Source organism: Mixophyes fleayi, chromosome 4 (assembly GCF_038048845.1).
Source record: "Mixophyes fleayi isolate aMixFle1 chromosome 4, aMixFle1.hap1, whole genome shotgun sequence".
Classification (NCBI taxonomy): domain Eukaryota; kingdom Metazoa; phylum Chordata; class Amphibia; order Anura; family Limnodynastidae; genus Mixophyes; species Mixophyes fleayi.
This window is the reverse complement of record NC_134405.1, coordinates 1859518-1931606: the sequence shown is the minus strand read 5'-3', so window position 1 is coordinate 1931606 and position 72089 is coordinate 1859518. Positions and strand designations below refer to the sequence as shown.

Here is a 72089-nt window from a genome sequence, read left to right as displayed (position 1 = left end):
ATAAATTATGCTGATTCTGATATTTTGCTTATGTTCCCTAATACGGATTTTCACTGACCTAGTGGTCCGGCCAATATATTGTAGTACATACGGACATTGTAATAAATATAGTACATATGTGACTGATAGGGAATACAGCATTAGTTACAGTACATTTAACTTCTTTTGCTTTATTAACCATAAAATTACATGTTAAACAAATCTATTTGTTGTACTTAAAGCATCCTAGAGGAGAGTTGGACTGGCCCACTGGATAAACCCCGGTGGGCCCCGCTGCCTGAAAGCCACGCCTCATACACTAGGGAGGCCAAGACAGGCAAACGCAATGTTGACAGGCTGCCCGGCTTCCTGTTCCTTTAAGAGTCGCAGATATAATCCAATCACGTTACAACGTGTCCACTGTAGAGGATTAGCTCGACGAAGTTGCAGTAGAGAAGCGCATCAGAATGGAAGTTAGTAAAAGTACATAAAAGCACTTCATTCATTTAGCCTGTTTGTGTTATGTTGATCACAAGTGATTAACCTGTATTGAAAGTCACAGGATCCCCTATTCCAGTCATTTAACATCAACTTACCGCATTTTAGACACAGTAGTGGATCCAGACATGCCATCTTTTACAAATGACAAAACTTTGAGGCTTAGAAATGGGCACACATCCCTTGACTGTCTCTAAGCAAAAAATAGGAGCACTAGCTGTTGTCAGAGAAGTTTTGTCAGTTATTACTTTATGGGGATGAATGGAGGTGCAACACTTGGACTACTCAGTAACAATTACCGCAAGGAAGGAGCCCTCGACAGCTCCTGAGACTACCAACAATTACGTAAGGGGTAAAAAACATAGAGTGCCCCCTTAATCATCATTATTCAAATTCATCTACCCTTGGCATTATCTCTGATACCAAAAGACAACATTCCGACTAGTTGGAGCCATTCACCGCAGGGGGTCCACTAAACTATCGTCTGGGCTTTCCCCTAAGGACTGTCCTACCCTGGATGGCTACAATCCACCTCTTTGGTTTAGGTATCTTCCTTCCCTCTCCTTGTGGATATGAAAGTGTAGGAATTAGAATGAATTTAAAAAGTCAATATAAAGGGACTTAAGATGGTGAGGATCTTACAGTACTGGCCGTGGTTACAGTTCTGCATGAACTGATCGAGGAAAGTCTGTACCTAAGTTGAAGGTCTATGAGGACTGCAATAAAAAGTAAAAGTGAAACTATAGCCCTTTGGAGCGTAATACTTTGTGTGTCCGCCAGAATGCAGGATTACATTGTAGTCCTGCAGGGAGTAGGAGACTAACGGTAAGAGTACTGCAATAAGACTGCATCAGGTAGTAGACAGCCCTGATGAACATTGGGTAACTTGCTACTTTGTATCTCTCTGTTCAATATATGTGTTATGATGTGTAGAATTGTGTAAACTGAAGCTATTGTGTGATCTTGTTTGATCTAAATAAATACCAGGTTTTCCTGCCTTAAATATACTTCTCTAGGTGTCAATACATGTATCCATATCAAATGTTAATGCAGTAGTGAGAGAGCTGGAGGTTGAACTCTGAGGATTAATCCAGTGACCAGGTATAAACCAGGTGGTAGACAGGTAAGTTACAGGTAACAAGAACTGAGAAACGGGATCTTTAAAATATCTATAACAAATGACATCCATTCAGGAATTCTATCATTAATATTATCAACTCAGGACCTTCATCATTAAAGCCAACCATTTAGTACCGCTAATATTAAGGAGGTTTACTCAGGACTATCATCAGTAATGTCATTCACTCTGGAACTTTATTATTAATGCCCTGTACTCAGATACTTCATCATTAGTAGTGACAGTGTAACTCCCAGTGCACACTCTGAGATCTTCCTTATATGTAGGATGCTGGTACAGTGCACACTCTGAGATCTTCCCCATATGTAGGATGCTGGTACAGGGCACACTCTGAGATCTTCCTTATATGTAGGATGCTGGTACAGTGCACACTCTGAGATCTTCCTTATATGTAGGATGCTGGTACAGTGCACACTCTGAGATCTTCCCTATATGTAGGATGCTGGTACAGTGCACACTCTGAGATCTTCCTTATATGTAGGATGCTGGTACAGTGCACACTCTGAGATCTTCCCCATATGTAGGATGCTGGGACAGTGCACACTCTGAGATCTTCCCCATATGTAGGATGCTGGTACAGTGCACTCTCTCAGATCTTCCCCATATGTAGGATGCTGGTACAGTGCACTCTCTCAGATCTTCCCCATATGTAGGATGCTGGGACAGTGCACTCTCTCAGATCTTCCCCATATGTAGGATGCTGGTACAGTGCACACTCTGAGATCTTCCCCATATGTAGGATGCTGGGATAGTGCACACTCTGAGATCTTCCCCATATGTAGGATGCTGGGACAGTGCACACTCTGAGATCTTCCCCATATGTAGGATGCTGGGACAGTGCACACTCTGAGATCTTCCCTATATGTAGGATGCTGGTACAGTGCACACTCTGAGATCTTCCCCATATGTAGGATGCTGGCACAGTGCACACTCTGAGATGTTCCCCATATGTAGGATGCTGGTACAGTGCACACTCTGAGATCTTCCCCATATGTAGGATGCTGGGACAGTGCACACTCTGAGATCTTCCCCATATGTAGGATGCTGGTACAGTGCACACTCTGAGATCTTCCCCATATGTAGGATGCTGGGACAGTGCACACTCTGAGATCTTCCCCATATGTAGGATGCTGGGACAGTGCACACTCTGAGATCTTCCCCATATGTAGGATGCTGGTACAGTGCACACTCTGAGATCTTCCCCATATGTAGGATGCTGGGACTGTGCACACTCTGAGATCTTCCCCATATGTAGGATGCTGGTACAGTGCACACTCTCAGATCTTCCCCATATGTAGGATGCTGGGATAGTGCACACTCTGAGATCTTCCCCATATGTAGGATGCTTGTACAGTGCACACTCTGAGATCTTCCCCATATGTAGGATGCTGGGACAGTGCACACTCTGAGATCTTCCCCATATGTAGGATGCTGGCACAGTGCACACTCTGAGATCTTCCCCATATGTAGGATGCTGGTACAGTGCACACTCTGAGATCTTCCCCATATGTAGGATGCTGGTACAGTGCACACTCTGAGATCTTCCCCATATGTAGGATGCTGGCACAGTGCACACTCTGAGATCTTCCCCATATGTAGGATGCTGGCACAGTGCACACTCTGAGATCTTCCCCATATGTAGGATGCTGGTACAGTGCACACTCTGAGATCTACCCCATATAGGATGCTGGCACAGTGCACACTCTGAGATCTTCCCCATATGTAGGATGCTGGCACAGTGCACACTCTGAGATCTTCCCCATATGTAGGATGCTGGGACAGTGCACACTCTGAGATCTTCCCCATATGTAGGATGCTGGGACAGTGCACACTCTGAGATCTTCCCCATATATAGGATGCTGGTACAGTGCACACTCTGAGATCTTCCCCATATGTAGGATGCTGGTACAGTGCACACTCTCAGATCTTCCCCATATGTAGGATGCTTGCACAGTGCACACTCTCAGATCTTCCCCATATGTAGGATGCTGGGACAGTGCACTCTCTCAGATCTTCCCCATATGTAGGATGCTGGGATAGTGCACACTCTGAGATCTTCCCCATATGTAGGATGCTGGGATAGTGCACACTCTGAGATCTTCCCCATATGTAGGATGCTGGTACAGTGCACACTCTGAGATCTTCCCCATATGTAGGATGCTGGTACTGGGCACACTCTGAGATCTTCCTTATATGTAGGATGCTGGTACAGTGCACACTCTGAGATCTTCCTTATATGTAGGATGCTGGTACAGTGCACACTCTGAGATCTTCCTTATATGTAGGATGCTGGTACAGTGCACACTCTGAGATCTTCCCCATATGTAGGATGCTGGGACAGTGCACACTCTGAGATCTTCCCCATATGTAGGATGCTGGTACAGTGCACACTCTCAGATCTTCCCCATATGTAGGATGCTGGGATAGTGCAGACTCTGAGATCTTCCCCATATGTAGGATGCTGGGACATTGCACACTCTGAGATCTTCCCCATATGTAGAATGCTGGGACAGTGCACACTCTGAGATCTTCCCCATATGTAGGATGCTGGTACAGTGCACACTCTGAGATATTCCCCATATGTAGGATGCTGGGACTGTGCACTCTCTCAGATCTTCCCCATATGTAGGATGCTGGTACAGTGCACACTCTGAGATCTTCCCCATATGTAGGATGCTGGCACAGTGCACACTCTGAGATCTTCCCCATATGTAGGATGCTGGTACAGTGCACACTCTGAGATCTTCCCCATATGTAGGATGCTGGTACAGTGCACTCTCTCAGATCTTCCCCATATGTAGGATGCTGGCACAGTGCACACTCTCAGATCTTCCCCATATGTAGGATGCTGGGACAGTGCACTCTCTCAGATCTTCCCCATATGTAGGATGCTGGGATAGTGCACACTCTGAGATCTTCCCCATATGTAGGATGCTGGTACAGTGCACACTCTGAGATCTTCCCCATATGTAGGATGCTGGGACTGTGCACTCTCTCAGATCTTCCCCATATGTAGGATGCTGGTACAGTGCACACTCTGAGATCTTCCCCATATGTAGGATGCTGGCACAGTGCACACTCTGAGATCTTCCCCATATGTAGGATGCTGGTACAGTGCACACTCTGAGATCTTCCCCATATGTAGGATGCTGGTACAGTGCACTCTCTCAGATCTTCCCCATATGTAGGATGCTGGCACAGTGCACACTCTCAGATCTTCCCCATATGTAGGATGCTGGGACAGTGCACTCTCTCAGATCTTCCCCATATGTAGGATGCTGGGATAGTGCACACTCTGAGATCTTCCCCATATATAGGATGCTGGGATAGTGCACACTCTGAGATCTTCCCCATATGTAGGATGCTGGTACAGTGCACACTCTGAGATCTTCCCCATATGTAGGATGCTGGGACAGTGCACACTCTGAGATCTTCCCCATATGTAGGATGCTGGTACAGTGCACACTTTGAGATCTTCCCCATATGTAGGATGCTGGGACAGTGCACACTCTGAGATCTTCCCCATATGTAGGATGCTGGTACAGTGCACACTCTCAGATCTTCCCCATATGTAGGATGCTGGTACAGTGCACACTCTGAGATCTTCCCCATATGTAGGATGCTGGCACAGTGCACACTCTGAGATCTTCCCCATATGTAGGATGCTGGCACAGTGCACACTCTGAGATCTTCCCCATATGTAGGATGCTGGTACAGTGCACACTCTGAGATCTTCCCCATATAGGATGCTGGCACAGTGCACACTCTGAGATCTTCCCCATATGTAGGATGCTGGGACAGTGCACACTCTGAGATCTTCCCCATATGTAGGATGCTGGGACAGTGCACACTCTGAGATCTTCCCCATATATAGGATGCTGGTACAGTGCACACTCTGAGATCTTCCCCATATGTAGGATGCTGGCACAGTGCACACTCTCAGATCTTCCCCATATGTAGGATGCTGGGACAGTGCACTCTCTCAGATCTTCCCCATATGTAGGATGCTGGGATAGTGCACACTCTGAGATCTTCCCCATATATAGGATGCTGGGATAGTGCACACTCTGAGATCTTCCCCATATGTAGGATGCTGGTACAGTGCACACTCTGAGATCTTCCCCATATGTAGGATGCTGGTACAGTGCACACTCTGAGATCTTCCCCATATGTAGGATGCAGGGACAGTGCACACTCTGAGATCTTCCCCATATGTAGGATTGTGGACAGTGCACACTCTGAGATCTTCCCCATATGTAGGATGCTGGGACAGTGCACAAGTGAAAATCCTTCTCTTGAGATCAAAGACAAAATTCCCCATTCCACCATTAAAAGAGATTTACTGTCAATAAGAGAATCAGATCTAGAGGATCACCCCCAGAAAGACATGACAATTAAAGACTGTTTACACCCATATCAGAGCTAATGATGAGTCCATACTGGGTAAAAGATTAGGAGCTAGACCTTAGAAATGGGGAAACTTTCCAATCAACAAAGACAGGAGAAACGAGGATGTTTTTTAGAGCAGTCACCATTTGGAAATAAAAAGATTTAATTCACATCCAGTAACAGCAATTTACTGCCACCTTCCAAAATTAGTGTCCAGTTACACCCCAGGTAGACCTATATTATCGGGTATTGGATCTATCACATCATCACTTCTTTTTATAGTGACACATGTTTGCAGCCACGTGTGGTGAAATTAAAATCTTATATTCCTGATTCAAGTGATTTTTTGAATTTATTAAACAGAATATAATGGAATGATCATTAAGCCTCTAGATGTACAATCTTTATCTAGTAATGTACCACATAAAAAAAGAGTTCGGGTGATTGAGGAAATATTATCCAAAGACCTTCTCCTGTCTGAGACTGAGTGTGATTTCATTGTTAGGTGTATACAACTTATTTTTATTACATAACTTTTTTATGTTTGATCACGAATGTTATTTACAGGTGATGGGTACGGCTATGAGTTACACCAACGACTCTGAAGAAACCCATATGTGAGGCAACAGGTTTGATGTTGACTCGGTTCTCTATGGCCATTTCATTGACGATTTATTTGTTATTTGGGGTGCTGGAGAAATAAGAGCACGCTCATTTGTCACTGTATCGAATGATAATGAAAAGAATTTGAAATTTGTACACAGGTATCGTGAGGCCCCCATGGATTTCTTGGACCTTCATATTTCTACACAAGGGGGTAAATTTATGAAGCTGAGAGTTATCCGGCGGGTTTGAAAAACCAGATTCTAGCTATCATTTATTTAGTACATTCTACAAAATGATAGCTAGAATCTGATTGGTTGCTATAGGCAATATCTCCACTTTTCAAACCCGACAGAAAACTCTCAGCTTGATACATTTACCCCAAAGTGTAATGTCATTATTTATCTCCATTATGATAGTACACATCACAAAATATTGTGAAGTAACAAACTAAATGGACAAATGATGTCCCTGTTATGGCCACCGGTGCGGCATAAACTCTTAGAACAGGTAGAAGAGGTCTTCCCCCTTAGCAGCCGCCTTTCCCGTAGAGACTGCTTATGCTCACAGGTACTCGGATGCCCCCAGGTCTTATGCTCAGAGTAGTTTGAGTTTATGCTAACACGGCAGTGCACAAGTACAGGAGGTAGCACACGGAGTAGCGGCAGGTCAGAGATTAGTGGACTGGACAGAGCACCAGAGAGTATGTCAGGTACAGGCAAAATGGTCAAGGTCACAGGCACAGGTTCAGAGTTACAGGACAGTTTTAAAACATGCGTCAGGGCCCACAGCCCCCTTCCTGTGATGTCAGAACTGAAAGGTCTGTTTAAATGCAAATGAGGGTTTTATGACTCCTGTTGACAACTCCTTCTAAGTCAGGTTTTAGTTAATCTGTCCTAACTTCTCACCAGTATGGCTTACAAACCTTATTTTACCTCCACACAACAGGTCATAAGTTCCCCTTCATCTGCATACCACACATGCCTTTTTTAAATATGATATTGTAGAAAATATGATATGATATTTTCCTGTGTCCATAGTAAATTAACATATAACACAGCTGCCAGGCTCAGCAGTTAAGATGTCTGAGTTTGGTGCCCATCACTGTCCTAAAAGAGATATTTTCAAAGGGTTCCACTTTTGCGACCTGACATAAATTGATACAAGGTGCTCATCCATAGGACAGAGGTGTTTAACATAACCAAAGGGACACAATGATTTATCTTCAGTTTGAAAGTTTTAACCCCTAAGCCATATCAAGCTATTACTAGGAATTAATTCACAAACACATTTTTGCAGTTTAATATGACCAGAAATTAGCTTGCACATGACATTGTCCATCAAGAATGCAACAACAATTATGTATTGTACAAGGAGAATAATGCAAAATGGACTTAAAGCAAAGGACTCAATGTCACGACTACCGGTTATAATTATAAGCTTGTACAACAGGTGGTAGAGGTCTTTGCCTATAGCAGCCGACTTTCCCGTAGAGCTTGATGTGCTCACAGGTACTCACATGCCCCCCAGGTCTTATGCTCTGCATAGTACAAGCTTATGGTTTAAACTGTAGTGTGACAAGGAATTGACAGCACGAGGTAAAGGAAGTCGGGGACAAGCCAAGGTCAAAGGGCACAAGCAGGCAGCGAAGTGAGGTCCAGGCAAAGGGTTAGGTCCGGCAGAAAAACAGAATATCAGAGTCACAGGCAGAAGTCAGGGTCACCAGCAGAGAATCACAATCCAATAAACAAGCCAAAGGTCATGCGCAGAAAGGTTAATCCAGAGGTACAGGAGTACAGGAACACAGAACAACAGCTGGTCAGCAGCAAGAAAACTGAACGCTATAACCGGCAGTGAGGCTAAGCTATCCCTGCCAAAAATACTGAAAATGACCAATCAGGAGTAAGCTTCATAAACAGAGAATGAGCCACAGCTGTGGTATGTCTGAATTGCGCATGCGTCCGACCAACAGTTTGCCGAGTCGCGGTGCTAACTTCATTAATTACTTGCGAATTCCAGGCTATGTTTGCCTGCCGAGATGTGTGAGGGGCTGGAGAAGAGTCCAACTGTTGCCCTGGCAACAGCCGAGTAAAGGCGAAAGTGACGTCCCAGTCGTCATGGCAACGGGCGCGACGATAGGCAGTAAGAAGAAGCGAGCCGCTGCGGCTCGTAGTAAAGCCGCGGCTCGTGACACTCAAGTCAGAAGAGGAACCGACCCAGAGATAATAACTGCATCATAGAATAGGAGAGAAGCCCTTCTCTGCACCACATACTATAACTTTACTGATCTCTCTACTATTCCTGTACTGACCTCACACACACAGCTCTCTCACTACACCTCCATCCTGTCCTGTATCTCTCTACTATTACTGCACTGACCTCACACACACAGCTCTGTCACTACACCTCCATCCTGTCCTGTATCTCTCTACTATTCCTGTACTGACCTCACACACACAACTCTGTCACTACACCTCCATCCTGTCCTGTATCTCTCTACTATTCCTGTACTGACCTCACACACACACAGCTCTGTCACTACACCTCCATCCTGTCCTGTATCTCTCTATTATTCCTGTACTGACCTCACACACACAGCTCTGTCACTACACCTCCATCCTGTCCTGTATCTCTCTACTATTCCTGTACTGACCCCACATACACAGCTCTGTCACTACACCTCCATCCTGTCCTGTATCTCTACTATTCCTGTACTGACCCCACACACTCCCACAGCTCTGTCACTACACCTCCATCCTGTCCTGTATCTCTCTACTATTCCTGTACTGACCTCACACACACACAGCTCTGTCACTACACCTCCATCCTGTCCTGTATCTCTCTACTATTCCTGTACTGACCCCACATACACAGCTCTGTCACTACACCTCCATCCTGTCCTGTATCTCTCTACTATTCCTGTACTGACCTCTCACACACACAGCTCAGTCACTACACCTCCATCCTGTCCTGTATCTCTCTACTATTCCTGTACTGACCTCACACACACACACAGCTCTGTCACTACACCTCCACCCTGTCATGTATCTCTCTGCTATTCCTGTACTGACCTCACACACACAGCTCTCTCACTACACCTCCATCCTGTCCTGTATCTCTCTACTATTCCTGTACTGACCTCACACACACACAGCTCTGTCACTACACCTCCATCCTCTCCTGTATCTCTCTACTATTCCTGTACTGACGCCACATACACAGCTCTGTCACTACACCTCCATCCTGTCCTGTATCTCTCTACTATTCCTGTACTGACCTCACACACATACATAGCTCTGTCACTACACCTCCATCCTGTCCTGTATCTCTCTACTATTACTGCACTGACCTCACACACACAGCTCTGTCACTACACCTCCATCCTGTCATGTATCTCTCTGCTATTCCTGTACTGACCTCACACACACAGCTCTCTCACTACACCTCCATCCTGTCCTGTATCTCTCTACTATTACTGCACTGACCAAACAGAAATGCACCACACCTTCCCTGCTTTGTTAACCCTTAGTGATGTCCAACAAGTTAAGTACTCAAACCTCAATACTAATAAAATGCTTGGTGTTTGATAACTTGACTATAAACCCTTAATATTAACCTTAAAACATCATCTATATATATAAAAGAAGAAGTTTTGTTTGTTTGTAAGGCGAAAATCTTCAAACCCTTGCATCGATTCGGATGAAACAAATGCAAAGTGGTCCAGTCCTCCCGTTGGTGTACATTGGCCAGAACTTTGACCCATGGAACCTGTTCTAAACCTTCCACCAGATGGATTTGCATATATATTTCAAAAGACTAGTAACATTGTATCCCAGAAGACATATTTGGGGTTGTAGGTCTTAGTCGTACCTCCCGTTGATGGACGCTGGCCAGAACTTTGACTTGGGGTCCCTGTTCTGGGCCTTCCACTAAATGAAATTTGGACTGTTTGCATTAGGAAACTCTTGCACCGATTTCAATGAAATCAGTGCGAGGTAGTCCAGGTGGATGCTGGGCAGGTTTTAAGGGTGTGAGGGTCCCGGTCGGACCTCCCGTTATATACTGGGCAGAACTTTCACAAGAGAGCTTGTTCTAAGCCTTCCACTGGATGGATTTGGATGAAAGATTCACAGACTAGTACCATTATATTCCAGAAGTCATACCAGGAGGTTGAGGTCCCAGTCAGACCTCCCGTTGGTATACACTGGGCAGAACTTTGACTTGGGAAGTCTGTGCTGGACCTTCCACTGGATGGATTTAGTTTATTTGTCTGTCCGGTTATGCATTCGGACACCCTTGCACCAATTTGGATGAATCCAATGCGAGGTGGTCCAGTTAGATGATGTCCATTTTTTAAGGGTGTTAGGGTCCCGGTTGGACCTCCCTTTGGTGTATGCTTGGCAGAACTTTGACCCATGGAGCCTGTTCTGAGTCTTCTACCAGATGGATTTGAACAATGACTTCACAGACTTGTAAAATTGGATCCCAGAAGACATATTAGGGGGTTAAGGTCCCAGTGGGACCTTCCCGTTGTTGTACACGGGCCAGAACTTTGACCTTGGTTTCCTGCTCTGAACTCTCCACTGGATGGATTTGGTTTGTTTGCATTCAGAAACCCCTGCACCAATTGGGATGAACCCAACATGAGGTGTTCCAGTTGGATTCTGGGCAGGTATTAAGGGGGTTTGGGTCCCAGCTGGACCACCTGTTGGTGTTCACTGGGCAGAACTTTGACCCGAGGAGTCTGCTCTGAGCTTTCTACTGGATGAATTTGGATGAAAACTTCACAGACTGGTAACATTGAAACCCAGAAGACATCATTGGGCCTGAGTCATTACGGACAGCAAATAATCAAATGATCAATAAAATTTGATCCTGCACAAACCATGTTACAATGTAACGGGTGCAAATTAGTTTATTACTGTGCACATAAAGAAAATACTGGCTGTTTGTCATGAAGCACACAAATACTTGATACACTACTCCAACTATAGTTCTGTCCCCACATCATCATTATTTATTTATATAGCGCCACTAATTCCGCAGCGCTGTACAGAGAACTCATTCACATCAGTCCCTGCCCCATTGGAGCTTACAATCTAAATTCCCTAATATAGACGCACACTCACAGACAGACAGAGACGGAGTTAGACAGAGAGGGAGAGACTAGGGTCAATTTTTTGATAGCAGCCAATTAACCTACCAGTATGTTTTGGTAGGTTTTCTTAAGTTTATCACCCCCTCCAATCCAACATGGTTTTGCAAAGGTGCAAAGTTACCCCTTTGTTTTTGTTTTGCTCTCCTTAATGACTCAGGCCCATTGCCTGATGACCAGGTATTGCCAGATACACAGATTGCCTGATGGTCAAGTATTGCCAGATACATGGGTTGCCTGATGACCAGACATTTCCAGCAAAGCTATTGCATATTGTAATACAAAATTCAGAAAACATTTATTCAGAAACAATCTCATCTGTCTCCAGAAGGTTTCTCTGACCACCCCTCCCTCTTACTGATGATGAGTGAACTGGGAGTATTCACCCAAGCAGATGGGCTAATAATATTGTGGCCGAATCCAACCAATGTCCTATAAATAATAAAATGTATGATCGCCCCTCTGCTGACTGGAAGAGGAGTTTCTACAGACACCCGGATAACCTGTCAGCTGATGGTGACTTGTAAACAGAGCAGAGATTGCTCAGCTCAGCACTTTATATGTGACAGAGAGGAAACAGGATAGTTACACTGAATATATCAGTTGGCTTCTACTTCTGTCCTACAGAAACTGTGCAGACCACTGTATTGTGTACTGTGTATAACAAATATAGGAAATGTCTTATATATTATGGGCCTCATTTTAGAGTTATATACTGCTGGGTGTTTTGGACATTATACACCTTTCCTACTGCTCCTATGCACCAAACATGTGTTTGCATACTTCCGTATATAGTTTTTTGATAATGTTGACTTGCTTCTTCTTATGTCGTGAGAGGGAAGGTGGCGACAAGTGTAGACCGAGGACAGTAAGGGCGTATTTACGTAACCGCGACTCGATCAGTCGTGCATGCAGGAGCAGAGAAGATGATGATGACTATCTAGCCACTTCTGACTGCTCCAGCTGAGAGTACTTCAGCCATTAACATTATGTGTATATTAGATCTATTAATTAATTAAATTAATTAAATTAATTAGCAGCCATTTGTTCTCATTGCTTTTCAATTCTGTATAGACATGGGTCGGAAAGATGATCCCAGTTTACTTTATAAAGGGATAAGTAACGGCTGTAGTTATTGTATTTTTATTTTTTTTTAATATTGTCAATGTGATTTTTGTTTTATTAGTAATACATTATTCTCTCTTGTGTATCTGACCTCATTCTCCTATTTGTACACAACATAATTGTGTGATCATTAGGGAGAGTGAAAATATGGTAATGTCGCTTCTGCATTGAGTACTACACACATACACCTAATACTGGCCCGGACTGGTGATCTGGTAACTGAGGCATTTGCCAAAGAGTCTCATTTAGAGTTAGGGACAAATCCAGCTATAGGTGTAAATATGAACCTGGACAAACCATGTCACAATACGGTAGTATAAATTAATTCAAGTTGTTTACAAGCAAGGAAAATACTGATATATATATATAACTGTGATGTTCTTACTAAATTCTGATTGATCAGTTGGATACTAGATTGGCTAAATAACCACAGTGTGCCCAGGTATAATTTAGATTAGGTGAAATCTCTACCAACACCCACAGTCCTATCTCAGGAAGAGCTATAATCACCAGTCCCAGAGAGCTGTTTGGCAGAGTCAATCCTCCGATCCTTCACTTCCCTCCGAGCCAGACTGGGACCAAGTCCGATGTGAAACACAGAGACAGAAACCATGGAGACCTTACACCAGTTCCAGGTATCTTGACTGTTATTCCTGACCAGCCATGGTAAGGCCCTGTCAGATTCCCATGGAGATGTAGTGAGGAGAGTGATAGATAACTACACTGGCAGGACTGGTACCTTCTTATTGGAGGGGTTGGCACTGTCATTACTTGTCCATCACGTAGGCAAAAGCCCCTATAGTATTTGGCTCCAGAATCTCTGGTTGGAATCTGTGTTAAACAATAGTATCCCACTTCTCCATACAAAGGAGCATGATCACTGATATCAGGGAGTATGGAGACACCTCTTTTACAGTCTTTTGGGCAAAACTGATGGGTAAAGAGTGGTCTAATGTTCCACAAGATGAAGTGCTGGGGATCAGCGCCAGTCTTGTGATACCGGTTAGCTATGATCCCTAAAGTGTCCAGGTGACAGTAGCTCTTTTCATGATCTTGATACAAAATACACCGGTGCCTAATAAACATATTGTCATGACTGGATGCCAGAAGCGTTTAATCTTTATTATCAACAGTCTGGAACTCTGCCAAAAAATTAAGAGAACAATTGAAAAAAGTTATATTATGCTGAATCGGCATGTAATACACATATTTGTATTTCTGTGGAAGTTGGGTGGAGAAATAGGCGAAACTAAGGAACTAATAAATCTGATTAGTTTACGAATTCAGAAGAAATCTGAGTGTAGTGAGGATGATGGGAAGTTAGTACATTGGTGATGTCAGGGACACACATGTGAGAGGAAAGGAAAAAAAAATATATATATATATAATAAACTCTCTGGTCTCCTAACAGAAGACCTCAAGCACCGAGAGAGAAGGAGCAGAGCTGATATCAGGTGAGGAAAGAAAAAACAGATAAGGATAATTTTAATAGCAACCTGTGACCATTGCACTAGACATGTTTAACTGAATAATAATTATTGTAATATGTAATTCCTCATCAGCATGAGAAAGGTAATAATATATTTGTATTACTATAGTATGGTTTGTTAACAACATAGGTTATATTTGTTTAGTCTTTATATATTACAATTGGGGGAAGTTTGGGGAACCACAGGATTATCTCTTGTGTGACGACCATTAATGTGTAATATGTTCCTCATTTACCATAATTGCTATCTCTATGTTTATATAAGATATGCTCTAATAAAGAGGGGATTCTTACTATAAGTATATATACATTACAGGGGTCACTGTACTGTTATGTTTCCTGTACACAGGGAGGGGCGACTATTTCCCACATTGCTGAATCCCGTGTGAATATACCACAGAACAGATGTATAGATGTATAGATGTATCTCTTCTTTATGTTTAGGGCTTTACTTCTTGTTAGTAACTGTTCTTTCCAAATGTTGTTGTTGCTATTGTTATCTAGAAGGTCTCATTTATGAGGTAGAGAGCAAAACCTCCTTTGTAGACGCTGTGTGATTTGATTTGTACAAATGCAGTAAGATTTCCACCAAAGCACACAAGTATCCCACAAGTGTCCCTTGTAGTAGAGACCTTCTGGATGTCCCCTCACTCTCATGATCAGTACAGACAATACATGAGGCTAAAGCCAGCAATGTTGTAGGAGGAAAATGGAAAATATTTTTTAATTAATTTAAATCTGTTTCTCTCTCTCCCTCTCTCTGGTTCACCCACATGCTGGTACTCTCCCCCTACCCCCACTCTCTCTGGGACTCTCTCTTTTATACCCCTGCATAGTTCTTTCTCCCTCTGTTTTCTTTCTTCTCTTCTGCCTTTTGATTGTCACTCCTTTCTCTGACCAACTCTGGTTCTCTGTCCCCTACCCCCTCCCTTCATGGCCGGTGCTAGCTCCCCCTCCCGGAAAAAATAAATTTGCGCCCTTATAAATTATTTGTTTATTCATTAATACTTTATCTTTTAAAACAAATCATATAATACACTTTAATAAAGAGAGTAATGCAATTAAATACAATAAACAGCAAACAGCTTTATGAATAATATAAATGAAAAATATTTGTTCTTTGAAATAAGATTTACAATTTTTGGAAAATTATTCTGGCTGTGCCCTCTCCTTCATCACACTGTGCACCCAATTATCACATGGTGCACCTCGTTTTCACACACTGCTCACCTCTCCTTCACCACACACTGCCCCCTGTCCTCCACCACAAGCTGCCCCCACTCTTCCATCACACGCTGCCCCCTGTCCCCCACCACAAGCTGCCCCCACTCTTTCATCACATGCTGCCCCCCCACTCCTCCACCACAGGCTGCCCCCACTCGTCCATCACACACTGCCCCCCTCTCCTCCACCACATGCTACCCTCTCTCGTCAATCACATGCTGACCCCTCTCCTCCACCACACACTGCTCCTTTCTCTTCCACCACATGCTGCCCCCTGTCCTCCACCACACGCTGCCCCCACTCTTCCATCACACGCTGCCTCCCCTCTCCTGCACCACAGGCTGCCCCCATACGTCAATCACACGCTGCCCCCTCTCCTCCACCAGACGCTGCCCCCTCTCCTCCACCACACGTTGCCCCCTCTCCTCCACCACACGCTGCCCCCTCTCCTCCACCACACATTGCCCCTCTCTCCTCCACCACACACTGCCCCCCTCTCCTCCAGCACACGCTGCCCCCTCTCCTCCATCACATGTTGCTCCCACTCTTCCACCACATGCTGCCCCCTCTCCTCCACCACACGCTGCCCCCTCTCGTCCATCACTCGCTGCCCCCTCTCCTCCACCACATGCTGCCCCTCTCTCCTCCAACACACGCTGCCCCCTCTCCTCTACCTCACTCCCAACACTGTTAGTTAGAAGGGAGCAGAGGGGAAGGGGAGAAGGGCGCTGTGCACCTCCGGGTCTTTTCTAATATTTTTTTGTGCCAGCGGACAAGCAGGGATGGTAGGCTGTGGTGAGTGCCCATCAGTATTGACGCCCCCCAACTTGCTTACCTTGCTTACTGCGTTCCGCTGGCCCTGCCCAGTTCTCTCTTCTACCCCCACTGTTTCATTCAGTCTCCTTTACTATCTACTCTCTCGCCTGTGGTTTACTTTGTCTCCCCTCTTTGTTTCTCTCCATCGCTTACCAGTTGTCTCTATTCTCCCCCACTCTACCTCTGGTTCCCTCTCCTTTTTGCCCCTCCATGGCTCACACTCCTCTCCCCCTCTCTTCTTTTCTTTACTTCCAGATCTCTCTTCTATCATTTCATTAGCTCTTTTATGTCTCCCCCTCTGGCTCTTTTCTGACCCTCTCCCATTCCCTCACCTCTCCCTCTCTTATTCTGTCTCCCTCTGGTTTTTACTCCTCTCCACTTCTCTGGTGTTCTCTCCTTCCAATTCTCTCTCCTCTCTCTCCCTCCCTCTCCCTCTCCCATTCCCTCACCTCTCCCAGTTTTATTATTTCTCCCACTGGTTCTCACTACTCTCCATTTCTCTTGTCTTCTCTCCTTCCAGTTCTCTCTCCACTCTCTCTCTCTCTCTCTCTCTCTCCCTCTCCCATTCCCTCACCTCTCCCACTCTTATTTTATCTCCCTTTGAATCTCGCTACTCTCCATTTCTCTGGTCTTCTCTCCTTCCAGCTCTCTCCCCTCTCTCTCTCTCTCTCTCCTTCCCTCTCTCATTCCCTCATTTCCCCCACTTTTATTCTGTCTCCCTCTGGTACTCACTACTCTCCATTTCTCTGGTGTTCTCTCCTTCCAGTTCTCTCTCCTCTCTCTCTCTCTCCCTCTCTCTCTCCCATTCCCTCACCTCTCCCACTTTTATTCTGTCTCCCTCTGGTTCTCACTAATCTCCACTTTTTCTCTTCTTCAGGTTTTCTCTACTATCAGCTCTCTGATTATCTTTTCTCCCCCACCCCTGGTTCTCTATTCTCTCACCCCAATTCCTATTGTTCTCATAACTCTCATTTCTGATCTTCTTTATTATCACCCTCTCTGATTTTCTCCCCACTTTACAGTTTTCTGTTTTCTAACCTGCTCTGGTTCTCACTTTTTCTCTGGTTCTCTTTTCTCTCCTCTCCCCTTTCTTGTTTTCTATACCTCCAAATGTGCTTATTTCTCTCCCCTTCTGGTTTTTTCATTACCCCATGTGATTCTCTCTTCTCTCTCACCCTCTTATTCTACCTCCTTATCCACTAACTGGTTCTCTCTTCTCTTCCCTCTCATTGGTCCTTTCTTTTCTGTCCACCTCTTCTGTACTCTCTATTATCCCTCATTTCTTGTTTTCTTTCTCTCTCCCCTGTCTGTTTCTCTCCTTCACTTTTCAGCTTTGTCTCCTCTCCCTCAATCTAGTCAACTTCAGTCTCCCCTCTCTGGTTCTCTCTCTTCTCTGCCCTTCTATTGTATTTTCTGGTTCTCTTTCCTTTCACCTGAATCCTGTTCTCAATCGTCACTCTCCAGTTCTTTCTCCTCTCACCCTTTCTGGTTCTCTCTCCAATTGTTTCTCTTTCCTCTCACACTCTACTCTATTCCATTTTTAGTTTCCTTTGTCTCTCCCCCTCTGTGATTTTCACCCATACTTTCCATTTGTTCCTCTTTACTCTGATGCTAGCCCCGCTCTAGTTCTCTCTCCTCTTTGTACTTTTCCAATTCTCTCTCCTCTTCCTGTTTTTGCTTCAGTACTTCCTTCTATCCCCTCTATGGCTCTCTTCCCTTTCCCCCTCTTCTGATTCCCTCTTCTTTCTCCCACAATCCTGTTCTCTGTCCGCACTCTTCATTCTGTTTTTCTTTATTTCCCCTCCTCTGATTCTCTCACTTTCGTCTCGTTCTCCTCCTCTGTGGTTCTTTCGTCTCGCTGCCCTTCACCAGTTCTTTCTCCTCTACATTCTCTTGTTTTGTCTACAACTAGTTCTTCCTTCTCTCCCACCTTTGATTCTCTGGCGTCTCTCCCACCCTTGTGGTTCTATATCCCCCCATATGGTTCTCTCTCCTCTTCCCCTCTCTGGTACTCACCATATTTCTTCTTCCTTCTTCAGGATCTCTCCCTCTCTGCTACTCTCTCCTCTTCCCCCTTTCTGATCCTCCCCTCCTATCCTGGTTATCTCTCCTCTCTCTATTGAGGAAAGAGCAGCCTATTTCCACTCCTCCATATTGACTGCTTTATGTGACCCCATAATGGATGCTTGTAAGGAGGTAGATTCAGGTGGCACAAGATTATACCCACATGGTAATAAGAATAATGAGCAAAGTCTAATAAGTACTAATGCAGCTTTTTTTTCTCAGAAAATGTCAACGGACTATCAAGATTTTCAAAGCCTTAATGAGGACGCAACACCAAACAATAGCTCAGGAAACAATAGGTGGAAAAAACAAGGTAACAATCATATGGGACGATGGTAAATGTCAGTTATTACATGTAGGAGTGGTAACAATGGTGGCCTTATTTTTAATGGGAAGCATGCAAAGCTGACCCGACATTCATGGTGGCAAATATACAATATACACCCTCCTTATCTTATTTCTGGTGGCAATTCTATTAAAGACAGATCCTGGCTTCACCAATGGCTAGTACACAATACAGTCCCCAAATTACTTGTGTTAAGTATAACAACAGATCCGAAATTTCCGGTGGTAAGTAAATAAAAAAGACCCCCCATTTTATGGCTATTATAGAAAGATGACCCACATTCCTGGTGTTCAACATACACAAAAAGAAAACATATTTCTGGTGGTAAGTATGTAATAAAGACCCCACTTTACTGATGACTGCTATATTGCAGCTCCATCTTTAATAGTGGGTATTATAGATATATGACCTTATACAAATGATGACTAGTATACAGTGTTCCAACCTACTTACATACCTGCCATTCCACATTCCATCCTTTATCCCACTGACTACAGGAACATTTGCTCATTTCCATTGAACCCCCTGAGTTATTGGTGATACTGAGAGATTGTCCTACAGCTGAGAAGAGCAGCTAATCAGAACCATCAGTAATTACAGAGCAGGATTTTCCTGCCCTCCCAGCAGTTACCACATGGACACCAGTCTGCTGATAATAAATAGTTCTTCTTCCTATAGATAAACCAACAGAATATATGTATGAATCATGACATTAACATTCAATTGAGTAGGAGAATGAGCTGTTTAATATATTTGTTATCCTGATGAGTTTTCTAACATCCAGACTTCATTGAGTCTGTATAAAGAACTGTTTAGAATCTAGAACATGCATGTAGTGACATGCCTGGCTCCCTCGTTGTAGAACATGTATGTAGTGACATGCCTGGCTCCCTCGTTGTAGAACATGTATGTAGTGACATGCCTGGCTCCCTGGTTGTAGAACATGTATGTAGTGACATGCCTGGCTCCCTCGTTGTAGAACATGTATGTAGTGACATGCCTGGCTCCCTCGTTGTAGAACATGTATGTAGTGACATGCCTGGCTCCCTCGTTGTAGAACATGTATGTAGTGACATGCCTGGCTCCCTTGTTGTAGAACATGTATGTAACATGTATGTAGTGACATGCCTGGCTCCCTCGTTGTAGAGCATGTATGTAGTGACATGCCTGGCTCCCTCGTTGTAGAACATGTATGTAGTGACATGCCTGGCTCCCTCGTTGTAGAACATGTATGTAGTGACATGCCTGGCTACCTCATTGCAGAATCAATCTATAAAACTCATGGAACGTTATATCTAGCCTAGTTTTAGTAGATAGAATTTAGAAAACGAATGGAAAGATATATCTGATGCATTTGTCACCGTTAACCACTCTCTTTTCATACAAACGCTGCGATCCTTAGGTCTTAACGACAGTGTTGCTTTCTCTGGATCCACTGACCCTACACTTCCTTTATCAGTTGGAGTTCTACAAGGCTCAGTCCTAGGTCCTCTGTTATTCTCTATCTACACCCCTTCTCTTGGAAAACTAATAAGCTCCTTTGGATTTCAGTATCATCTCTATGCGGATGATACACAAATCTATCTATCCTCTCCTGATCTCTCACCATCTGTGTTGTCTTGCGTTACTGACTGTCTTTCTGCCATTTTATCTTGGATGTCCTCTCTCCACTTCAAACTCAATCTTTCAAAAACAAAGCTAATAATTATCCCACCAGACAACAGAAGTTACCTACCTGACATATCTATTTCTGTTGACAACATGCAATAAATTATACTCCCAAAGCTCACTACCCTGGTGTGATCCTTGACTCACGACCATTCTTTGTCCCCCACATCCATTCTGTGTCTTAATCCTGTCACATACATCTAAGTCACATTCCAGAATACGCACATATATAATAAGACACTGCAAAAACTCCAATTCATGCACTCACTTTCTCCCGTATTGACTATTGCAATATCATCCTTACTCATCTACCCAAAGCAGACACTCACCCCTAAAATCTATTTTGCACAGTGCGGCTATACTGATACTGCTTGCAAATATTCCACTGTAACTCTTATTTCCTGCTTCCATACTCATTTAAAGGACTTTTCTCTGTGGAGTTTCATCCTTCATACAACAATACTTTCCTCTGCCTCCAAACCTTCAAGGATTCTCTGAAAAATGTTCTCAACAGATATCTTATCCTCCCTAGGCTATTCTACCCAATTTCCAACCTCTACACCATCCACACTCAACTTAAATATGTTCTTTCTATGCTCAAACAACCCTCAAGCCCCTTGACTAACTTTGTTGTGTGAGTGGATCATATCACCCACTGAAATCTTATTCCCATTGTAATCTAGCTGGACTAATATGCAATAGACGCAACCTTGAAGCTAACGACCGTACCTATTTCTCCTCCTCTCTTGATACTCTCCGTTCACCCCTTACTTCCCTTGCCTTTCCTGACCAGGCATCCTCTCTCTACAACCACTCCCTAACTACTGTCCTGGAGGCTGTCACCCCGCCTCTTCTATCTGCTGACGTCACCTTGTTCCCCAACCCTGGCACTTCAAACTCACCCGCTTCCTCCAAAGGTTTTCTCGCACTGCTGAACGCCTCTGGAGGAAATCTCGTTCCCTGGCTGACTTCCTTCACTTTAAATTTATCCTCTCCTCATTCTGCACTGCCCTCTCACTCACTAAACAAATCTTCTTTAAGTCCCTCATTTCTTCTCAATCTTCTAATCCCCGCAGCCTCTTTGCCACCTTCAACTCCCTCCTCTCTGCCCCCCCCCTGTCCCACTTTCCCTCTGCGCTGCTGACTTCGCCACTTTTTTCTCTTCCAAAATTGAGGCCATCAGACTGAACATCTCATCCGCCCATCCTTCTCCCGCCGTCCTTATCGCTTCACCCTCCTCCAACAAATAACTCTGGTGCTCCCTCTGCCCTACATCGGGCGAAGTTCGCCTCCTTATTCTTTGCTATCCACCCTCTACCTGTCCTCTTGATCCCATTCCCTCTCACCTCCTTCGCTCTCTCTCTCCTACTGCCTGCTCCTACCTCGCACACCTTTTCGACCTATCACTCTCCTCTGGTGTAGTGCCCTCCTCATTTAAACACACTGTTATCTCTCCCATCCTCAAAAAAACAAATATCGACCCCACCTTTCTCGCCAATTATTTCCCTATCTCACTTCTCCTCTACGCCTCCAAATTACTTGAGCAGTTTGTCTGCAGTCGCCTCACCAGATACCTCTCGGACAATTCCCTCCTCGACCCTCTCCAATTCGGTTATCGCCCCCTCCACTCCACTAAGTCTGCCCTTGCCAAAGTTACTAATGACCTCCTATCAGCCAAATCCAGGGGTCATTTCTCCTTACTCATCCTCCTTGACCTCACCATGGCCTTTGACACCGCGGACCACATCACTCCTTCTGCAAACTCTTCTCTCTCTCGGCCTCTCCATTTCAGTCCACGCCTGGTTCTGCTCATACCTCGCCAACCGCTCCTTCTCTGTCTCCGCGTCTGGCTCTTCCTCCACCCCTCCCCTATCCCGGTAGGAGTCCCTCAGGGCTCTGTTCTCTACCCCTACTATTTTTGCTCTATACTCCCTCCCTCAGTCTCATCTCCTCCTTCGGTCTTCAGTATCACCTTTATGCTGATGACATTCAACTCTACATCTCTTCTCCTGATCTCTCTTCCACCCTCCTCTCTCGTGTATCTGACTGTCTCTCTGCTATCTCCTCCTGGATGTCCTCGCGCTTTCTCAAAATTAATATCTGTAAAACTGAACTAATTGGCTTTCCTCCCTCCAGACTCCCCTCCCACTATGACCTCTCCATCATTGTTAATAACACAACTGTCTCCTCTGTCACCCAACTCCGCTGCCTGGTTGTGACCCTTTACTCCTCTCTCTCTTTTGCCCCCCACGACCAATAGCACAGAGTGATTGTATCATATTCTCTTACTTGAGGAGTCCCAGGCTACATATTGTATTAGAGAGATCTCTCCATCCCAACTCTCTTACTTTCTATACTTTTCAAATAATATTTTATTGAATCCAGCAGTAACATATTTGTGAATTGATTCTGTCCTCCACAGGTTTCACAATGAACAGAGGGGTCCTACAGCCCCCCCTTGTGATCTGTGCTTTATCATCTCTCTATGCTGCTCTCCTCTTCATCATCATCATCCTCGTTGTGACCATCACAAGTGAGTGTGGAACATCCCTACATTTACATTACATTATCCCCACTTTATATCCTAAAACTCCATCCCAAAACTCAGACAATACACTGTAATAATGCTCACAACACATCTACACTCGTTGTACTACAAAACTCACACTAATCCCCACACTACACCTACACTCACACAGTATATACACATATAATGCATGAGGCCAATCTGGAATAAAACACTACAACAGGAAACCCCCTTAGTGAACGACGACTGATGCAGCACACATTTTGGTTTGACCCTATGTTATGTTACTGACCACTCAAATCCCCGATTTTCACTTGTCCTCCTTGTGACAGACCCGGGCCTTATATTGAGAATATCCTGCCAACCCGGTCTGTCCTCAGTGGGCCAACTGAACAACCATGGCCCACTCTGTTATTAAATGCCGCCCGGTGGCCAGATCTCTTATTGCTGTGGTGTCCAGAGAGGGAGGGGAGAGGCAGCTCACAGGAAGTGGGAATCAGCTGTGGACCCTGTGACATCAAAAAGTAGTGGAACGGGTTAAAAAGAGGAGGGTCAGGACCTTATCTAAAATCAGGAGGGGGTCTCTCCCTGTTTGCTAACTATTGTTCTAGCAAGTCTGCAACACAGTCCGAATGGCACCATCACCGCAGGGGGGAGACCACTGATGTCATGCACTATTTCCACCCCTGTTACCACCCAAACTCTCCACACCACCAATCAGAAGAGGACAATGAGTGGGGGGTTGTGGAAGGGACAAAAGGGGAGCTGTCTGGGGGAGGGGGGGGAGTTGTTGGAGAATCTTGAGACAGGGAGAACTTGGACTGTTGGAGAGTAACAGTATTCTCGCAGGGCCTTAAAGGAATGCTTAAGGCAGGAGCTTCTTGACAGAGATCGGACAGTGTACCTCTAGGACTGATTCTGTTACCACTCCATCGGGAGACACTCGCAGATTCTGGGGAATTGGTGAGCCTACATCAGTAGGGAGACTATACCCAGGGTCCCACCAAGCTGGTGGAGAGTTGGCCGAGCGGCTGGGATCAGCAAGATACACAGACCCACCTTAAGGATCAGAAACCGTGGCCCACTTGGATTGTCAGCTGTGGATTTTATTACCAGGAGTTTGGGCCTGCTAGGACTCTGTGCTTGGAGGTAACCTGCTGGGGACTTTGTTGGGGAGTTTTTACTTGCACTGGTGATTTTCTGACACTTGATATATTTGGTGGGGGAACAAGTTTCTCCTTGGGGAGCACTGTTGTATTTTACTAAGTGTGTACACTTTGTTTAATAAAAGGGATTATTATTTCTTTCCTGTCTCCTTACCTGTGTGACCTGTGAGCCTAGAGGACAGGGTATCTAGTGAGCTTTGGTTCTAACCCCGGTGTCCTCACAATTTTTGGTGGCAGCAGTGGGATCACACAGTCCCAACGTTTGGGTAGAGCGCAGGGACTCGTATCCAGATACGGTCAGGCTCTGTAAGGACACAAGGCAACAGTCTGTCAGCACCAGTGTTAGTAAAAAAAGAACCTGGCTGGGAAGTCAGCAGGAATGGCCACAGAAGCAGAGCAGATCAGTTTAAAAGCCACAGAGAGATTCTATAAGAAAGCAAGGAAACAACACTTGCAGGGGTTCTGCAGAACCAAAGGGGTGGACTTTGATGACACAGACGTGCGTGAAGTTCTGGTGGCCAAACTAATGGAATGGGAAAGGGCTCACCCTGAGGAGATGGAAGAGTCAGAGGTGGAGGAGGAGGAGGCCAAAGGCCAGCCACAGAGACCCCCCAGTGGGACACAACCCAGACCACCGTCCGGCACTCCAGCAGTGCTTCAAGATTGGCTGACAGCACTGGGGGAAAGGGCAACCCTGCATGAAAGGGCAGCCGTACTCCAAGCAATGTTGGGGGTAGCAATTGAGGTACCCCAGATGCAGAGAAAAGAAGGTCGGGGAGAGGCCCGGTTGAGACCTCAGCTGGGATATAGTGGAGTCCCAATTTTTAAAGAGGCAGATGCAGACATTGATACCCATCTCCAGGTTTTTGAAAACTTGATGGGAGTCCATGGGATTGAGGAGGAAGAGTGGTCCAAATATCTGGGACCCAGCCTGACTGGGAGAGCGCTGGAAGCTTACCAGGCTCTAAGCCCTCAAGAATGTGGGGATTATGGTACGGTGAAAAAGTCGCTGATGGCAAAATTCCAGTTAAATGCAGAGACCTACAGATACAAGTTCAGGACTTTAAATAAAGGAGGGTCACAGTCGCACCAGGAATTTGCCAGCCAGCTACAGAGGGCCTGTGAGAAATGGTTGGAAGGGAAAGTGGCTTGCTCCGCTAAGCAAATTAAAGAGCTCATTATGCTGGAGCAGCTGACTCTAAAAATGGCCCCAGAGATCCGGGAATGGCTGGCGGATAGAAAACCTGAGACCCTGGAGGAGGCAGCAGGGCTAGCTGATGAGTATGTGGTGAGTCGACCCAGGTTGAGAGCCCCTAGTATGCCTAGTCAAGCAGCTGCAGGGAGGGGGAGCCGACCAATTCCAGCAAGTCTAGTGACACCTGGAGGCCCCTTTATTAGAGAGAACTCTGCCCGGAATCCAAGAGATGAACCAGTCCGATCCAGACCCTGGGACCTGAATCCAAAGAGGTGCTATCGGTGCAACCAGGTGGGGCACTTCCAGAGAGATTGTCCCCGTACCAAAGGTCCGATGCCAGGAGCCAGAGCTGCACCAGGGGCCGCTGTACAGTATGCCCCAGGAGATTTTGAAATCGGCATTGAGGCCGAGCCACCCTGTCCTGATGTGCCAGAGGCAAGGGACAGGGTGTATGTGGTGAACCTGATTTTGGGGGAGGGGAGGCAGAGCCCTAGGAATATGCAGGGTCATCTACAGGACGTGTGGGTGGGGGACTGCAAGGTCCAGGGGTTGAGAGACTCAGGAGCATCCCTGACCCTGGTGGAGCCTGATATAATTAAAAGATCCCAAGTTATGGAGGGACAGCAGGTCCGGATTTCCACGGTGGGGGGCCATCTTGCAGATATTCAAGTGGCCCGGGTACATTTGGATTGGGGGGCGGGATTTGGAATGGTGGAGGTGGGCATCCTGGATGGACTACCAGCAAAAGTGATTTTGGGGAATGATTTGGGCCAGGGATTGGTCACTCACTTTGTGCAAGCTGTGACCCGCAGCCAGAGCCGAGTGCAAGCCACAGCTGCACAAGAAGCCGCAACGCCAAGGAGACCACCAAGACTAACCCCAGAAACCAGAACCAAGGAGCCAGAGGCAGCACCGTTGGTGAGTAACCCTAAAAGATCTGATGTTGTACCAGAAATTGATTTGGGGGAGGAGGACAGAAGGGAATTTAGGAAGGCCCAACAGACTGACCCATCCCTAGCCAAACTGAGGAGTGCAGCAGACGCTGGGGGAGGGGAAGTGGCAGGCAGTAAAGTAGTGTGGGACAAAGGGCTGTTATATAGGGTAGTCACCCCCACCCTAGATCAAGACCCAGGGACAGAAGTGAAGCAGTTGGTAGTACCCTGGGCTTACCGGACCCATTTATTAGCGCTGGCCCATGACATTCCAGCAGCGGGGCACTTTGGCACCAGAAAAACGTTGGCCCGGGTGTTTGCGGACTTTTTTCTGGCCTCAAGTCACCCAGGATGTGAAACAGTACAAAGCCTCCTGTGACACCTGCCAGAGAATAGGGAGAGCCCCTAAGAAAGTCCCACTATAATCCCTGCCTATAATTGAGGAGCCCTTTGCACGGGTGGCTATAGATATCGTAGGTCCATTAGCCATCCCCAGTTACACCGGAAAAAGATTCATCCTCACCCTGGTGGACTTTGCCACCAGATACCCAGAGGCAGTAGCCCTGTCGTCCATAGACGCAGAGCATGTGGCCCAGGTTCTGGTGGACATTTTCAGCCGGGTAGGATATCCCAGGGAAGTGGTTACTGACCAGGGGACCCAATTCCAAGGGGACCTAGTCCAGACCCTATGGGAAAAGTGGGGCATTAAGCCCCTGCGAACCACTCCGTACCATCCCCAGACCAATGGGTTATGTGAGCGTTTCAATGGAACGCTGAAACACCTCCTGAAGGCATATGTACAGCTGGGATCAGCAAGATACACAGACCCACCTTAAGGATCAGAAACCGTGGCCCACTTGGATTGTCAGCTGTGGATTTTATTACCAGGAGTTTGGACCTGCTAGGACTCTGTGCTTGGAGGTAACCTGCTGGGGACTTTGTTGGGGAGTTTTTACTTGCACTGGTGATTTTCTGACACTTGATATATTTGGTGGGGGAACAAGTTTCTCCTTGGGGAGCACTGTTGTATTTTACTAAGTGTGTACACTTTGTTTAATAAAAGGGATTATTATTTCTTTCCTGTCTCCTTACCTGTGTGACCTGTGAGCCTAGAGGACAGGGTATCTAGTGAGCTTTGGTTCTAACCCCGGTATCCTCACACTCCTATTCTATGTTAATGACTCACTTCACTGCTACTGCCAGTCTCACAATGTCTACACACCTCCTAACTTTTCATGTTCAGCAATAACTATTCACATTCAAGCTACATTCATGTGATATCCACATTAACACTGTATTCACACTTACACTACATTTACACCCTCATTACATCATGGTCACACTCATTGTGGAGGAGAGAAGAGAATAAGTGTCGACTTTACTTGTACTCTAGATAATGGAGTAATCAAGACAGAAAGAAGCCTCAACTCACAACTCGGAAAACTGAACGCGAGCCTAAACTCAAAAGTGGAGTATCTGACTCAGAATGGTGAGTGTCCAATGGTGATTGGACTGGGCACACTGGGGTCTGTCAATCCACTAAAGGAGATTGAGCTGTTAATAAAAAAGACTTCAAAAGGTGAGAGATGAAGATCTACAATGGGGGAGAGCGAGGGACAAGAGATGGATCTGTGGGTAATAAATATCACACCATTATGTGGCTGGGGGAGAGTGAGGGGCAAGACATGGATCTGGGATTAAGGCATTTTACATCTAGACTAGAGATTCTTCACTTGTACAGTACTTACCCTAATTTTAAATAATTATTTTCATATAACTGTGTTATCACATATCTACATATATTTTGGGTCATGCAGAATGGGACATATGCCAGCATATCTTGCATGAAAGAGCTCTGTGCATACCGAAAAAGTATACGCACATAAGTGATCCAGGCAGGAATGAAAGGTGAGTAAAACTCCAGGGAAAGAAGGTGAATTTACCCATAAAACCTCTGTATCTACAGATACCACAATGATGAACAAAATGACAGAGATCGACAGATCGGTGAAGAGGATTCTGTCTGATGAAATATTAGGTAAATGGCAACTAAATTTGGAAGAGAACGAATGGAGAAGGGGATTGAGGGATCTCTCTTGTGTTTGAATTTTCAGAATCTAAAATGAATTGTGCTCCCTTACTACACTATTTACACATTTTACATGCATTGCATGGAAAAAAGACCCTCTTATAGAACTCAAAAATATGGTCGCACCAGTTGGATTCACGACCTCCAAACAACTAGGGGAAAGATAAGGTTTCAGAGTACGAGCCTCAAAAAAAAATTTTTCCGGAAGATATTTTGAACAGATAGGATAAATTCTCAGGATGTGTCAGTGATCATAAAGTAATTTCTTAATTTTATTTTCTAGATAATTGTCATTCGTAATTAACTGAGCTTTTTTATTGTATTTCTAAATGATAATCTCTTTCTAGAAATCGATTTAGATAGGTATTTGATAGGCTTCCTTTTTTGTGCAGTTTCTTGCCAATTTAGGGAATGGTATATTTCTCTTCTAGCTTTCTAAAGGATAACTTGAATATTCCAGGTAACTGTTACTATCTACGTAAAAAAGGATATGTATCGATCTTATTAGAAAATTTATCTCATCTTCCCTAAAATTAGACATAAATGTCAAGTTAGAAATTGTTTCCTGTATAAAATTGTGAAAATCTTCTTGCTGTCCCAGCGCCCCATATACAGATTGACATTACTGGGCGTGAAAATAGTTCCCATAACTGTCCCTCATGTTTGTGTATAAAATCGATCTATAAAAGTAATATTATTATGTTAAGAACAAATTTAATATACTGGATTTATTAAAAACTCCCCCATCGCTAGGAAACCATCTTCATGTGGGATAGAATCATAAAAGGAAGTCACTTCTAGAGTATGTCTTTTAAAGAGATTATTCCACTGCATATTATTTCAGCTTTGTAAAATATGTGTTGAATAGAGTACATATAAATCCAAAGTCAGGACATATTTTTTTTAAATATGTCCTCGTACTCTGACACTCTACTAGTCAAAGACGATGGGACATCTTAGAGGACTTCCTAGTCTCTTCTAGGTCTTTGGGTGTGTTATAAGTCAGCAATCTTAGCGGTTGTGTTACACAAGTGATATTCTGTTAGTGTTAAGCAGCTTGTTCCTTTCCCTTTTCCCAAGAGTCCTTAGTTCAGCAACAGAACTCAGTGTAGAATCCGTTTCCAAAACATCATAGGAGTCGTTATCCCCAGTAATCTTAATGATTCTTCAATATATTTGTCCCTGTTCATAACTTCTGTCCCACCCCCTTTATCCGCCTGTTTGTGCCTCAATGTAATTTTTTCAAGCGCCAAATTTTCATGGAATGTGAGATCACTGTTTTAGATTTAATTTATTCTTCTCATGCGCCTCAATATTGTTTTTTTGTTACCAGCTCTGAAAATAAATCCAAATAACTCCAACTAGATTGTGAAGGAAAAAAATGTTGATTTGGGCCTAAAGCCTTAATCTGATCTTTATCAAAGTGACACAGTCTTAGTGCCAAATTGCTTCAGTGCGCAGCTTGGTGCACTGCAAGTCCCAGGAGAGAGTATGGCTTGAAGCTCACGTTTATCTTCACTATCTGGATTCTGTCTTTTGAGAATGTGCAAATTCATCTGATCTGATACACATATGAGGAGTAAAAAATTAGACTTCATTAAAAATGAAGAAGGTTATGTCGTGAATTGAACAAAACTTTTTAATTGATGTATGTGTATAATTGCAAAATGTAATTACCCCCTCTTATAACTCATTATTGTTATCCCTTGTTAAAACATTTTTCTGGTGAAGCTGTCTTTATTGAGGGCGGAGCTTCACTTCTCTCTGATATGGGTTTCACGTCACTCTCTCAGTTGGAGTCGGCCTCTTGCTCGGGGACCAAGAGGAGCTTCATCGAAAGAACCATAAAGTATAAATTACCACACACAGATACTTGTTTTTCTTTCATCGCGAGGACCCATGTGTGGAATATGTCTCATAGAGAAACCACTTTCCTAATGCCCTGTTAGCAGGACAATCAAGGGGGAATGTTTAGGAGCTATTTGTCTTCTCAGTTATCACTTGAGATTTTCAGTTTTACCTAGACCAAAATAATAACACCTCACTGCCTTATGCACCAGTTTCATGTGCTCTGGCTGACTAAAGACATCCATACACCCACATACACAGACACCTGGTGATGGTGATGGTGATGGTGATGGTGATGGTGATGGTGATGGTGATGGTGATCAGTGGATTTCTGGTGTGAAATGTTTTTGGGTCTCTTATAAGTAATAATTTATTAAATCATATTTATTGATGTTTTAAAGATTTTGTAAAGTGGTCCCAGGTCCCTGAGCCCCTATAAATCACCCCTGTCCCATAGCCTGGTGACTGGGACATGGGTAATATGAGGTATTAATGTGGCACTGCTAGATCTGAGATAGTGATTGCTGAATCTTATGGAGATGGGGTGGGGGAGAGAATGGGGGCAACACACAGATATAGAGATTGTTTGGTTATCTGGAGTTACTATGAGGGGTCAGATAGGTACCTGCTGGGGACTGTAAGTAACCAGTATTCTTCATATCACAGGCTCACTTCAGAGCGATGTTCAGAGGATATTAAATGCTGTTGGAAGATTGAGAGAAGAGATCCGAAATGAAAACAGTGAGTTCATACTAGTCTTAATAAATAATGATGGCGCTCAACTCCAATAAAGACAAGAGCAGCTATTACCAAAAGGGAATATCCTGTCCCTCTAAAGGTCTAAACAAAAGTTAAGTGATGTAATGCGCTCAATTGTCTTAGTACTAGGTGTAGATATTCCTACCATGAAGGATGTTGCAAATGATAAGTTATAACAACATTTAATAATACATACAAGGGTTAAAAGACAATTGTACTTCCAATATGCGGATTGAAACAAATGGGTCAAAATGAAATTGAATGAAATAAAATCACTTTATGAATAAAACCAGCCTATAGATATTCCACACGCACAAAACACAAAACACAAAACACAAAATGTCCAAAGTTCCAATATCACGGAGCAATAAAGATTGTTGGAGAGGTCTATCCTAAAACCCATGCGAATAGCGGGGCAGCGGGGTTCATTAAGCAGTCTAACATCCCAGACTTAGTTAATCCAGCATTATGAATGGAGTCCACCTGCGTGCTTGGTCTAACTTGTGGTACAGCGGGGTTTAATAGGCAATCTAATTATCAACCTCAGTCAATCCGGCAGTAAGAATGGAGTCCACCGGTGTGCTTAGTTCAACTTGCGATGCAGGGATCCCTGTTTTGTTGTACAGCGTTGATCGCGCTTACAGAGGTAGTGAAAATAGGAGGAGATGGCGTGCGTTCCACAGTGGAACGTACGTGACTTCCGGTTAACATCAGAGGTGTGGGGGCGTGCCCCAACGCGTTTCATTCGCTTTGGCGAATTTCTTCAGGGGTGAATGGGTAACAGTCTATCTGTGAGTATTTATATAGCTGCTTCAGTTGATTAGCCAATAGGCATGGCGGTCTTGTGACTTGAAAAAGACACTTATAGGCAGACATTGGTTACTAATGGATATACATTGTTGTATGAAAATGCAGAATAAAAATATATACCAAGGGTTTATCTGCTATTTGTTCTGAATTGGCTAACGGTACTGGTTCATATAGCTTTAGTGATATCCATCATTCCACTTGTTGTCCGAGTAGATGCAAGCAGGATATTGCATTACTAAGAATAACAGATTAAAAATACAACAAGGATTATAACGTAGTATCTATTGCTTATTAGAAATATCTCTAGCCATCATAGGAATCTAAATTTGTCCGGAACATGTACTCATGAACCCTAAGTGGGATAAATGGAATGGCGTGGAGTCAAGATTGGCGAAATTTTTATGCATATGAGAGAAAACTATGATGACTGATAAACCTAATCGGTATCATGTTCAACATAAGGCATAAAAAATGAGTTAAAAAGACCAGCATTATATATGTACCATTATAGTATTAAAATTCAAATTTTATAACATGGAATTAGAGGGTAAGAGATAAATGTTATAAAGTACATAAAGGGGATCGAAAAAAGAAATGATCAAATAGTAATAGTAATTGTGCTAATTGACAGAAATAAATTAATAGATATATCCATAAAAACAATAAAAATAAAAACAAATACAAATATAAAATAAAAATAAATACAAAAACACCTAGTACTAAGACAATTGAGCGCATTACATCACTTAGTTCATACTAGTCCACCCACCAGAGCACTTACCCACCAAACCTATTTCCCAACAGAACCCAAACATCCAGATCCAACCATTGTCTCCAGACACCTCTAGTGTCCTCATTTCTTATCCCCATCACATGATATCACCTAATAGGTGACCAATGTCCCTGATTCCTTATAACAATCCCAGTCCTAACCATCTGGGAACGTCACTGCTTATCTCTTTGTAATGATGAGATGCACAGTTCTTTTTCTCTATTCTGTATTCTGGGTGTATTCTCAGTATCTGCTCTTATTCTGTATGTAATGGCAACTGCACAGTGTTACTCCTCTTGTGCTGTATGATGGGCGTAGTTCTCAGTATCTCTTCTTACATTGTGTGTATAGACAACTGCACAGTATAACTTCTCCTGCCTGCCCCACAAGTAGAAAGGGAAGGAGGCAGGAGAATTATATTGGACTCTCTTCCTTCCTGTAGGATTGTTATAGAAGTGCAAAGTGGTAATAATTATAATTAATCTGAAAGAGACCTGACATCAGTTTCTTCTACTTCCTGTAACTGCAGCCACATGTTCTATGTGGATGGTTGTAACATGTCACGAAAGGTTCTCGATCTAACCACCGACCATTTTCTAGAACACGTCCTAAACCATCATCATCTCCTGCAGGTACTCAGGACCCTCTCTGCAGCCTTGACTGGAGATATTACGCATTGAGCTGCTACTATGTGTCCCAAAAATCCATTCCATGGCCTGACGCCAAGAAAGACTGTGAAGATATGAAGTCTCATCTGGTCGTAATAAACAATGCTGAGGAGCAGGTGAGTAAGGATGGATCATCCTAGGAGATCTATAGATGTCTAGGTATGGGGGAGAGTGAGGGGCACCAGGAGATTACTGGATCATCCCTAGATATGGGGGAGAAATGTTGTGTACATCACTAATCTAGTATAGTGTGCGAGTGTAACTAAATGTGGCTGAATAAGTACATGTTGGTATACATAGTCCAAAGATGGGTGTATAAGTAAATGTGGGTACACATAGTCCAGAGATGGGTGTATAAGTAAATGTGGGTACACATAGTCCAAAGATGGGTGTATAAGTGAATGTGGGTGCACATAGTCCAGAGATGGGTGTATAAGTGAATGTGGGTGCACATAGTCCAAAGATGGGTGTATAAGTGAATGTGGGTACACATAGCCCAGAGATGGGTGTATAAGTAAATGTGGGTACACATAGTACAGAGATGGGTGTATAAGTAAATGTGGGTACACATAGTCCAGAGATGGGTGTATAAGTGAATGTGGGTACACATAGTCCAGAGATGGGTGTATAAGTAAATATGGGTACACATAGACCAGAGATGGGTGTATAAGTAAATGTGAGTGCACATTGTCCAGAGATAGGTGTATAAGTAAATGTGGGTACACAGAGTACAGAGATGGGTGTATAAGTAAATGTGGGTGCACATAGTACAGAGATGGGTGTATAAGTAAATGTGGGTACACATAGTCCAGAGATGGATGTATAAGTAAATGTGGGTACACATAGTCCAGAGATGGGTGTATAAGTAATTGTGGGTGTACATAGTCCAGAGGTGGGTGTATAAGTAAATGTGGGTACACATAGTCCAGAGATGGGTGTATAAGTAATTGTGGGTGTACATAGTCCAGAGATGGGTGTATAAGTAAATGTGGGTACACATTTTCCAGAGATGGGTGTATAAGTAAATGTGGGTGCACATAGTGCAAAAACGGGTGTATAATTAAATGTGGGTACACATAGACCAGAGATGGGTGTATAAGTAAATATGGGTGCACATAGACCAGAGATGGGTGTATAAGTAAAAGTGGGTGCACATAATCCAGTAATGGGTGTATAAGTAAATGTGGGTACACAGATCCCAGAGATGGGTGTATTAGTAAATGTGGGTGCACATAGTACAGAGATGGGTATATAAGTAAATGTGGGTGCACAGATCCTAGAGATGGGTGTATAAGTAAATGTGGGTGCACATAGTACAGAGATGGGTGTATAAGTAACTGTGGGTACACAGAGCCCAGAGATGGGTGTATAAGTAAATGTGGGTACACAGAGCCCAGAGATGGGTGTATAAGTAAATGTGGGCACACAGAGCCCAGAGATGGGTGTATAAATAAATGTGGGTACACAGATCCCAGAGATGGGTGTATAAGTAAATGTGGGTACACATAGTCCAGAGATGGGTGTATAAATAAATGTGGGTACACAGAGCCCAGAGATGGGTGTATAAGTAAATGTGGGTGTACATAGACCAGAGATGGGTGTATAAGTAAATGTGGGTACACAGATCCCAGAGATGGGTGTATAAGTAAATGTGGGTACACATAGTCCAGAGATGGGTGTATAAATAAATGTGGGTGCACATAGACCAGAGATGGGTGTATATGTAAATGTGGGTGCACATAGTACAGAGATGGGTGTATAAGTAAATGTGGGTGCACATAGTACAGAGATGGGTGTATAAGTAAATGTGGGTACACATAGTCCAGAGATGGGTGTATAAATAAATGTGGGTACACAGAGCCCAGAGATGGGTGTATAAATAAATGTGGGTACACAGATCCCAGAGATGGGTGTATAAGTAAATGTGGGTACACATAGTCCAGAGATGGGTGTATAAGTAAATGTGGGTACACATAGTCCAGAGATGGGTGTATAAATAAATGTGGGTACACAGAGCCCAGAGATGGGTGTATAAATAAATGTGGGTACACAGAGCCCAGAGATGGGTGTATAAGTAAATGTGGGTGTACATAGACCAGAGATGGGTGTATAAGTAAATGTGGGTGTACATAGCCCAGAGATGGGTGTATAAGTATATATGTGGGCACTGTAGTCACAGTTAGGAGAACAACTTGTGTGTCCGACTGGACAAGTATATAGACAGCAGTTAGATGTGTATTGATCAGTGTAATGATCTGTATTTCTGCTTTGGTGAAGGATTATGTAAGTAAGCTGACCCAGGGGATCACCACATGGATCGGTCTGACAGATGTGGACGGCAGCTGGAGATGGGTGGATGGGACGTCCTATGAGACTACACCAAAGTAAGATGTTGATCTAATTACAGCACATGTGTAATGTTCAGCACAAATGATACACTCACATTGATACCAAAGAGAATTTATATAATATGATCTCTTCCTTTCCAAACACTTTCCTCATCGCCTCTCATTCTGTTTCATAAGCATTCAGCACAAAATGGACGTGTCTCACTTTCTACTCTACAAATAGAAGTGTTTTGTACTTTTTTAAATACATAACATCAGGAAATACTGAACTCTAATGCTCTCCATTATCTGAAGCTCATTTCATCTCATTACTATCAGTGACTCATCTCGGCTCATTTTGTGCTTTTTAGAGTATATAACATCATTCTGTTAGTATTTATTACATGTGGTAGTGTTTTAATCAGTGAGGCATATGTTATAACACCATTGTGACAGGATGGACCTCCTATGCTACCCTGTTCTTGTGTTGCTGGGGACCATCTGGGTTTGCCTTGCCACCATCCCCTTTTCTTTATCCCAAATGCTAATCTCAGCCCTCTAACCTCATTAGGAGGGGCTTTTGCTGCTGCCACCACTAGACTCCTTCAGTGGCACTTAGGACCGCGTCCTTCTGGGTACCTCTCGCTGCTAGTGTACCCCTGCCGGTACATCTGACCTTTTGCATTCAGATCAGGTTTGCTGTGGATGGTTCCCTCTGGCCGATCACACTGGCCAGAGCTGTAGGGTAGTGGGCAGAGCGTTGGTACTGGATGCTGGGTTCCAACCTCAGAACAGCCAGATAATGGATTACATTGGTCTAATCTGTAGGTCACAGAAATTACAGCTGATAAAATGATGTTTTATTAGCTCATGTAGTCCTAATAAGGACATATACACGCCAGTCAGTGGAGCTAGCAATCTTTCCAGAAGTTACAGATGGTATGATGATACATTACATGGTCAAACTGTCCGCTTTTTATACAGATTTACACAGATACCCTGGCAGGGGGTAATCCAGCCTCCTGCCCCTCTAACCAATCCAGATGCTTCATACAGCCTGCACATAAATCAGCATGGAGAGGTTTTACATTGCTGCTAGCAGCACCACTATGTCTGAGGTTTTATACTGAATGTTTACCATCAGGATATAACATTTCCTCTAATCTTGATTTTAATGTAATTAAACTTGCAAAATTCAAATTATTCTGTAATCACTTCCATCTTGAGTCTTACACACATAGGAAGTCTACCAGTAAGTCTAATTGCACCTCCTGTGTTTTCAGGCTCAACAGACGTGTTGGTCATTCAGCAATGAAATGGTCTAATTAACATGAGATTATTTGTCCTCAGAGAGTTGTACAAAACACATCTCCTCCACTCAGATGCTTACTTGGGATTTCCTACAGAAAAGTTACAAAACCCAAAAATGACATACTGTCTACGAAATCAATACATTTCCATATAAAACATATCAATATATATATAAATTATAAGTACATTTGCAGTGATGTAAATTGGCGCTTGCACCACTAATTGAATTACATTTCTACAATAAATTATTTCTATGTCATCCACCCACAACCATGTTGGCCTATTTCTTATCTAGCCTGACACAGAGCACTTCAGTTCCTTTTAATCAGATGACCAATGAGCACAGATGTAACTTGTTCTAAAGTCAGCCTCACTATATCTTAGCATTCAATCTAAGGAGAAATGTGTTTGGGTTGTGACGTGTTGGGGTTTTCTCACAAAGTGTTAGGAAATGCCCAGTTATACAACAAAGTGGAACCAACACTGAACAACATCTAAAGATATCCAGAAATAAGTTGCACTGGACATTTCCTCCAGGTATTACTTCTCATTTTCTCTCTGCATTTCCTTGGTTTATTTGCTCTTTCCATGTGTTCTTAAATCCCAATGTTTAACAAATCGATTTTCTTACCAACCGTTCAAGACATTATCTTTAGGACTATATCACCCTTCACCCTTCCTGCAACACACACCTCTGCCCACATTGCCCCCTCACTACTCCACTCCCCTCTAATTAACACTTAACTGTAACATTCTCAACCTGTCACAAGGACATAAAAGGTCACATATATTATAATCATATTCCCTATCTTTCTCACTGTTTCTTTTAGCTGGCAATATATTACCAAATCCAATCCACCCCACATATTCCACATCCCCCAATAAACGTATTCAGGACACTACAGAAATACAGCAAACCTCAAACACAACTGTCTCCCCTCTTCCAAAGTCCTTTAAATGTGCCCTTTGAAATGCACGCTTGCTTGTAACAAACTTTCCTCCATACAGGCGCGGGCTCGGAGAGGGATGGACGGGGGGCACACAGGCGGCCGCATCATATGACAGGGGATGCGGCTGCATCCCCTGTCATGTGATGGGGCCGCCTGTGCGCTGACACGGCCGCATTTGATGTCATCAGATGCGGCCGCGGGGGGAAAACTATGTTTTTTGCATCCGGGGGGGCGGCCGGTTGGGCTACCCCCCGGCCCTAATAGCCGTCTGACCCAGTGGCCCGGGTGGCCGTTGCCCCCCTGCCCCCCGGGCCAGACCGCCCCTGCCTCCATACATGACCTCTTCCTCTCAAACAACCTCAACCTTCTGGCAATGACAGAAACATGGCTCACGCAATCAGACACTGCCTCACCTGCAGCCCTTTAACATGGTGGCCTCCATCTCACCCACACCTCCAGACCTGGAGGCAGACAAGGCGGTGGGGTTGGACTACTTCTCTCCCGACACTGCACATTTACAGTTCTCCCAAATGTCCTATCACTCCTGGTCACATCTTTAGAAGTACATGCTTTTAGGATTTATAACCCATTCTCTATGTGTGTTTCTGTGATCTCTAACTCCCCTTGAACATTTCTTTGCTTGGCTCCCTCATTTCTTATCCTGTGACATCCCCACCATCATCATGGGTGATCTAAATATTCCCAATGATAATCCGCATTCCACTTGTGCTTTAAAATTACTCTCTGTAACCTCCTCAGCCTCTCTCAGTGGGTTGAATCCTCTACTCATCAGGATGACCACTGCCTTGATCTTGTTTTCTCTAAACTATTCTCACTTTCTGATTTCCCTATCAATCCTGTCCCCCTCTTGGATCATCACCTAGTGAGCTACACATTCTTACCAAGTACTTTAACCTCTCTGCTGTCAAACTCTTCCAAGCCTCCCAATACCAGCAGAAATCTTAATTCTTCACCACCTCTCTCCAACACCTTTTCTCCCCAATTTCTACCTACTCCTCTCCTAATAAAGCAGTTCTGTGCTTTCATCAAACCCTAGCGACAGCCCTTGACCAAGTGGATCCAGCTACTCTTCATACGTCACGTCGACTTCAACGTCAGCCGTGCAACACTAAAGTAACAAGAAAACTTCAAAAGCATTCTCTCAAAGCAGAACATCAGTGGTGTAAATCTCTTACCTCTAATGATTTCCTCACATATACGGCTATCTACCAATTCTATTGAAATGCTCTGGACACTGCTAAACAAACATACTTCCAATCTCTCAACTCTGCTCAGGCTTCTAACTCTGAACAAATTTTTAGCACATTTAAGACTATTCACAACCCTCCCATCCCAAACCCTCCGACTGACATCAGTGCCCAAGATCTTGCTTCCTATTTCAAGGACAAGATTGATAACATTGAAAATGGAATCTTCAACCAGCTCAATTCTTTCCCAGCACCCTCTGACACTCTTTCTTCATTTGATCCTACAAATGAAGATGATGTTTTTACTCTCCTATTACCTTTCTACTCTTCTCTGTCCCTCACAAATCAGTAGATGCCTATATCCTGTGCTCATCCCAACCTTAACTAAAATCTGTATTCTCTGGTATCTGTCAGTCATAATTCAAGGACACAGTTTTTACTCCTATTCTGAAAAAACAATTCTACCCCAAACTCTCTCTCAATTTACTGCCCCATCTCTCAGCTCCCATGCCCCTCCAAGCTTCTTCAGAGACTTGCCTACACGCGCCTCACACACTTCCTATTGGTTACTCTTCAGTAGGGCTTTTATTCTCAACACTCCAGAGAGACAGCACTGAATAAGATTATCAATGATTTGATCACAGATAAATTTAAAAGCCATTACTTGCTTCCAGTTCTCCTGGATCTCTCTGTTGCATTCCCCACTGTTGACCAGTTTCTTCTCATGGAAACAATACAATTGCTTGGTCTTAGGACACTATTCTATACTGGTTCTCATCCTACCTATCTGATCACTCTTTCATTGTTTGTTTCTCTGAATCCACTGACTCTCTGCTTCCTCTCTCAGTTGGAGTACCACAAGGCTCAGTCCTAGGTCCTCTGCTATTCTTTATCTGCACCACTTCTCTTGAAAAACTAATAAGCTCCTTTGGATTTCAATATCATCTCTATGCGGATGATACACAAATTTATCTATCCTCTTCTGATCTTTCACCATCTGTGTTGTCTCGCGTTACTGACTGTGTTTCTGCCATTTCATCTTGGATGTCTTCTCGCCAACTCAAACTCAATCTTTCGAAAGCAAAACTAATAATATTCCCACCCACTAAGAGAAGTTACGTACATGACATTTCTATTTCTGTTGACAATATGACAATAAATCCCACCTCCCAGCTCGTTGCCTAGGTGTGATCCTGGACTCAGAACTATCCCTTGAACTATGCTTAGTTCCACAAATCCAATTTATATATAAATCATGTTACTTACATTGATAAAACATTTCCAGAATACGCACATATGTCACACAATAATCTGCAAAATCTTTAATTCATGCCCTCATCATCTCCCACATTGACTATTGCAATTTCCTCCTTGCTGGTCTTCCCCAATCAGACTCTCCCCTCAGCAATCTATTTTGCACCCAGCGGCCAAATTGAATTTCCCTGAAAATTGTTCTTCCTCTGCTGAGTCACTCTGTCAGTCTCTATACTGTTTGCCTGTTTTTTTTTACCAAATCCAATATAAAATTCTTCTACTAACATACAAGGTCATCAGCAAAACTCCACCAACATGTATCTCCTCCCTTGTCTCAAAATATCTCCCAACTCAACACCACCGTTCTGCAGAAGATCTGCGTCTCTCATCCGCTCTCATCACATGCTCCAAGTTACGGTTACAGGACTGTATTCAGCTGCATCCACTTTGTGGAATTAAACCCCTTGCGCAATAAGTCTTTCCTCTAGTCTTCAAATCTTCAAGCCACCTCTTCAGACAAGCTTATAATATTCCTCAACCACCCTCTTAATCTCCCTAGGTTACCCTTATACCACCCTCTATACCAGTTGACACAAGACTACAACCCTCTGACCCCCTGACCCTCTGAACAGCAATGCTCTGTGACTGGATAATATAGCATACTAAGCACTTTTTACCTTTGCAATCTGGCTGGGCCAGTATGCAACATGTAACATGCACCCTCATGTATCATCATCATCAACATTTATTTATATAGCGCCAGCAGATTCCGTAGCGCTTTACAATTGGGAACAAACATTAGTAAGACAATACTGGGTAATACATACAGACAGAGAGGTAAGAGAACCCTGCTCGAAAGCTTACAATCTATAGGACAATGGGAGTTAGAAACACAAGGGCATGTGCTACATCATATTGCACAATGGACCAGCTAGACTGCAAAGGTAAAAGTACTGAGTGGGCTGTGTGTGTTGCAATGTTGGTCAGAAGGTTGTTGTCTTGCGTTAGCAGTGTAGAGGATGGCAATAGGGTAATCTAGGGAAATTAAGATGATGGTTGAGGAATATCATAACCTTGTCTGAAGAGGTGGGTTTTCAGTGAACGCTCTAAGGTTTGAAGACTAGAGGAAAATCTTACTGTGCGTGGGAGGGAATTCCACAAAGTGGGTGCAGCCCGGAAAAAATCCTGTAACCGAGAATGGGAGGATGTGATGAGAGTGGAGGAGAGACGTAGATCTTGTGCAGAATGGAGGTGTCGAGTAGGGAGATATTTCAAGTCAAGTGAGGAAATGTATGTCGGTGCAATTTTGTTGATGGCCTTGTATGTTAGTAGAAGAATTTTATATTGGATTCGTTGAAATACAGGCAGCCAATGTAGAGACTGACAAAGTGGTTCAGTAGAGGAATAACGGTTAGTAAGGAAAATCAGTCTAGCCGCTGCGTGCAAAATAGATTGTAGGGGTTCAAGTCTGACTTTGGGAAGACCAGTAAGGAGGGAATTGCAATAGTCGATGAAATGGCAGAAAGACAGTCAGTAACGCGAGACAACACAGATGGTGAAAGATCAGGAGAGGATAGATAAATTTGTGTATGATCCGCATAGAGATGATACTGAAATCCAAAGGAGTTTATTAGTTTTCCAAGAGAAGTGGTGTAGATAGAGAATAGCAGAGGACCAAGGACTGAGCCTTGTGGAACTCCAACTGATAAAGGAAACGGAGCAGAGGTGGATCCAGAGAAATTAACACTGAAAGAGCGATTAGATAGGTAGGATGAGAACCAGGATAGGACAGTGCCTAGGGATTGCAGCGTTTGTATGAGGATAGAGTGGTCAACAGTGTCAAATGCAGCAGAGAGATCCAGGAGAATTAGAAGAGAGTATTGGTTATTATTTTTTGCTGTGATCAAATCATTGACAACTATTGTCAGCGCAGTCTCTGTGGAGTGTTGAGAGCGAAAGCCTGACTGAAGAGGATCCAATAGGTTGTTTGCTGTAAGAAAGTGTGTGAGGCGTGTGTAGGCAATTCTCTCGAGAAGCTTGGAGGGGCATGGAAGCTGGGAGATGGGGCGGTAATTTATGAGAGAGTTAGGGTCAGAATTCTGTTTTTTTAAAATGGGAGTAATCACTGCATGCTTGAATATAGATGGAAAAATACCAGTGGAAAGAGATAGATTACAGATTTTAGTTAGAGGGGGAATGAGCACAGGAGACAGGGACATACCAATTTGTGAGGGAATGGGATCAAGAGGACAGGAGGTAGAGTAGGAAGATGAGAAGAGAGTAGAAACTTCCTGTTCATTTGTGGGATCAAATGAAGAGAGAGTGTCAGAGGGTGCTACAAAGGAATTGAGCAGATTGCTTGTCAAGGGAGATACCATTTCAAGCCTGATCTTATCTATTTTGTCCTTGAAATAGGAAGCAAGATCCTGTGCAGTGATGTTAGTTGGAGGATTTGGGGCATCAAAGTAATACTTGACAACTCTCCCAGAATGTCCCAGAGACTTCCATCTTCCATGTAGATTTCATGGGGGAGGGGAGCTAAGCCAAAATGTCACAATTCACTACGCCCCGCCCCCTTGCATCCTCACATATCACCTCCCCTCCGAGATCTCCTGGAGCAAAGAGTGAAAAGTTGGTGAGTATGATCAGATTCCCATGATAAGCTTGTGAGAAGGGCCCTCTTACTCCTCTGTCTGTCTGTATTTCCCACTATTGTTTTATTAATGTGTTTGTTCCCAATTGTAAAACGCTACAAAATTTGCTGGCGCTATATAAATAAATACTAATACTATAAATAATAAAATAACAGTGTACATGGATGGGATCTTTATACAATATACCTTTATTAAGAAAGACAGCAACATAGTAAATAATTGCTGCTACTTCGATATAATGTCCTAAACTTAGAACTGCTTCCACCGATGTCACTGTGAGGAGCTCTGCTACAGAAGTAAATGAGGAGATAAATGTAATACACATAAATAAATACCTATTCCAACAGTCAATTGACCTGATAAAATAAGGCAACCAATCCAAGCATTGGAGGGGGATGTAAATGTAAAATGTAGGGTCAGAATTATAGTTCGGGTAGGGCATGTTCTAGATCCTAATTTGCACCCCTTGCACTGTAACATGGTTTTTCCAGGAACAAATTTACTCCTCTAGTCCTGTATACAGGATGTTAGTAGTAGGAACCATACAGAAATACAACCGCTGGAATCAGTATACAAGCAGGTGCAATGAAGGTGAATTCACACAGATGGTTATTGGTTTGCAATACATATAACAGCAATAGATGAGGTTGAGTTCACACAAATGGTTAATGGTTTGCAGTTCATGTAATAGCAACACGATGAAGTTGAATTTACACCAAGGGTTACTGGTTTGCAGTTCATATAACAGTAACTAGATGAAGTTCAACTCACACAGAGAAGTCCTAAACACAGCTGCATTCCCTCAGAGGATAAATGGTGGAGGTCTGTATACAGCAGAAGGATTGAAGAAGCAACCAGGAAGAAGCTAAATTCACATGGAGGCTTGAAATCTGTATACAGCAGGAAGATAGAAGCAGCAATAGAACAGCAACTGTGGAGATCTGGAACCAGCAACTAGCAAAGTGTTTCACTGGCAATTTGCTGAGTGTAGGAGGAGACTCTTATAGTCTGCAGACAAAGCCAATTGGTGAATGAGATCAGGGGGGAAACTTCCCTTCACAATGCAGCGCCGCTTTAAATTTAATCGCCGAAGGACATAAATACATTTACCCCCAGATGTTCAGGCTCAGCAGGATGTTTAGCAAATGTCTCAACCAAGATGACAGCCTCCAGTACTGCAGACAGAAGTCACGCTTGTCCCAGAATAGAATGCTGCATACGACCAGGAGGGAAATGCACAGTGATATGGTACCACTGAGTGGTATAAACAAGGCTAAGACCCCGATTTGTGAAATAGAGTAGATGGAAAACTACTCACCAGGAGTACTCCTCTTCCTTTCTTGCAGGTTCCAGCAGCAGTAGGCAGATGAGCCAGTCAGTACTCACTCTCCCCTTTTGGCCATTCGGTGGTCAGAATGGGCAGCATGGTGGCTAAGTGGTTAGCACTCTGCCTCACAGCACTGGGGTCATGAGTTCAATTCCCGACCATGGCCTTGTCTGTGTGGAGTTTGTATGTTCACCCCGTGTTTGCGTGGGTTTCCTTCTGGTGCTCCAGTTTCCTCCCACACTCCAAAAACATACTAGTAGGTCAATTGGCTGCTATCAAAATTGACCCTAGTCTCTCTCTCTGTCTGTGTGTATATGTTAGGGAATTTAGACTGTAAGCTCCAATGGGGTAGGGACTGATGTGAATAAGTTCTCTGTACAGCCATGCGGAATCAGTGGCACTATATAAATAAATAGTGATGATGATGATGGTGAGCCAATCCTGGCATACCTCGGCCATTTCAAACTTTGGCAAAACAGAGAACTAATCAACATATAAGGCGCTGGGAGCCGAGATTTTCTTTTGGAAGTTGGCGGCAGTGAAAGAAAACGAACGTCATGGAACGTCTGGAGGTGCCCGGTCAACACAGGAAGACAAGAGAAGTGACAGGGAGCCCTTGTAAGGGCTAGGAGCTATACTGCCATGAGGAGGCGGAGCATCAAGAAAGGAAGACAGGATTTGAGAAGAAGACATCGTCGGTGGAGAGCCCTTGTAGAGAAGAAGACACCAGGGGAAGGTGCGCCGAAGCAAAGAAGAGGCGCCACTAGCTGGAGGTTCTGGAAGACCCGAAGAAGCAAGGGGCAATTTGAATATAATTATACCTGTAGGTCTGGCACACAGCCCGTGGGCTCAAGTCAGGCACTAGACCTGTTGGCAAGAAAGTGGGGCATAAGGCCCCGGCCCAGTTAGGGTAGATGGGCACTAGCCCATACATAGCTAGTTGGGATCTAGTACCATAAGTAGCTTTGGTGAACACTGGCCCCTTTGGTTTAGGTGGGCCCAAAGCCCAGTAGCTTAGTAAGGCAGCAGGGCCCTTTACCTGGGGCACAGGGCCACATAAGTAAGTTGGGGCACTAAGGCCCTTTAGTGTAGTTAGGGAAGAAGGTTCCAGTAGTAGTCTTTGGGCACAAGGCTCACTAGGTAACATGGGCACAAGGCCCATTAGGTAGATTGGGCAGAAGCCCATTAGTTAGTTAGACAAGAGGCCTTTTAGTTGGGCAAGAAGCCCATCGTTAGAAGGGCATAAGGCACTTAGGTATTCCAGGGCACAAGACCCGATAGCTAGGGATTTGGGAGAAAAGGCCCCTAGGTAGTGAATTGACACAAGGCCCTGATTGTTAGGTTGGGCAAAAGGCCAGCTAAAGTGGAAACTAGGCCTTAAATTAGGCTCGGCAGAAGGCTAAAGAGTTGTAATTGGGTGTCAGGCCTGTTAGTTAGAGGGGGCCCAAGGCCCTGGTAGTTGAGAGGGCGCTAGGCCCTAATAGAGTAGAAGGACATTAGGTCCTAGTGTTTAGGGGGACATTAGGTCCCTGTTGAAAGCGGGGCAGTAGGTCCTTATAGTGGGAAAAAAAGGCACAAAGCTCTGATTAGTGTAGAAAGACGTGAAGCCCCTAAGTAAGTAGGTTAAGTTGTTGAGAGTGGATAACAAGGCTCCTGTAGCTATCCGTAGGGGCACTTAAAGTCCCAAATGCCAAGACAGGCGGGCTTAACAATCGGGGTTCAGTTGGCTGGTGGGGGCCTGTTAAGTAGCTAAGTCTCTGCAGATACAGGTGGCCCAGGACAGGTGACCATCAGCAAGATCGGTCCACTCCCAGAGTAGATGTAGTGGGTGGCCATTTGTGAGGTGGTCACTGGCAGGTAACATGCCAAACAGTTTGTTGTTTTGCATGCCACTTGTCTCTTTTTAATGTCTTTCCCCTGTAGGAACCAAAGACCAGGCTCCAGCAACTGCAGTCGCGCTCGGTTGATCAGACGTGAGGTGTGATTCCTGGACAGCCGCGCAGGACAACACACCGGATCGGGTGAGTTCCAGGGGTGTCAAGAAGTGGATTGCTCTTTGTATGACTTTATGTCCACTAGCACCTGGTACACTCTAACATCTGTAACAGCCACAATTCTTATAGAGTGTGAGTGGCCCACCAACACTCGGGTGCCCTCAAGTCTTAAGCTCTAAGTAATGCAGGCTTAGGTTGATAAGTATCGTGGAGGTTAGGTCATGACACAGAGGACCAAGAAGACACCAGTGTCCAACAAAAGCCCAGAAACAATGGTGTACAAGAGAATTCAAATCTAAAATGAAAGTCAGGGCAGGCTGAGTTCTAGCAAAGTCCAAAATACAGTCCAGAGGTCGGGGCAGACAGAGTATGAGTGCAAATCCAAGCCGAGTTCGAAAGACAAAATATTCAGAGAACAATAGACACAAGTACACACTACTAGAGATAAGTCACAACTAGCACAGGAAGCAGGAAAAGGAAGAATTTCAATGAACATGTATCCAACAGCAGCAGCCTAAAGGAATGATTGACAGCTGTGTCTAAGGTACAATGATTCATCATTATCATCATCATCATCATTTATTTATATAGCGCCAGCAGATTCTGTAACTCTTTATAATTGGGATCAAACAATACTGCTTAATCCATACATTCAGAGAGGTAAGAGGACCCTGCTCGCAAGCTTACAATCTATGGGACAATGGTTTGATACACATGGGTAAGTGCTACATCTTATTGAATATTTGTACAGCTAGAATACAAAGGTTACAGAGTATCTAGTGGCTGTATGCTCAGTCATACTACTATGTTGGTCATAGGGTTGTTGTCTTGTGTTAGCTGTGTAGAGGGTGGTAATATTGTAACCTAGAGAGATTAAGAGCGTGGTTAAGGAATATTATAAGATTGTCTGAGGAGGTGGGTTTTCAGAGAACGCTTGAAGGTTTGAAGACTAGAGAAAAATCTTATTGTGCGAGGGATGGATTTCTATAAAGTGGGTGCATTCCGAAAAAAGTCCTGCAACCGAGAATGGGAGGAAGTGATGAGAGTGGAAGAGAGACGCAGATCTTGTGCAGAACGGAAGTGTCGAGTTGGGTGATATTTTGAGACAAGTGAGGAGATGTATGTTGGTGCAATTTCGTTGATGGCCTGTTAGTAGAAGTATTTAATATTGGATTCTTTGAAAAAAAAGCAACCAATGTAGAGACTGACAGAGTGACTGAGCAGACAAAAAACGATTTGCAAGGAAAATCAATCTTGCCGCTGCGTGCAAAGTAGACTGTAGGGCCTTTAGTCTGATTTTGGGAAGACCAGTAAGGAGGGAATTACACAAGTCGGTGAAGAGGATGTGGTAAGTGATTTCACTGAGCTTTTGATTTCCACTGCTATTTGATTTCAAGTGCTGTTTGTTTAAAGTGTGGAGTTAGATCCAGTAAGGAGTTGAATCCAGGAAGGGGTTTAATCTGGTATGGAACTAGCAAAGGTTAGTACTCTCAAGTTCACTGTAGGCTATAAGAAGTTAGGTTAGCCATAATAAGATGAGTGGTAGCAGGCTTGATGATCTCACTCAATGCATATCTTGTCATATTTATGCACACTTGGAGCAATTGTTCCAAAGTTTATACCTCTGTGAGAAATGTGAGCAATTGGTCTCTTTGGAAGCCCAGGTAACTGATCTAAAGCAGACCATTGCAACATTGAGAGAGATTGCCAACCTGGAGCAGAGTTTGCAGCTCACCGTTGATGCGTTAGCTGAGCAGCGTGGAGCAGAGACAGAGGAGGATGCACAGGTAGACAGCTGGGTAACAGTTACTAGGGGTAGCAGAGGGCTGACGAGGCAGGCCAGTTCTGAGCTTAGCAATCCCAGCAGATTTGCCAATTTGGATGAAGATACTGTGGAAGGCAGTTCAGAATTGGTAGACTCGGGTGAGACTGCTTCCTCTAGCAACCAGGGGAATGGTCTCTCCACCATAGAGTGGACCAAAGTCACTCAGGGACCCAGGCAGATTGTGGTGGTAGGGGATACAATTATTTGGAAGGTAGATAGGGCAATCTATTACCGGGACCGTGCATGCCGAACAGTGTGTTGTCTCCCGGGTGCTCAGGCTCAGCATATTGCGGATCGGGTGGACAGATTGTTGGGCTGGGAATGACCCGGCGGTTTTTGTGCATGTTGGCACCAATGACCGAGTTAGAGGAAGAAGGGGTGTCCTAAAGAATGATTTCAGGGACATAGGTCTCAAACTTAAGGCAATGACATCAAAGTTAGTATTTTCGGAAATAACACCAGTGCCACGCGCTAGTCCGGGGAGGCAGCGGGAGATTAGGGAGGTTAATGCATGGCTAAAAGATTGGTGTATGAAGGAGGGTTTTGGATTCTTAGAGTACTGGGCTGATTTCTTGGTCAGCTGTCATCTTTATTGTCAAGATGGATTGCACCTGAATGAGGAGGGGGCTGTTGTGTAAGGTTATGCATTTAGGGATCAAAAACAAGAACGTAATCTATATATAAAATGGAATTAATTTAGGAGAATCTATATTGGAAAAGGATTTGAGAGTGCTCGTAGACAATAGACTTAGCAATAGTGCTCAATGTCAAGCAACAACTGCAAGGGCAAACAAAGTATTGGCATGCATACAAAGGGGCATAGATGCAAGGGAAGACAGTGTAATTTTGCCACTGTATAAATTGCTGGTAAGACCTCATCTTGAATACAAAGTACAGTTCTGGGCACCACTCTATAAAAAAGATAATTTGGAACTAGAAAGGGTTGAGAGAAGAGCGACAACATTGATAAAGGGTATGGAGTCATTAAGTTATGAGGAAAGGTTAGCCAGTTTAGGCATGTTTACTTTAGAAAAGAGGCTTCTAAGGGGAGATATGATTACTATGTAGAAATACATTAGGGGTCAATACAGAGAACTATCATGGGAACTTTTTGCCCCAAGGACTATATACAGGACACGCGGTCACCCCCTACGATTAGAGGAGAGGAAATTTCACAACCAGCAGAGGAAGGGGTTCTTTACAGTAAGGGCAGTCAAGATATGGAATTCACTGCCAGGAAAGGTTGTGATGGCAGATTCAATAGATATGTTTAAGAAAGGGTTAGACAAATCTTTAGCGGAAAAATGTATCCAGGGATAGGACTGTTAATCAAAATGAAGGATAGTAGTGGATATAGGGTAAAAATAGGACTGCAATATTGGGTCTAGGGGATTTTCACAATTGAAACAGATTGGCGATTGGATGAATTTCAAATATAAGTGCAGGATCGCAGGAGATCCAAATAGGTTGAACTTGATGGACTGGTGTCTTTTTTCAACCTCATCAACTATGTTACTATGTTACTATGTTAGATGATGAGTGCATGAATTAAAGTTTTCCGGTGTCTTGTGTCAGATATGTATGTATTCTGGAAATGTTTTTTAGATGTATTCAGCATGATGTAAATATAGAGTTGATGTGGGGAACAAAGGATAGTTGCGAGTCAAGGATTACATCTAGGCAGTGAGCTTGCAGGGTGGAAATTATGGCCACAGAAATAGAAATATCAGGCAGGAAGCTTCTATTGTTGGGTGGCAATATTATTAATTCTGTTTTTGAAAGATTGAGTTTGAGTTGGCGAGAAGACATCCAAGATGAAATGGCAGAAAGACAGTCAGTAACGCGAGACAACACAGATGGTGAAAGATCAGGAGAGGATAGATAAATTTGTGTATCATCCGCATAGAGATGATACTGAAATCCAAAGGAACTTATTAGTTTTCCAAGAGAAGTGGTGTAGATAGAGAACAGCAGAGAACATAGGACTGAGCCTTGTGGTCTCCAACTGATAAAGGAAGCTGAGCACAGGAGGATCCAGAGAAATTAACACTGAAAGAGCGATTAGATAGGTTGGATGAGAACCAGGATAGGACAGTGTCTTGTAGAACTAGGGATTTAATGTCTTTATTAGGACAGAGTGGTCAACAGTGTTGAATGCAGCAGAGGGATCCAGGAGAATCAGAAGAGAGTAATCACCTTTAGTTTTAGTTGTGATCAGATCATTGACAACCTTGCTCAGCGCAGTCTCTGTGTTGTATTGAGATCGAAAGTCTGAAGAGAATCCAGTAGAAAGGAAATGTGTGAGGCGAGTGTAGGCAATTTTACTCGCCCCACCTCTCAGCTCATGGAAGCTGAAAGATGGGGTGGTAATGTAAGAGAGAGTTTGGGTCAGAATTTTGTTTTTTTAGAATAGGAGTAATCACTGCATGCTTGTATAGTGATGGAAAGATACCAGTAGAGAGAGGTAGATTACAGATTTTAGTTAGAACTGGAATGAGCACATGAGACAGGTACATACTAATTTGTGAGGGTATAGGATCAAGAGGACAGGATGTAGAGAAGGAAGATAAGAAGAGAGTAGAAACTTTCTCTTTATTTGTAAGATCAAATGAAGAGAGAGTGTGAGAGGATGATGGGAAGGAATTGAGCTGATTGCTAGTCGAAGGAGATGATACTGTTTCAAGTCTGATCTTATCAATCTTGTCCTTCAAATAGGAAGCAAGATCCTGGGCACTGATGGTAGTCAGAGGATTTGGGGTGGGAGGATTGGGAAGAGATTTAAATGTGTTAAAAAGGCGTTTGGGGTTAGAAGCCTGAGCATAGATGAGGGTTTGGAAGTATGTTTGTTTAGCAGTATCCAGAGCAGTATCCAGAGCAGTTTGATAGGAGTGGTAGATAGCAGTATATGCACAGAAATCATTAGAAGTACAAACTTTACGCCAGTGACGTTCAGCTTTATGAGAAAGTTTTAGCCAATTTTGTGTTACTTTAGTGTGCCAAGGGTGACAACGAAGTCTATGCGGAGTATGTAACGTTGCCGGAGCTACTTAATCAAGGCCAGTTGCTAGGGTATGGTGAACATTGGGAACTGACGTATCATGGGAGGAGAATGAAGAATTTGGGGACAGAACGTGTTGGAAAGAGGTGGAAAGCTGTTGAAAATCAAGAGAGTTAATATCCCTGCGGGTGTGAGGAGGATTGGAAGAATTTGACAGCAGGGAGTTTAAAGAAATGGGAGTGAGCGAGTAACTAATAAGTAGAGATGAGCGCACTCGGATTTCCTGAATCCGAGCCCACCCGAACGTTGCCGATCCGAGTCGGATCCGAGACAGATCCGGGTATTGGCGCCAAATGAAAACTTGAAACCGAGGCTCGGAGTCATAATCCCGCTGTCGGATCTCGCGATACTCGGAACCTATAAATTCCCCGCTAGTCGCCGCCATCTTCACTCGGGCATTGATCAGGGCAGAGGGAGGGTGTGTTAGGTGGTCCTCTGTCCTGCTATATCTCGTGCTGTGCTGTTTAGTTCTGTGGTGTGCTGTTTAGTTCTGTGCTGTGCTGTGCTGTGCTGTGTTCTGCAGTATCAGTCCAGTGGTGCTGTGTGCTGTGCTCTGTCAATTTTGAGTTCAGTGGTGCTGCTGGGTCCTGTGCTGTGTCCTGTTCAGTCCAGTGGTCCAGTGGTCCTGTGTCCTGTGCTCTGTGCTTCTAAGGGCATAGTTCTTATTTCCTCAATATTCCCAAGTGTTTAAAAAATTTTTAAAAAGTTATAAAAAAAAATACAAAAAACTAATTAAAAAAGTTTTTAAGTACAACAAAATTTGCAAAACCAACCCTGCAGTATAAGCCCATTGGTACTGCAATATTACAAAGTTCACACATTCAGCAGTATAAGTCCAGTGGTACTGCTATTACAAAGTTCACAGATTCAGCAGTATAAGTCCAGTGGTACTGATATATTACAAAGTTCACTGATTCAGTAGTATAAGTCCAGTGGTACTGCTATTACAAAGTTCACTGATTTAGCAGTGTATAAGTCCAGTGGTACTGATATATTACAAAGTTCACTGATTCAGCAGTATAAGTCCAGTGGTACTCTCCTGTGCCGCATATAATTTTTAAAGGCTTTGCCGAGTGTGTGTGGCTTAGGGGTACGCTGTCTTGTGCTACATAAAATGGAAAACCAAAATTTGGAGAATAAAGTAGGGAAAGATCAAGACCCACTTCCTCCTAATGCTGAAGCTGCTGCCACTAGTCATGACATAGACGATGAAATGCCATCAACGTCGTCTGGCAAGCCCGATGCCCAATCTCCTAGTACAGGGCATGTAAAATCCAAAAAATCCAAGTTCTCAAAAAATAGCAAAAAGAGAAACTTAAAATCATCTGAGGAGAAACGTAAAGTTGGCAATATGCCATTTACGACACGTAGTGGCAAGGAACGGCTTAGGCCCTGGCCCGTGTTCATGACTAGTGGTCCAGCTTCACCCAAGGATCTAAGCCCTCCTCCTCCCCCCCTACAAAAAATTTAAGAGAGTTATGCTGTCAGCAACAACAACAACAAAACAGCAAAGAACTCTGCCTTCTAAACAGATGACATCACAAATCCCCAAGGTGAGTCCAAGGGTGTTGTTGGTTGTGAACCCTGACCTTCCCATCACTGTACGGGAAGAGGTGACTCCATCCAGCATTTGCAGCACGCCCTCTGCATATGCTGAAAGGATCACCCACAGTCCAGTTACAGATTTGGCTAATGAACGTGTGAATGTTGTACACCGGGAGGAGAATATCAGGTAGCTGGCGCTGAGGAGGATGTTGATAATTATGATGCAGACAGATACAAAATTGCCTTTCTCAATTTCTATTTATATTCTAGATTATATAACGGCTGAATGGTTTTCTATTTTACTCCTAGTGGAGAGTGGATCTGTTGCAGACAGATACCAAACTGCCTTTGTCCATTTCTTTGTATATTTGAATTTCTAGTTCTACAGTCTATGCAAACTGCTTTTTTTATATTCAACTACAAGTGTAGGGCGGGGGAGGGGGGAGGGCAAAGATAGCCACCAAAGTAACGTGGTCCATTTAATTTCACTTTCTAGCTCCACAGTCTGTGCAGCCTGCTTTTTTTATCTTCAAAGTATTTACAAGCCTTGCAATCTAAATTAACTAGAGGTAGTGACGTGGTAGAACTCCAAAAGGCAGTTTGGAAGCCCCTGTACAAACTGGCTCTATTTTACCTGAGTTGTCCCCCCTCCAGCGTGTACTCGGAAAGAGTTTTTAGTGCAGCGGGGAACCTGGTCAGTGAGCGGCGAAGGAGGTTGCTTCCTCACAACGTTGAAAAAATGATGTTTATAAAAATGAATAATCAATTCCTCAATGAAGTACAGCACTGCCCTCCAGATAGTACAGAGGGACCTGTGGTTGTGGAGTCCAGCGGGGATGAATTGATAATGTGTGAGGAGGAGGAAGTACACACTGTAGGGGGAGAGGAATCAGAGGTTGAGGATGAGGACGACATCTTTCCTCAGTAGAGCCTGTTTAGTTTGTACAGGGAGAGATGAATTGTTTTATTGGTGTGGGGGCCCAAACAAACCAATCATTTCAGCCACAGTTGTTTGGTAGGCCCTGTCGCTGAAATGATTGGTTTGTTAAAGTGTGCATGTCCTATTTCAACAACATAAGGGTGGGTGTGAGGGCCCAAGGACAATTCCATCTTGAAACTCTTTTTTTGGCATTATGTGACCATTCAACAGTCGTTTGCCATGTTCAAAAAGTAAAAGAAAATGTCAACAAATTCAAAAAATTAAATCAAAAGTTAAATGCCCTGTCATTATTTAAAACAAGAGGTATTGACGTGCTAGAATTAGTGTAGTGTTAATAAGTTATAAACACTACACTTGGAACTTGGAGGAGGTATTGTGGCCCCGGTATCAAATTTAGTACCGGGGCCACCCCACTACGCAGTCCAGATACTTGTTTGGTGGAATTCTGACCAGTTGAGGGTGTAACTATTTATTATATTGTGGCCCCGGTATCAAATTTAGTACCGGGGCCACCCCACTACACAGTCCAGAATTTTTTTTGGGGAAATTCAGAGCCGTGGAGGGTTTTTTATTAATTATATTGTGGTGACGACTCCTCTACGCAGTCCAGGTACATTTTTTGGTGCGATTCATACCAGTTGATGGTTTTCTTATTATATATATTGTGGTGACCACTCCTCTACGCAGTCCAGGTACATTATTCGGTGCGATTCAGACCAGTTGATGGTTTTCTTATTATATTGTGGTGATCCACTCCTCTACGCAGTCCAGATACATTTATTGGTGCGATTAAGACCAGTTGATGGTTTTCTGATTATATTGTGGTGACCACTCCTCTACGCAGTCCAGATACATTTATTAGTGTGAATCATACAAGTTCAGGGTTTTTAAATTATATTGTGGTGAACACTCCTCTACGCAGTCCAAGTACATTTTTTGGTGTGATTAAGACCAGTTGATGGTTTTCTTATATTGTGGTGAACACTCCTCTACGCAGTCCAAGTACATTTTTTGGTGTGATTAAGACCAGTTGATGGTTTTCTTATATTGTGGGGACCACTCCTCTACGCAGTCCAGAAAGATACCTCGTTGCAACGTTTTGGACTAATAACTATATTGTGAGGTGTTTAGAATACACGGTAAATTAGTGGAAATGATTGTTATTGAATGTTATTGAGGTTAATAATAGCGTAGGAGTGAAAATAAGCCCAAAAACTTGATTTTTGAACTTTTTATGCTTTTTTCAAAAAAAATCTGAATCCAAAACCTTAAATCCGAACCAAAACCTTTCGGCAGGTGTTTTGCAAAACAAATCCGAACCCAAAACATCACGAAAATCTGAATCCAAAACACAAAACACGAGACACCTAAAGTCGCCGGTGCACATCCCTACTAATAAGGTGATAATCCGAGAGGGGGAAAGGAGAATAAGATCAAGACAGTGGCCATCCTGATGAGTAGCGGATTCAATCCACTGGGAGAGGTAAGTTAGGGGGTTAGAGAGAGTAATTTGGAAGCAACATTGGAAAATGCATTAGAAATAGGGATGTTGAAATCACCCATGATGATGGTGGGGATGTCAGAGGATAAGAAGTGAGGGAGCCATGCAGAGACGTGTTCAAGAAATAGTTGGTGTAGACCAGGAGGGCGACAGATCAAATGATTAAACATGTTAGATAGCTGATTCCAACATGGCCGCTCCCAGAGATTATATTACCTGATCACCAAGGAGGCGATCTGAAGTTACATTGCTGATGCAACTGAGATGCATTGCGGCAGCTTGGAATTATAATGCAGCCCTGCGTCTCTGCCAGATCCTAACACTGTCACTGTGAGGAGCTCTTGTAAAGAATGCAATAAGGGGCATAGCATATACACAGAGCCAGGATCAAACACTGTCACTGTGAGGAGCTCTGGAACAAATGGTAAGGGCACAGATATGACCAATCGGGGTCACAGGGCCTGATTCACCAAGGCACGCATACAGAGAGCAGAATCGCCCGTAAAATGGGTCTGTGTACTCCCAAATTCTGCAAGGTACAGATCTGAAGATATGTGCGCTGATGAGTACAGGTGTAAGTCTGCTGTGCTCTTCTACACAGGTCACTGCAGGATATGTCTAATATCCATGTGGAATATAAATTCACAAACGAACATACAGAAAAAAACCTATTCAATAAACGATAAAAAAAAGGTTTTAAAAAAAATAGAAGCGTTTTTATATCCTTTTTCCCATGAAATACATTTATCAGTATGCTGTAAATATCTCACACTTACCAACTTTGGAGATCTCACCCCTGGGAGGGGAGATCTCCATACTCTTAGGGGCGTGGCCACGTGAATTGCGTCATTAGGCTGCGTCTCTCTGTTAAAATGAATCAAATTCGGTCTATTACAGCAGGGAGTGTGGCCAAAATGCAGTGAATAGCACCACCCCAACCCACTTCACCAACAAAGTGGGCAGTATTCGGGAGGTTGCCCTGCTCTCCCAGGCATCCTGCAGAACCTACAAAATTGTGTGTGTCTCCGGGACATTCCGGGGGAGCAGGGCAACTATGTAATATTTACTGAACATAATATACATATTTACAGTTGCTCATGATTTCAAACACGTTACAGCTGTATACTATACTGACATCACTGCTGATCAGGACGTAGACTGGCCCTGTCGCATGAGCAGGAGATAGGGCAGTAAATCAAGTAACTATGAGATACCCAAAGCTTGAATCGGACGTAGCTGCATGTGCTCCAGTTTTCCACGACCTAACTGTACAGTGACTAACAGCCCTTCTCTGCCCAATTCCCTCCCAGAAATCCTAAGCTGCAGTAAGTGAATTGAACATTGCTGCATTCTAGGGTGTATGGAGTATTATAGAATGTGTAGTATGAGGCAGGATAATGGAGTATTATAGAATGTGTAGTATGAGGCAGGATAATGGAGTATTATAGAATGTGTAGTACGAGGCAGGATAATGGAGTATTATAGAATGTGTAGTATGGGGCAGGATAATGGAGTATTATAGAATGTGTAGTATGAGGCAGGATAATGGAGTATTATAGAATGTTTAGTATGATGCAGGATAATTGAGTATTATAGAATGTGTAGTATGAGGCAGGATAATGGAGTATTATAGAATGTGTAGAATGAGGCAGGATAATGGGGTATTATAGAATGTGTAGTATGAGGCAGGATAATGGAGTATTATAGAATGTGTAGTGTGAGGCAGGATAATGGAGTATTATAGAATGTGTAGTATAAGGCAGGATAATGGAATATTATAGAATGTGTAGTACGAGGCAGGATAATGGAGTATTATAGAATGTGTAGTATGAGGCAGGATAATGGAGTATTATAGAATGTGTAGAATGAGGCAGGATAATGGAGTATTATAGAATGTGTAGTATGAGGCAGGATAATGGAGTATTATAGAATGTGTAGAATGAGGCAGGATAATGGAGTATTATAGAATGTGTAGTACGAGGCAGGATAATGGAGTATTATAGAATGTGTAGTATGAGGCACAATAATGGAGTATTATAGAATGTGTAGAATGAGGCAGGATAGTGGAGTATTATAGAATGTGTAGTATGAGGCAGGATAATGGAGTATTATAGAATGTGTAGTACGAGGCAGGATAATGGAGTATTATAGAATGTGTAGTATGAGGCAGGATAATGGAGTATTATTGAATGTGTAGTATGAGGCAGGATAATGGAGTATTATAGAATGTGTAGTATGAGGCAGGATAATGGAGTATTATAGAGTGTGGAGTATGAGGCAGGATAATGGGGTATTATAGAGTGTGGAGTATGAGGCAGGATAATGGAGTATTATAGAATGTGTAGTATGAGGCAGGATAATGGAGTATTATAGAATGTGTAGTATGAGGCAGGATAATGGAGTATTATAGAATGTGTAGTATGAGGCAGGATAATGGAGTATTATAGAGTGTGGAGTATGAGGCAGGATAATGGAGTATTATAGAATGTGTAGTATGAAGCAGGATAATGGGGTATTATAGAATGTGTAGTATGAGGCAGGATAATGGAGTATTATAGAATGTGTAGTATGAGGCAGGATAATGGAGTATTATAGAATGTGTAGTATGAGGCAGGATAATGGAGTATTATAGAATGTGTAGTATGAGGCAGGATAATGGAGTATTATAGAGTGTGGAGTATGAGGCAGGATAATGGAGTATTATAGAATGTGTAGTATGAAGCAGGATAATGGGGTATTATAGAATGTGTAGTATGAGGCAGGATAATGGAGTATTATAGAATGTGTAGTATGAGGCAGGATAATGGAGTATTATAGAATGTGTAGTATGAGGCAGGATAATGGAGTATTATAGAATGTGCAGTATGAGGCAGGATAATGGAGTATTATAGAATGTGTAGTATGAGGCAGGATAATGGAGTATTATAGAATGTGTAGTATGAGACAGGATAATGGAGTATTATAGAATGTGTAGTATGAGGCAGGATAATGGAGTATTATAGAGTGTGGAGTATGAGGCAGGATAATGGAGTATTATAGAATGTGTAGTATGAAGCAGGATAATGGGGTATTATAGAATGTGTAGTATGAGGCAGGATAATGGAGTATTATAGAATGTGTAGTATGAGGCAGGATAATGGAGTATTATAGAATGTGTAGTATGAGGCAGGATAATGGAGTATTATAGAATGTGCAGTATGAGGCAGGATAATGGAGTATTATAGAATGTGTAGTATGAGGCAGGATAATGGAGTATTATAGAATGTGTAGTATGAGACAGGATAATGGAGTATTATAGAATGTGTATTATGAGGCAGGATAATGGCGTATTATAGAATGTGTAGTATGAGGCAGGATAATGAAGTATTATAGAATGTGTAGTATGAGGCAGGATAATGGAGTATTATAGAATGTGTAATATGAGGCAGGATAATGAAGTATTATAGAATGTGTAGTATGGGGCAGCATAATGGAGTATTATAGAATGTGTAGTATGAGGCAGGATAATGGAGTATTATAGAATGTGTAGTATGAAGCAGGATAATGGAGTATTATAGAATGTGTAGTATGAAGCAGGATAATGGGGTATTATAGAATGTGTAGTATGAGGCAGGATAATGCAGTATTATAGAATGTGTAGTATGAGGCAGGATAATGGAGTATTATAGAATGTGTAATATGAGGCAGGATAATGAAGTATTATAGAATGTGTAGTATGAGGCAGGATAATGGAGTATTATAGAATGTGTAATATGAGACAGGATAATGGAGTATTATAGAATGTGTAGTATGAGGCAGGATAATGGAGTATTATAGAATGTGTAGTATGAGGCAGGATAATGGAGTATTATAGAATGTGTAGTATGAGGCAGGATAATGGTGTATTATAGAATGTGTAGTATGAAGCAGGATAATGGAGTATTATAAAATGTGTAGTATGAGGCAGGATAATGGAGTATTATAGAATGTGTAGTATGAGGCAGGATAATGGAGTATTATAGAATGTGTATTATGAGGCAGGATAATGGAGTATTACAGAATGTGTAGTATGAGGCAGGATAATGGAGTATTATAGAATGTGTAGTATGAGGCAGGATAATGGAGTATTATAGAATGTGTAGTATGAAGCAGGATAATGGGGTATTAGAGAATGTGTAGTATGAGGCAGGATAATGGAGTATTATAGAATGTGTAGTATGAAGCAGGATAATGGAGTATTATAAAATGTATAGTATGATGCAGGATAATGTAGTATTATAGAATGTGTAGTATGAGGCAGGATAATGGAGTATTACAGAATGTGTAGTATGAGGCAGGATAATGGAGTATTATAGAATGTGTAGTATGAGGCAGGATAATGTAGTATTATAGAATGTGTAGTATGAAGCAGGATAATGGGGTATTAGAGAATGTGTAGTTTGAGGCAGGATAATGGAGTATTATAGAATGTGTAGTATGAAGCAGGATAATGTAGTATTATAGAATGTGTAGTATGAGGCAGGATAATGGAGTATTATAGAATGTGTAGTATGAGGCAGGATAATGGAGTATTACAGAATGTGTAGTATGAGGCAGGATAATGGAGTATTATATAATGTGTAGTATGACGCAGGATAATGGAGTAGTACTAGATGTTAGTATGAGGTAGATGAGTCGCAGATCTGTAAAATAGTGTTTCTGAATGTAAATTACTTGGAACCTTCAGCTGTCGAATTCATATTGCTGCCTCTACTTTGCTTTCACTTCTGTTGAGGTGCAAAATTTGGGGCAACTCTCTCCACAGATCAGTTCTGTCAGTGCGAGAACATAAACTTAGAAATTTAAAAAGTCTTTCTTGTTTATTACAGGTTCTGGGCGGACACCCAGCCGGATGATTGGTATGGTCATGGCTTTGGGGGAGGTGAGGATTGTGCTCACATGAAATTTGGCTACGTTTGGAATGATGACCACTGTTCTCGGAGATTTCAGTACATATGTGAAAAGAAAAGTTTGTGAAATTTCTTATAGCCAAGAATGTCTTTATATTTGTACCAGTACATAGACAACCAGGATCTGCTGGCATCCGTATATGCTAATGATTTTTATTTCCTTAATTAGTATCTCATCATTAATTTCTTTAAATCAGGACCTCTATCAATAACGTCATCTACTCCAGACCTCTATCATTAATGCCATCCATCCAGACCCTCTATCTTTAATCAGTTCATCCAGACCCTCTATCATTAATGCTATCTGCTCAGGACTCTGTCATTAATGCCATCCATCCAGACCCTCTATCTTTAATGCATCCATCCAGACCCTCTATCTTTAATGCCATACTCTTAGAACCTTTATCTTTTTTGTCATCCAAAAAGTAACTTCATCATTAATGCCACCCACTTAATACATTCATAATTAATTCCATCTGGTCAGAACCTCCACCAGTAATGCCACCCACTCAGGACATCTATCATTATTAATATCCACCCAGGACCTAAATCATTAATGTCAACCATGTAGGACCTTCATTATAAACGCCTTCCATTCCTTCATTATTAAAGCCATCAACTCAGGTCTTCTATCATTAATTCCGTTCATTCACAACCTCTATCAATAATGCCGTCCACTCAGAACTTTCCTCATTAGTTGCTTTCACCCAGGACCTCAATCATTAATGCCAACCACGTAGGACCTTCATTATTACTGCCATTCACCCAGGAGTTTCATCATTAATGCTAATCATTTTGGACTTTCATTATTAATGCCATCCACTCAGGACCACTTTCATTAATAGATTGTAAGCTTGCAAGCAGCGGCCTTCTCACCTCTTTGTCTGTTTTACCCAGTTTGTTTATTAGTTTACTGTGTTTGTCCCAAATTGTAAAGTGCTACGGAATATGTTGGCGCTATATAAATTAATGATGATGATGATGATGATTAATGCAATCCCCTCGGGATCTTCATCTTTAATTCCATCCGTTCAGGACCTGTGTGATGATTTTGTGATATTTGGCACCTTATAATAAAGGTTATCCTGCAGGGGACTTCCGTTCTCATCATGAAGAATGTCAATGACACTTCCCCTGATTCCCCTAAAACATGTGTACACTTATTATTATATTGTTGAATGCTGTTGGTGATGGACTGTCAGATATAATTCTATGGAGATCAATGGAGGTGCAACACTTGGACTACTCAGTAACAATTACCAGATGCAAGGGGCCCTCTGCAGCTCCTGAGACCAACAAAATCATGTAAGTGGTTAAAAATATAGAGAGCCCCCTTATCATCATTATTCACTTTAATCTACCAGAGCCAGGAGCAATGCGGTTCTCTCTGATACCAAAAGCCGACATTCCGAATAGTTGGAGTCGTTCACCCCAGTGGGTCCACTGCACTAATGACTGGCTGACCTCTGATGGAGGAAAGTCTGTAACTACATTTAAGGTCTGCGAGGACTGCTACAAAGTGTCAAGTCGAAGTATTGTCCCTTGGATCGTAACGCTTTGAGTGCCCACCAGAAGCCGGGTGACATTGGAGACCGGTCCCTGACCTGCATGCAGTAGAAGACTACCGTTAAGTCTACTGCAATAAGACTGCATCAGACAGTAGACAACCCTGATGATCTTGGGGTAACTTTTCACTTTGTATCTCTCTGTTCAATATGTGTAAACTGAAGCTATTGTGTGATCTTGTTTGATCTAAATAAATACCAGGTTTTCCTGCCTTAAATATACTTGTCTAGGTGTCAATACATGTATCCACATCACATGTTAATGCAGTAGTGAGAGAGCTGGAGGTTGAACTCTGAGGATTAATCCAGTGACCAGGTATAAACCAGGTGGTAGACAGGTAAGTTACAGGTAACAAGAACTGAGAAACGGGATCTTTAAAATCTCCATCACAAATAACATCCATTCAGGAATTCTATCATTAATAGTATCAACTCAGGACCTTCATCATTAAAGCCAACCATTCAGTACCACTAACATTAATGCGGTTTACTCAGGACTATCATCAGTAATGTCATTAACTCTGGAACTCTATTATTAATGCCCTGTACTCAGATACTTCATCATTATTGGTGACAGAATAATGTGTGTGGTCAGTGCACGATTAGTAGCATAGAAGCGTTCAATTTGACAGTAGATAAGAACCAATTAGATCATCTAGTCTGCTCATTTATTAACTTATGGTAACCTCAACCCCTATTTCTCACCGTCCCCAAGCAAGTGGGTGCAGTGCCTCCACCTTGGGCAAATTTAGTAGGCTCTTCATTAGGTAATGTCCTTTGTCAGTGACACCAGAGGGAGACCAAGGAACCCTGCTGTGACTGGATTACTTATAAGTAACTTATGGTATAAATTTATTTACAAGACATAGCGCAGGGCGCTTATTTATATAATTGCAAACGCACTTATTGTGTATATTTTGGTAAGGGAAGTCTTTATTTTGGAGACCAGGGAAGAAACTGGTTTGTTTTAACATTGCTAAGGAAATGCACTCATGTCTGAGGTATATGTTTGATTTCTGATAAGCATTTATTTTAGGCAGTCTGTGCGTAGTTTCTAGAGGATGTCCTCATTAAGGCTAATTAAGTCTATTCAATGTGAGTGACCAACACTTGAACACATCACAGGAGGTCGTTACTGTAAGTTCCTGAGTGGCTTTTGTTAAGGATGTTAGAACCTGTCTGAATATTGTAAACATCACATGATGAAGGATATCACAGAGAAGTGTAAGTTTTGTTAAGTATAAATTGCATTTAAAATCTAAGAACATTCTGAGATCTGATGGAAATCTGAAGAAATCAGTTTGATGTGGAAGTTACATTGTGTTAGATGCAGGATTAGAGTACATCCTGATGTTAAGGTTTGAATGAAATATTGCAGTCTGTGCGGAGCCTTCTCTGATTAGGGGACTGGCTGACCCCCTGCCAAGACTAGTCTCTAAAACTGTATAAAAGAGAGCTCTTGTACACTGAAATGTATCATTCTGATGTTACATCTGACCTGACCACTGATACCTTTAATCAGTGGAACTGTCCTTTTCAGGACACTTGAGCTAAATAAACATCACTCTGCTTCAAGACCCTGCATGACAACTTCTTCAATATTGCTTCAGTCCTGTGACCTACAGATTAGACCCTAAATCTAATCTGTCCTCCAGCTGTTCTGAAGTTTGGACCCAGCTCTCCAGTACCAGCACTCTGCCTGCTACCCAGCAGCTAAGGTCAGTGTGATAGGACAGGGGGAATCCATCCACAGCACCCTGATCCATAGTTAGTGGTCAGAGGTACCAGCCCATGTGTACCAGTACAGGAGTACACTAACAGAGACAGTTACCCAGAAGGAACGTGGTTCTGGATGCCATAAAGGAGTCCAGTGGTGGCAGCAGGTTCCTTCTACTGCGACAAGAGGGGCGTGTTCGGAATAACGAATGGGGACGGTGGCAAATTAGATCCACCGGCTCCCAGCAACAACAGACAGGGTGGCATAGGCGGTCCAACCTGTCACACCTGCCCCTACTTCAATTCCACAAGCACACGATTAAAGCAATAGCAATAATACATGGTAGGTTTTGAAATCCACGCCGGCACATTTATTGTTTAGAGCAGACCTTCAGAACTTTTTTTTGTGTCAAGTTTGACTTTTATTACAAAAGTAAAAGTAATATTAAAATGAAGTATACGTATAATATGTCTCTCCTCTCTAAGAAGCAGTTACCTTATATATTAGCTTAATACCTCAATTACAGATGCATCAATGCAAAAGTTTTGGCTAATCTAAACTTCTCCAATTTACATTTCAACATCAGATATATGTATAAACAGTTCAACATACGAACATTAGGTGATGCAAAATTAAACAATGGAGGGCCCTTCACCTAGTTATAGCGCCACCAGCTTCTTGTTCGTTGATCTGTAAATCCAGTAGTAAAGTTCAGTTTGTGCAGTATGACATCACTCACATTAGCCGGTGTTTGCAGAAGACTAATATCAGCCACTTTAGCAATACTCTCCTCGCTCAATTCAGCAATATCTAGCCAAAATACTTTCGTCTTAACTGTGGTTCGTTATTTGCTTTCTCTGAGGTGCAATTTTTTTTCACATAAACTCTTTATGGTACTTTCCAATACTATGATGTTATTGACTGACAGCTGAAACATCCCTTAGGTGTAGCTCAGCCCAGGTTCCTGATAGCAATATAGGTAAACTGGGTCCTCTTTAATTAGCACAGTCTCTTCCCCTAATTCTATCTGTCCCTAATTCTAGCCCTCGTCACAAACAAAGTCCAGAAAAAGGGCTTCCGCAGGGGATGTTGCTTCCACATCTGCCAAACGTTGTAGCATATTTTGTGTCGTGACTCTCTCATTTGGAGTCGTTGAGCGTTATTTATGATTCTGTCAATGCTTTTTCTCAATGTCACAGCCCTGTCCTGGCTCTCTGCATTGTTATTTTTTTTCCCACCTGCTCTGTTCTTTTCCCTCTTCATCCAATTGCTCTTTTGGCAGTTTTATTTCTCTCAGTGCTTACTGGGACCTGTTGGCTGTTTTGGATTCCATAAGTAACTCCCTCCCCAAGAGATCAGGCACAATTGCTCACACAGAAATAGGAGGGGTAGCATTGTTCTTGTCACTCTCCAGTCTCCAGTGCCACCCTCAAATTTCACTATACTGTACACAACACATAAATCACTGACATGCGGTGTGTTAAAAGAAATATCTAATTTTTGGACTAATTGTGTGTGTTCATCAATATGGATCATGAACAGTCAACAGAAGAGCAGGACCACCAACCAGCTGCTGGCACCAGTGATGATGATACTAGTCCTTCTACGTCATCTACTAAAGCCTATGCTCAAGGGCATAGTGGGTTTAAGTCAGGGAAACTAACATCCAGAAAACAAGCTTTACATTGGTAAACAAAAAAACACTTCTAATTAAGGGAAAGTTTACATGTTGCCAGCATGCCATTCTGATTCTACATAAAATATCAACAAGCAGTCCAGCATCAGCTAGCTCCCTTCTCTCAGCTAGATCCCACCACCTGCAATCTACACTGTCATCATCCTCACCATCATCCTCATCCTCATCAGTTTGTACATCATCCTCACACAATATTAATTCATCCCCGCTGGAATCCACCATTACAGAAGTCTCTGTACTTTGATGTAGTTGCCAGTAAAGGCCTTCCTCATGGAATTTGTCACTCATTTTGATGAGCATCATCTTTTCCAAATTTTTACGAAGTAGCCTCCTATGCCGATTGCTGTAATGGTTCCCGGCTGTGATGAAAACTCTTTCTGAGTACACACTGGAGGGTGGGCAGCTTAGGTATAGCAAAGAGAGTTTCCAAATTGCCTTTTTTCATCCCAGTATATAAAGGAACTGTCTGATGTGTCTGTACGCTGTCATTAAAATAATGCTCAATCATTCTTTGGATGTTGATAGTAGGATCAAGTGTAATTATACAGAGGTGTCACGATATTTGGGCAATTCTTTTAGACCAGACCAGATGTCAAAATGTTGTGCTGACTCATCTGAATTACCACTGGGTCTCTCGAGAAAGCTAAGTTTTTTTTCTAACAGCAGTTGCCTGAGAAACTGAAGGAGGAGACGTTGTTGTGTCATGTACCACTTGAACTGTCAACTTGCTCACCAGGAGCTCTTGAGATCTGGGTCAGTTAGAAAGAAAGAGAAGACATAGCTCTTAAACCTAGGATCAAGCACAGTCACCAAAATATAGCGATTTAATTTCAACTCAAATTTGATAACTCTTCGATCCTGGTAAAGCGAATAAAGTACTTGATTTACAAGTCTGACATACTTAGCGGAATTGCTTTATTTCATCTCCTCTTTCAATTTCTTGAGCTGCTTTTCCAAAAGTCTAATTAGGGGAATCATTTGATTCACACTAGCAGTGTCTGAACTCACTTCGTACGTGAATGTGTCGAATGGTTTCAGCACCTTTCACAACACGGAAAGTATTCTCCACTGCGCTGGACTAATGTGCATTCGCTCTCCTTTCCCAAAGTCATGGCTTGTTCAGTAAGAGTGGATAGCTTTTTGCTGTTCTTCCATCCTCTGAAGCCAATAAAGGGTGGAAATCCTCCTTGTTACCACATCTTGCTTCAGTTCATGGCAGGACAAAATAAATTCTTCTTACAGCTGCTGTAATCTCCTACAAGCTGTTGCTGAATACCAAAAATATCCCAAAATTGTTCGGGCCACAGACACCATCTCCTGCATGTCCCTGTCATTTTTTTCAAAACGCTCTGAAACACCAAGTTCATTGTGTGAGCAAAAATGGGAATGTAATGGATATGTTTTTATTCAGCAATTGCAGCAAATGTACAAACAAACATAAACAAGATGTGATACCCAGATAAAAACCAATTGAGGAAATTAGGGGTGGTATCCCTAAATAAAAGTCCAACATAAAGTCCAATAATTATCAAAAATACAAACTTAAAATCATAGGGTGACCGCACCATCAACTCAATATCCACCAAGATCAGAAAATCAAACAACACCTTCACAGCACACAACAATCTTTGCAATATGCAAGGAGAAACTGACCTGAGCTTTGTTAAGTGTACACAAACCGTATATAAAATAAATTAATTGAACAAATTATATGGGGGGTGCAGGACAGAACAGCTGCAGATGGAGAGACCCCCGGACTTTGACCACCTGGTGGAGGCCTCAGACCCCGCTACAGTCTGACCCAACTTGCATTGTCCATCCGGGACCTCTCCATATCCCTAATTTTCCACACCTCGTGAAGAATGTCACCCTCCACCACTTCGAAGGGAAGGACCTTATGACGGATGGACACTTGACACCGTGCATTCCACATAAAATACTGGACTGCTAAGCTAAATAGAAAATAGGTGGTCAAATTAATATTGCAACACATACCCTTGAGCACTCCATACACCCACTAAGGGTAACTAAGCTCAGAAACGCAGGGAATGCCCAAGGCTCTGGAAACCCTCTTATATACCTCTATGTTGAAAGGACATTCGAGCAAGAAATGGTCCATGGTCTCTACCTTCCCCTGACTTTCCTCCCGTGGACAGCCACGATCATCGGCATTTCTAAACTTCAAATTTTCCCTCACGAAAATTCTCTCTTGGAAAAAGAGCCATGCAATGTCCAACTACTTCGGAGGAACCCTTGTGAATTGACTAGAGCTTGTCCCTCCGAGCACACATTACCAGGACAGTATTTAAGTGACAGCTGTTCCGAGAAGTGAGAGTGCAAAATTCTTCTCTCCAACACTCTTCTAGAGAAGTTTTTGACTTCCCTCACCTCTAGGCCCCAACATCTTGTCACTTTCAAGCTAAGAGTCAAGTAGGCCGGGAGTAATCCATGCCAGATCCAGAAACTTTTTACCGCACCTCCCTCTATCCAGACATTGAAGAAGGGATGCACCCAGACTCTAAACCCCTATCCCCATCGAGGAGGGGTCTCTAATAAGAGACTCCCCAGATGTAACTTGAGGAAGGTGCTTAGAAAGAAGAGCAATGGGTTTACCATCCCCAGGCCACCCTCCCTCCTCGCTTTATAAGTCAAAGTTCGCTTAATTGGTTTCATCCAGTTCCCCCACAAAAGCTGGAAGAACACAGCATAAACCTTAGCTCATAAAGATTACGTTAAGAAGCACACATAGCTAAAGTATAAGAAAACTGTCAGAAGGAAGGATTTGATCAGATCTACCCTTTTCCTCAGAGATAACTTCCACCTCTTCCGGCTCTCTACTTTGAGGGCAGCTTCAACCAGTCTGGCTTTCCAATTTTTTCTGGCATAGTCACCAGGGTCGAATCGGATGCCTAAGAATTTGATCTCTTGGCTAGCCCGGCTAGAGTTGCCATCTCCAATGCCTCCGTGGAACTCGACAAGACAACAGTGACATCATCGACGTAGGCCATGACCCTCAACGGACAACCCGGGCCCAGTTGCACCCCCTCTGCAGTTGCTCCATCTAGCCTCCGGATGAAGGGGTCAATGGCAAACACATACAGAATGGGATTCAGGGGCAGCATTGCCATACCTCCGAATCAACTGTGAAGAACAGACCCAGTCTAACTGGGACCTTCCCCGGGTGAACATGCTGGGCAGCCGTAGATTTCAGGGCAAGGACGGGCTCCAATACTTCGCTTGTGGACATAATGACCTCCTCCTGGAAAGCCTGTTGATCCCTGTTGTTGCTGGGGACCAGCTGGGCTTAGTTTGCCACCGCCCCCTTTCTTTATCCCAAATCCGCCCCTCCTGTCACAATAGGAGGAGCCTGCTTCCTTCTGGGTATTACAAAAAGCTATGTCATTTGTGATCAGGACTCCTACTTAAAGAACCTACAGCCCTCTGATTTTACTTACCTAAACCTTAGCAATACTTGGGTAGGGGCATTCAGCAGAGCCGAGCACCAGCCACTTCTGAGTATGTGACGTCTGGACCGGCATATGCTCATAAGTGGCCTCTTCTTGTGGGGACCTAAGGGTCAACCCTATGCTTTGGAGGGATCATCATCATCATCATCATCAACATTTATAGAGTGCCAGAAAATTCCGTAGCGCTTTACAATTGGGGACAAACGCAGTAATAAACAATACTGGGTAAAACAGACAAAGAGGTAAGAGGGCCCTGCTCGCAGCTTACAATCTATGGGTCAATGGGAGTCAGATACAGGAGGTTAAATCTAAATACTCCATATTGTTCCAGCCAGATTGCAAAGTATAAAAAGGGATTTGTATGCTATATGATCCAGTTACACAGCGATATTGGTGTGTGGGTTGTTGTCTTGTGTGTATTGTGGTAATAGGGTAACCTAGGGAGATTAAGAGGGTGGTAGAGGAATATTATAAGCTTGTCTGATGAGGTAGGTTTTCAGAGAAAGCTTGAAGGTTTGAAGACTAGAGGGAAGTCTTGTGGTGTGAGGTAGTGAATTCCATAAGGTGGGTGCAGCCCAAAAAAAGTCCTGTAGCCGAGAATGGGAAGAAGTGATGAGAGTGGAAGAGAGACACAGATCTCTTGCAGAATGGAGGTGTCGAGATTGGAGATATTTTTAGACAAGTGAGAAGATGTATGTTGGTGCAAATTTGTTGATTGCTTTGTATGTTAGTAGAATAATTTTATAGAATAACTTTATATTGGATTTGTGGAAAAACAGGCAACAAATGCAGAAACTGACGGAGTAACTGAGCAGATGAAAAATGATTTCTCAATCTATCCACTGCTTGCAAAATAGACTGTAGAGGCTCGAGTCTGATTTTGGGAAGACCAGTAAGGAGGGAATTACAATAGTCGATGCAGGAAATAATGAGTGAATTAATTAAGTTTTGCAGTGTTTTGTGTGAGATATGTACGTTTGTACGTATACTGGAAATGTTTTTTAGATGTATGTAACATGATGTAAATATAGAATTGATGTGAAGAACAAAGGATAGTTGCAAGTCAAGGATCACACCTAGGCAGCGAGCTTGTGTGGTGGGATTTATGGTCATGTTGTCAACAGAAATAGAAATGTCAGGCAGGAAACTTCTATTGCTCGGTGGGAATATTATTAATTCTGTTTTTGAAAGATTGAGTTTGAGTTGGCGAGAAGACATCCAAGATTAAATGGCAGAAAGACCGTCAGTAAACAACAAAGATGGTGAGAGATCAGGAGAGGATAGGCAAATCTGTGTATCAGCCGCTTAGAGATGATACTGAAATCCAAAGGAGCTTCATTTTACATTAAATATTAGTGTTTAGGTTTAATAAAATGTATGTGTTTTATAGAGAGCCTTTTGCCTATTTATTCAGCCCTAGTGAACTATCAAATCTAGATTTCATCTAGTACTTATAGATTGATTTATTTTATAGAGATTTACTACTCTTAATTTTTACAAATATATATCTATATATATAAAAGAAGAAGTTTGTTTGTCTATTTGTTTGTTTGTTTGCAGGTGAATATCTTCGACACCCCTGCACCGATTCGGATGAAACCAACGTGAGGTGGTTCAGTTGGATCCCGAGCAGATATTAAGGGGTTTCAGGACCTGGTCAAACCTTCCGTTGGTGTAAACTGGCCAGAATTTTGACCTGTGGAGACTGTTCTGAGCCATCCACTAGATGGATTTGGTTTGTTTGTCTTTCCAGTTATGCATTCGGACACCCCTGTACCAATTGGAATGAAACCAATGTGACTTGGACCAGTTGGATCCTGGCCAGGTTTTTGGAGTTTTTGGGTCAAATTTGGACCTTACATTGGTGTACGTTAGGCAGACCTGTGACCCTGGGAGCCTGTTCTGGGCGTTTCAATAGATGGATTTGCATTACATTTAAGATAAAAACAAAAACGACTCTGGGCAGACACCTAATGGGTGTGTTGGAAGAGATTCTAAGCTGCTAATTATTTTTAAAATTTACATCCAACTCACCGCTAATTTAATAACTTGAAGATTTAAGCACAGGCAATGCCGACTACTTCAGCTACTATATATATATTTATATATATATATATATATATATATATATATATATATATATATTGTACAATTTATGTCTTTTTTATATATTTATTTATTTATGTTTATTATATGAGATCTTTATACATATACTTATACAATTCAGTCTTTGGTCAGAGCTGTATAGGAGTTTCCCTGTAACATACTATATAAAAGTGTATGGGGACTGGTTTTGATTCAGTCCTATTGCTGCTTCTTCCCTTTGAAAATCATCACCTAAAATATTGCAGCCATCTGAAACAAGAACATGGGCGGCCGTGGGAACTAACATGTTTCCTAATTGCTCTGCACATATTTTTCTTAGCTTTCAATATTTTGCTCACAAGCTCTGCACCAACAATCCGCACAAGTGCAATAAAAGGAACCTTGCTGAGATTTAATAGATAAACCACAACATCTGTTTTTTGGCGTTTCAAACTAAGTGCTAAATATACTCGAGTTATCTCCCATCTGTTGACTTCCTGTTTTCTGTCTTAAAAAAGCTCTATTCTCCAGAATGGACATTTTCAGATATAAATGTTACTGCATTGCTCAGTGTTACACTAACACTCACTGCTGCTCTGCTATAAAGTATATTATTTCCTCCTGTCATGTTACCGGGGCACTTATAGGCTACCTAACCACTCCGACTCGGCAGAGAGTGTACCCAGATCTAACTAGCAACACCTACTGCCCCAAGTCAGTGCTCTCCGTGATCCCTTTCAGCCTTAATACCACGGATGGGGAAGAAATGTTCACCCCCAGTCAAATATCTGAATAAAAAATATGTAATTTATTTAACAATGGATTTATATACAACTTGTAAGCAGAACCAGTGTTCCAAGATCTATGGAAGCTCCTGGGATCCATTTCTAGACGAGTCCTTATGCTGCTGGTCCTAGCCCAGGCCTAACATCAGCTCCCTGTGGAGACATAAGCAGCCAGGGGATAGCACTATGGAGTCATCCAGAGGAAGAAGGATCTCCAGGGGTTTAGGATTGTGATGAGAGGAGGTATTGACCTCAACCAGGCTGCACCTCGTGTCTAAGAAAATGTGGACTATAATAACATGTACTTTTCCTAGCTCTCTGGTTCCCTAAATTTCTCACTTATATTTTTTAAATACTGTATTATTTAAACTTGTATATATTGTATTTTATAATATGTCTGGTAGCATATTATGATTATTATCATTTATTTATACGGCACCACAAGGTTTCCGCAGTGCCGTACACAGTGCAAACAGTAGTACAGAACATGGTAACAAAGTACAGAACAATAAATACAAAGTACCAATGATTCAGGAACTCCAGGGAGACATATGGAGTAAAGACAGAGCAGAATAACCGGTATGGAGACAGGAGGGGGGGGGGCTGCTCATAAGAGCTTACATCCTAAGAGAGGGTGAAAGGGAGCCAGTGAAGCAAGGGGGAGAGAAGAGAGGGGCCAGGGGAGAAAGGGA

At 42.9% G+C, this 72089-nt stretch overlaps 1 protein-coding gene across 1 annotated transcript; it reads left to right on the top strand.

Moving 5' to 3' along the window:
- The first annotated feature begins 14147 nt into the window (after positions 1–14147).
- Positions 14148–60562, top strand: LOC142150931 (asialoglycoprotein receptor 1-like). Its single transcript, XM_075206130.1, has 9 exons — positions 14148–14341; positions 18703–18793; positions 22917–23027; positions 27708–27803; positions 28281–28352; positions 30918–30992; positions 33225–33376; positions 35538–35644; positions 60002–60562. Exons 2-9 carry the CDS (start codon positions 18706–18708, stop codon positions 60147–60149), a joined length of 849 nt encoding a protein of 282 aa, XP_075062231.1. The 5' UTR covers positions 14148–14341; positions 18703–18705; the 3' UTR covers positions 60150–60562.
- Positions 60563–72089: the final 11527 nt, after the last annotated feature.

Bases quoted from the DNA above. Each gene is read 5' to 3' on its own strand.
- LOC142150931 (XM_075206130.1), top strand. From the start codon at position 18,706: ATGTCAACGGACTATCAAGATTTTCAAAGCCTTAATGAGGACGCAACA. The intron at 18,794-22,916 runs GTAACAATCATA...TGTCCTCCACAG, and splicing joins CAATAGGTGGAAAAAACAAG to GTTTCACAATGAACAGAGGG. The intron at 35,645-60,001 runs GTAAGATGTTGA...TGTTTATTACAG, and splicing joins TCCTATGAGACTACACCAAA to GTTCTGGGCGGACACCCAGC.